The sequence below is a fragment of the Notechis scutatus genome, chromosome 7 (genome assembly GCF_049901735.1).
Source record: "Notechis scutatus isolate UNSWTSFEM ecotype Mainland chromosome 7, rNotScu1.2, whole genome shotgun sequence".
In the NCBI taxonomy this organism is placed as follows: Eukaryota; Metazoa; Chordata; class Lepidosauria; order Squamata; family Elapidae; genus Notechis; species Notechis scutatus.
The window spans coordinates 22059822-22131910 of record NC_142015.1 but is presented as its reverse complement, the minus strand read 5'-3'; the positions used below and the strand labels follow the sequence as shown (position 1 = coordinate 22131910).

General features: G+C 42.3%; 1 protein-coding gene and 1 long non-coding RNA gene across 2 annotated transcripts in view; both read left to right on the top strand.

Moving 5' to 3' along the window:
• IGSF9B (immunoglobulin superfamily member 9B) overlaps positions 1-28474 on the top strand; it is a 92473-nt gene extending 63999 nt beyond the window's left edge. The window contains exons 12-20 of the mRNA XM_087969822.1: positions 44-167; positions 3997-4172; positions 5900-6126; positions 7999-8083; positions 9143-9304; positions 10004-10049; positions 11257-12879; positions 26146-26252; positions 27136-28474. Of these exons, the coding sequence (XP_087825948.1) occupies positions 44-167; positions 3997-4172; positions 5900-6126; positions 7999-8083; positions 9143-9304; positions 10004-10049; positions 11257-12879; positions 26146-26252; positions 27136-27359 (2774 nt within the window). The 3' untranslated portion in view covers positions 27360-28474. The remainder of the gene's footprint in view (positions 1-43; positions 168-3996; positions 4173-5899; positions 6127-7998; positions 8084-9142; positions 9305-10003; positions 10050-11256; positions 12880-26145; positions 26253-27135) is intronic.
• Positions 28475-56654: 28180 nt separating this feature from the next.
• On the top strand, positions 56655-58184 carry LOC148130053 (uncharacterized). The gene is made up of 4 exons (XR_015750327.1): positions 56655-56748; positions 57063-57140; positions 57804-57904; positions 58045-58184. It is a non-coding gene; the product is annotated as an uncharacterized LOC148130053 (long non-coding RNA).
• The last annotated feature ends 13905 nt before the right edge of the window (positions 58185-72089 follow it).

The following is a 72089-nucleotide window of genomic DNA, read 5'->3' as shown; positions in this document are numbered from 1 at the left end:
GCATTGATCTTGATGGTCCTAATTTCCCTCTCCTCGTTTCCAGGTACAAGTCCCCATGCCCCAAGTAATGTGCGTGTTGCTGTTTCCATGACCTCGGCCAACGTTTCCTGGGAATCTGGCTATGATGGTGGATATGAACAGACATTCTCAGTTTGGTACGGCCCTCTGTGAGTCATCCCAGCATGCTTTGCTCTCTGCTTCTTTTCTTTCCCAGTTGGCCAGTGTGAACAGTAGACTTGAGACCTTGTCCTTCTTAAACTGAGTTCCCTTGAATGTCGATGGTGTGGCAACAATACGCAGGTGTCCCATTTGAGCAATGAGAGTTTTGCAATCCCTGATCTTGATTAGCTGACTTTTGTGGCATAGAGGAATGGGGCTTTGTCTATCCCTTCTTGAGGTGACTTTTCCCATCGTGAAGAGATGATCTGTGACATATAAACCTTGCTTTTTTCCTCTGATGGAACCCAACGTACTCTTCATGGAATTTGCATTGACCATTCTATCACATCAAATGCTTTCTTGGACCGCGTATGTTTGATTTTTAGTTAAATAGAATCCAGCAGGAATCTCCAAATCAGGATCTGTATCATGAAAAACAAAGGGTTTAGATTGATGCCTGCGGTTATCCTAATCTCTGTGTTGAAACAGTAGCTTGCATTCCTGGGGAAACAGCAGTCGCAAAGGGACTGATGGGAAGCTAAAATCTTAAATATGATCTTTCGCCCATCCAATTCCATTTGGATAGAGATCTAGTCCTGATCCATTCTTCCTCTGAAAGAAATAAATAAAACAAAACAAAACACAAAACAGAACAAAACAAAAACAAAAGCTTTTCATAGTTCCATAGTTGGCACCCAACCAGCAATATATCTGTGGTCCATCTTCAGACCTGCGTTCTCAAGCAAACAAGACCTAATAAACCTTTGAGCATAATAACTGAGTTGACCCAACTTGCTGATTTCTAAATCTGACATAATAGTGCTATATTCATGTGATGTGTTGGGCCCAAATAAACTATACATTGGCATCTTTTGATGGTTTGTTTCACACAAAAGCTGAGAACACAGTTGGATTTCCACTACGTGTTTAACCAAACATCGGATTTAGCTTAATCTAGTGCTGTGTAATCCTCCAATTGGTTAGTATGCTGTACATCCTATGTATTATGTAATCTATCCTTCTTCAACAAAACACACCCTCAACATATCTAAAAAGCACCAGCTGGAAAAAAACTGATGTATCAAATTTTATGTAGTGATATAACTATTCACATCTGCCTTCTTGTAAATTGGATGAAATTGTTATTTAGAAGCTGTCTTCCAAGGCTACCAATATCAAGATTTGCTAAAAGTCACTGGAATTTAATGGCCGTCTATTCACCAGTGTGCACCATCTATTATACCACTAAAATATGACATACCAGAATTGAGCTTCAGACAATTTACATTCTTTCCTACATCTAGGTCTAAATAAGTCCAGATGGCTCTTAGGTGCCAATATCCATTTTGAATTGAAAACTTTCCCCTCCTAATAATCTACTTTGTCCAGGTTCTTTCTTTGTAGGGGCTTAATTTAATTTTAGAAATCACATGTCGGTAGAAAATTGAAGGTTAGCTCACACTTCACTTCCCACCTTCAGTTTCGAAGAGTGACAGGGAAGTGTGAAAAAGCTGTCATGCCAGAAAGGTATCTGGACCACTTATGCAATATTTTTTTCAGTATTCCAAAATAGTTGTTCAGATTTTACAGAAGAAAATATAGGGTGTTCCAATAAGCTGCAAAATTCCTCTCCCCAATAAAGTTATCCCTGCCTCTGGAGTCCCGTCGAAATTGCTTTTCGGTTATAGGTCTGAAGGCATTTCGTTGAGGTTCTTCTGGAAAGGAAAAACAAAAACAAAATTAAAGCCAGAATCTACATAGATTGTTTCCTGGGATGGGAAGTCCATTCACCTTTCTTTAAATTTCACTCCTTGAGTCAGTTCACAAGTCCTTTTGGTGTTGATTAATCGAATGATGTATGTGCAAACAATCAGTTTCTGTTGAAAAAATCCCTAAGGTCAGATCCTATAGATTCCTATAGATATTTTTTTTTTTGGGGGGGGGCATATTTCCGGTATTTAAGTAGTAGCAAGGTGAAAGCAAACAATTCACCAGCATGAGAACTTAGAACATTGCTGGTAGTTTGGTTTGAAAGCAGTGGACAATTTAGATAAGACATTGGACCTTTCATTGCCATTGCAAATCCTTATCACTGCAACAAAACTCCTTTCCTTTAAATCGATTGGCATTATCCCAATTTGGCTAAATAAGGATCACACCCATTGCTTTCTGTATTAGGTTGCCTATTTTCTTCCTATCCTCCTTTCTTCTTTCTGCCTCTGTGTCCTCTCTTCATCCCATTTGACCAGGGAAGTCTACTGGTAACTTAAATATTAGGTGCACAAGTCCAATAATAAAGAACTGTTCTGATTTTTGGAAAGAGGGAAGGAAATTTAGGCGGGGTGGATGGATTCAGGAACAGTGCACTGTTGGAAGACTTGAAGGATGGCTCAGGTTAGGGATGGCTCATCTTGGAGAAAAATCAGCATAGCATTCAGAGTGCCAAAGAAAGCCACCAAAATAAATTGGCAATCCCAGTTTGGTTGTTTCAGTGTTTTATCTTCCGTGGTTTTGGCCTGGATTGGGGCCAGAAGGGATGAGATTGTAGCTTGCACTTCACCATTGCTGAAATGACATCACAGGTGAGCACAGCTGAAAGCAACATGCAGCACAGAGGGTCATTTGGCTGTTGTGCTAAGGACATCTGAGTCATCTTAGTCTCCATGTATGTGTCTGCCATTCAAGTTGGTTTGACGCTGTGAAGAGAGTCACCCTTAATGAATGTTTACATCTGCCTGATCAAATAACCAGACATTTATGGTAAGATGCCAACAGGCAGCAGGATGGCTGATGCGCATACATAAACTTTCTCATCGTTAGCGCACTGCTTGTGGCTTTCATGAGTTCATCAGTCATGCCATTTGAAAAGCAAAATATGTGCTCAGGTATCCGAGAACATGCAGAAACTGGGTTGATTACCCTACCCGTTTGCGACAGTTGTCATTCGACAGCTTGCATAAATGTAGAATGTAAACCTTGAGATATCCAAGTTTTTATAGAGGGGGGAAGTAGAAGAGCTTCATGCTAGACCTTTGAACCCTCTCGAGATGCCATTTAAGAAACAACAACAACCCAGTTATCTAATTCAGATTTAAAAACAACAACAACACTTGATGTAATGTGGGTAGCACACGTTTAAATGGCAGCAGCCAAAAGAGATAGGATGTCGAAGGATGGAGATTGTCTTTCTTGGTCCTTTTCCACTTACTCCTTGTAATCAAGTGATGCAGACTGAAATCAACATGCCAGTAGGATATATTCTTTGCATGTTGGCTGGCTGGGGGATTCTGGGAGTTGAAGTCCACATGTCTTAAAGTTGCCAAGTTGATTTAGATCACCAAATTCAGTTTTTTCTCCACATGGAATTTAGATAACTGGTGCAATTTCTTAAAGTGTGTGTGTGTGTGAGAGAGAAAGAGAGAGAAAGAGAGAGGGAGAGAGAGAGGGAGGGAGGAAGGGAGGGAGAGGGGGAGAGAATGGAGAGAGAGAGTTAGGGTGGGAGGAGAGAGAGGATAGAGAGAGAGGATAGGGGGGAGAGAGAAGAGAGAGAGGCGAGAGGGGGAGAGAGAAGAGAGAGAGGATAGAGAGAGAAGAGAGAAAAGAGAGAGAGAGGAGAGAGAGGGGGGAGGGAGAGGGAGAGAGATTAAATAGAATCCCGGCATCAGGATCAATCCCCAAACAAGGCCATTGGTAGTTAAGAAGTTGTCTCTGCTTTCCCTTCTTGGTCCCTTCTCCATCTCTCTGCTGCTTTATCCTTCTTTCTGTTTTTCCTTTGAGGTTCTTTCTTTCTGAAGAACCTGCTCCTTGGATGGTCTTTTCTTCTCTCTCTCTCTCTAGGATGAAGAGGGCACAGTTCGGACCTCATGATTGGCTTTCCCTTCCAGTACCGGCTGGTCCCAGTTGGTTGCTTGTGGATAACCTAGAACCAGAGACGGCCTACCAGTTCAGTGTCTTGGCCCAAAATAAGCTGGGCACAAGCTCCTTCAGTGAGGTGGTCACCATAAATACTTTAGGTGAGCCCTGGAGATCAATGCTTTCCACCATCCTTCTTTTCTTGTACCCATTCAGCAAAGTCCTAGATAGACTACGTACAAAGTCTACTGTTCTATTTTCAGAATTCTGGGCAACAGAAACTCCAGGAGTTTTCCAGAAACTAGTATTCCAAAATTGGAGGCTTCACATGATGTTCCAAACATTGTGTTCTTTTGGAATGAACAATTAATTTCTGGAAAGCATCTGGACCACTCCTGATAGGGCTGGATAGGTATGATTCAGAAGATGGGTGGAACTTCCATTGTGGTAGGTTGTACAAATACTTCTGTTCTTCTTTCCAGTGAATCAGTTTCCTTCTCCCTTATTGCCAATTTGGAATTATTATTCACACGTTATAGCATGTGATAAAATAATCTAAGTGAATCAGATTTATCCTTGGGGTTAGTTTGTTTAAGCCACAGATACGGGTTAGAAAGGGAGTTGTAGAACAGTGGTGACATGGGGAACAAAAAGCTGGTGTGATTAATTGATTAAAGTGCTGGATTAGGACCAGAGATGCAGGTTCAAGGTCATCTTCAGAAGTTCAGAGTAGGGTCCTTAGCAGTTCTTGATCTAACTTGTTCCAAAGAGTGTTATGCTAAAACAATTGGAGGAAGGTATGTGCTATGGAGATTGTCTTAAGCTCCTGGAGAAAGAGTGGCATGCAAATATCTCTGTTTTATTCCAGCTGGGCACTCTGAGCTTAGTTGTTTCCTTGCAGACCTTTCATGACCCAACTAGGTAACATCATCAGTTCATCATGGAACATCTGCAAGAAAACAACCAAGCTCAAAGAGCATCAAGAACTCCACAGTTCAACCCTGAACTACAAATACTCATTTCTATTGGTATTTTATTCCACTTTGAGACTTGGGCTGCCACTCTTCAAAATCACATTTTCCCAGGGCCACTTATTATAAAGAAAATTAAGTTAAAGAGGTCACAAAAAGACAGATTTTGAGAAGGATCTACATGGAAGGAGGAAGGAGAGACAGAAATTCCAGAGAAGGCTATTCAGAAGAGGGGCAACATTTTAGGGGCTGGATACCACAGACACATCAGAAGCCACTGGGAAGCAGTGGTATGAAATGTGGTGGATCTATTTTTTCTTCTTTTTGGACATTGGAGAGAAGGAGAATTGGAGAAGGCTTCAATTTAAAAAAAAATCTTTTAAAGATTTAATTGTAGAATCACTATAATTTTATAGTGATCCCTACCTTAAAATACTAAAAAATGTGTGATTCTGTTCTTTATTGGCCTGATAAACTAACAAGAAGGACTTTTGCCTCATAAAGGTCCTTTTTCAAGAAGCAACTGGACTTCCTTTGTTTTTCCTTGAAGATGTTTTGCTTTTCATTAAAGAAGCTTCTTCAGTTCTGAAGTCAGAAATGAAGAAGCTTCTTGGATGAGAAGCAAAATGTCTTCAAAGAAAAACAAGAAAGTCCAGTTGCCTTTTGAAAAAATACCTTCGGGACCACCATGACTTGGATGACTGAGAATCTGCATAGACATTGTGGCTCAGAAGTTGTTCAATTTTACATGAAGCCAAAGAGAAGGATCCATTTAAATAATATCAGCCAACTAGGTCTGCAAATGTCCTCTAGCACTAGACATTCGTGCTATCAATGCAGTCCTTTCCTATCCTGATTATTTACTTTTTTTCCTCTTCTCTTTTTATTTATTTATTTATTAAAAACGATATCTTTAGCATTCCCTGTCACAACACCAGAACCTCTGGTGCTGGTTACTCCACCAAGGTGCCTAACAGCTAACCGGACACAGCAAGGTGTTCTGCTGTCATGGCTCCCTCCAGCCAATCACAGTTTTCCAATTGACCGATATATCATGGAATTTCGGGTTGGAGAAAGATGGGAGATTTTGGATGATGCCATCTTAGGGAGCGACAGTGATTTTTTTGCCAAGGATTTGACTCAGGTGAGTGGAAACTCTGGGAAAAGGGTGAGTGACTTTTCCCCATCCTTAGGACACTAGTCCTATTGTCAAAGCAATGTCGTATGATTTGATGGAACAGGACAAACATAATTGCTTGATGTGATGTCTGTGGCACCATGGTAGTGCTATGGTTAGAATGCAGCATTGCAGGCTAACTCTGCCTATAGCCTGGAGTTCAATCTTGACCTGCTCAAAGTTGACTCAGCCTTTCATCTTTCTGAGGTCAGTAAAATGGGGACTCAGATTGTTGGAGGCAATATGCTTACTTGTCAACTGCCTAGAGAGGGCTGTAAAGCACTGTGAAGCGGTATATAAGTCTAAGTGCCATTGCTATTTTCAAAAAGGAAAGAATCGGGAAAGATCGAGAATTTCAGACCTGTTATCTCAATGTCTATATTGGATAAGGTCCTTGATCAGATAAATCTTAAGTGCTATTGCTATACCTCATATTCCAAATTGCTGGGATTAAAAGTTCCAAAACAATTAAACTATTTGGCTTGAATAATATATTTCCCCCCATATTTTCCATTATGATTAGTTCAGTAAAAAGCAACAGGAAAAAACAAAACAGAAAAAAAGTGGAAGGGGAAAGAATACACACACATGCACGCACACACACACACACACACACACAAACACACACATTAATTGCATAGGAATATAATCTCCAAATCCATGTAAATTGATTTTTTTTTAAAAAAAAATCCTATTGCTGATGTTGCATAAGTTTCACACTGAGGTAAGGTTGGAAGTGAGAATTCAAAAGGTGAGATTTAATACGACTAGGAAAAAGTAAAAAGAAAAGAAAAAGAAAAACTAGGAATAAAAAATTGTTATGTGTAAGGAAAAGAAATCCATAGAGCAGCCTCCTCTTATTTCTCTTTTGTTGTTCCTGCTCCCCTGTTTTAAATTTTATTTAATCTTGTGAGGTCCTTGATATTAAGTCCTCTTGGTTCTACCTGGATTTGACATGTGCTTTTGTTGAATTTATCTGGATTGCTATTATCTTTTATGATTATGGTGCTGATGGTACATCATCTATATTTAATGATAGAAGCTATCTTATAGCACTCTTCAAGGCAGAACGTCAGGATATAAATCCCATTTATAAGTAAATCAGAATGTGGATTCATAAATAATCAACTTGCACAAATGCCTGCTTGAATGGATCTATGGGGAAAAACCTTTGCTGCAACCCTGTCCAGAAGTAAATTTATTAAGTTAGTAGGACTTGTTTTTCATATAGGAACATAGAGGAGTGCAGCTAAACTGTAGTAAGGTTCATGCTATGCTTGCCAGATTATCAGAGGTCCCAGTGTTGAAAAATGGGTTGGTCTGGTTTTGCTACAAAATTAATAGCTGCATTTGTTCCTTGGAATCGGAATTGTGGGGACCTTGGTTCTCTCTAAGTTGGGTGGTTTTCTTGCAGATGATTCATTACCAAACCAGGGGACATCATCAGTGATGTTATCAAACAAGGTGACACTGATGGTGTCACCTAGTCTGGCAATGAAATGTCTTCAAGAAAACAACCAAGCTCAGAGAGTACCAAGGACCCCACATTTCAATCCTGACCTGCAAATACTCTCTTCTATCCATCTTGGAATTCTCCAAAGGATTGTCTTGGGTTGTACTGTTGGAGAAGCTTTGCAGTGCCAACACATTCAAATGGTGGCGTTTGAATAAGAGCTAGTTCTACTTAATGCAGGTAGCTGAACTCAAGTCTGGTTGTAAGGAATATTTTTGCCATCTCCCTCCCTTCCCTTGGGAATGGTTTGTTACCTTGAATAAGGATGACACTGGTTTCCATTGACATTATTGAGATGATTGACCCTTGTGTGTTTCATGTTATAGGACACGTGGTACGAGTTCCGAATTTTGGCTGTCATGCAAGGTCTAATTAGCGAACCCAGCAATATTGCTGGAGTCTCCAGCACAGGTAAGCAATGATTTTACTTGCCTTGGCAGGCAGGTGTTCAGCCTCTGAATCTAACCCAGTTCTGAGATCATCTCAATCAGCTCTAGGAACAAGGAATCCTTTGTGATGATTTCCACCACCACCACCACCCCCCAAATTAAAAGCATTCTTCAGTCTAGAGCAGTGTTTCTCACCCTTGGTCACTTTAAGAGAGGTGGATATCAACTCATAGAATTCCCAGAAATTCATGAAAAACTTGTGGGGTCATTGATGGTCCCCGAGCTTGGCTACTTTCTTTCAGACATTTCATTACCAAACTAGGTAACATCTTCAATTATATTATATTATTAAGTCCGGCACTGCCAGTTGCATTCTCCTGCAGGTGGTTACTGGATTAATAGAATAGAAGATCTCACCTCCATTCTATGATATATCCCCCATGATCACAGCTGTTTCTTGTTCATTCTAATCTACTTATTGTTCTACTCTTTTAATCTTGTACACTATCATTTCCTCACATTGTAAGTCACCCAGCGAAAGGGGACAATGAGAGGGGTGACAAACACATTTAATAGGTCAATAAATAAATATCCTGTGACACACTCTTCAGATGCTTGTCATGAGGAGAAAACTGTCATAATTAAAATTTTAATGAAAATAGTAACGTTCTTTTTTTTTACGTCTGGAGAAAAGAGATAACATTTGGAAGAGTCAGATACTCCCCTCATTCATTAGAGTATAAAGTGGGTGGGGGGAAATAAGAAGCACAATCAAATTAATAAGATTCTGTTATTATAAACCAATCTCAATAAAAATCACTTTAGCCATCCTATAGAGCAGGGGTCTTCAAACTTGACAGCTTTAAGACATGTGGACTTCAACTCCCAGAATTCCTCCTCCAGTCATATTAGCTCAGGAATTCTGGGAGTTGAAGTCCACAAGTCTTAAACTTGCCAAGTTTAAAGACCCTTGCTATAGAGTTTGATTTCCCAGACTGCCCCATCTAGAGCTGTTAGATATTTCTGTAGGCATCTCCAAACCTTAATGCTACCCACACCTTCTATCTTCTTTTCTACTCAGACATATTTCCGCAGCCAGAGCTGACGGATGAAGGATTGGCGCGTCCGGTGTTGGCGGGCATTGTTGCTACGATTTGTTTCCTCGCCGCCGCCATTCTTTTCAGCACATTGGCGGCCTGCTTTGTCAACAAACAACGCAAACGGAAGCTCAAACGCAAAAAAGGTGAGGACTTGTTGGTCCTGATTGATCTTGTTGGTGATCCTACTCAGGTGAAGGTAAGGCAGGCTTGGAAAAGGGGAAAGGAAGGCATCCCAGAATATCCCACAATTTCTCTTTCAGGGAAGAGAATATAAGTTCAATCCAGTTGTTAAGATGCCTGGGGTCTGATGCATCTCTGTTTCCAGAGTCCATCTGATCCTAATTGTTAAGCAATGCATCTCCAACTTTTAAGGAGCTATGTCAGGGTTGGGCAATTAGAAACTGGGAAAGTTGCGGAAGGCCGAACCTGTAAGCCTGTGAAGGTGTGTGTCGGCATGCATGCACAACATATGTAAATTAAAAAAAGAAAAAAGAAATTGCTTTCAAAATAAAAGCAACCCAAGTGGGTCGGACAGAGAAGGGAAGGGAAATGTGCAGAAAAGTAGGGGAAAAGTAAGAAAACGAGTTGACTTCCAACTTCCTTTGGTGCAGTAGAATAAGAGAATAACATCAAACCTCAACTTTTGACTTCGACATAATAACGTAAATTAGCCACTTCTATAACAACAAATCTATCTAACTGGTAACATCCAAAATCAAAGTTCCACTTTTCCCCCTACCTCAAGCACAAAGTCCGGAGTTGACTTATTTAAGGAACGTAGTTTCTCATTCATGGATCTGTAATGGTCTCTTTCCCACCTTCTTCTTTTTATTGCTTTGCAGACCCTCCTCTTTCTATAACCCACTGCAGGAAGAGCCTAGAGTCTCCGTAAGTATTTTGCATCGTGAGTGCAGTTATAGTTCGATGGATGGTAAGCTAAAAGGGGCACTGCTGACATCAATCTTCTCCAGGTTGATGTTCTCCTAATGCCTTGAGGTCCCACATGCAGGTCTTCTAGACAGTCATACAGAATCTGTAAGCCTGGGGAGGTCAAAGAAACAGGAGATTATTGGCTTTAGTTGAGCGTTTCAGAGCTATAACTACTGCAAAATCGGGAATTGTTTCTCCTGCTTGGAAATGGTAGGGATGCAAGATGTTTCAGTGTTTCATCTCAAGCATCTCATTGCACATAGCCATAGCACTTAGATTTATATACCGCTTCACAGTGCTTTACAGCCCTCTTTAAGCAGTTTACAGAGTCAGCCTCTTGCCCCCAACAATCCAGGTCCTCATTTTACCCACCTCGGAAGGATGGAAGGCTGAGTCAACCTTGAGCCTGGTGATATTCGAACTGCCAAATTGCAGGCAGCTGGCAGTCAGCAGAAGTAGCCTGCAGTACTGCATTCTAACCACTGCGCCACCACGGCTCATAGAAAACAGTTGCACAGAGAAAACAGTTGCAAAGAGGAACTGCTGGCCCTATTGTCTTAAGGCCTTCAAGAGAAATCAGATGTTAGTTGGATCTTGTTATTGTGCTCATTGTTGAAGTCGGTGGTGCTTTAATGAGCTTGCCTTCAAAGTCTGACATTCGTGCTTATAATTTGGCAAAATATCTTTATATCCAATTGTTCCTTGACTTTGTAAAACTCTCAGAAGTATATTTTAATGGGGCCATTACTGCTTGGAGAAAAAAAATAACCTGTGGTTTTGTTGGCTTCCATAACAAACCGGAGGAAAATTGCTAGCATTGATTCCCTTCAGAAAAGTATATGTGTGTGTCTGCATTGTTGTGGACAGGTTATGTACAAATGACCTGGGAAAGCCCACCTCAAAAGTGCTGAGTCAAACCCTGAGAAAACTACTGGCTGGCTGTGGAATTCTGGGAACTGAAGTCCACCCATCTTAAAGTTGACAAGGTTGGGAAAGGGTGCCCTGAAGTCATATATAACCTTGATAAAATCCTTGCCTGGAGTTCCTCTCTGAAGGATTTCTACAGCCTTATTCTCACGTCCTAGAGTTTGTTGAGGTATTTTTTCAGGTGGTGCTGTAACTCCTCCAAGAGCTTTCCTTCTTTCTCCCATTCCTCCTTCCCTAGGCTGTCTTCTGGCAAGGTGAGTCCCGAGAGCATCCGTACCCTACGGCCCCCTTCTGAGTCGTCCGATGACCAAGGTCCATCCGGCAAGCGCATGCTCAGCCCTAGCAAGGAGAAGGAGCTGTCTCTTTATAAGAGGACCAAACGGGCTATCAGCAGCAAGAAGTACAGTGTTTCCAAAGCTGAAGCTGAAGCTGAGGCCACCACCCCCATCGAGCTCATCAGCCGTGGGCCAGATGGCCGCTTCGTCATGGATCCTTCAGAGATGGAGCCCTCGCTCAAGTCCCGTCGGATCGAAGGCTTCCCTTTTGTGGAGGAAACAGACATGTACCCCGAGTTCCGCCAGTCTGATGAAGAAAATGATGACCTTGTGATGCCTCCTTCTGTTGTGGCCCTCAAGTCCCAGTTGACGCCTCTTTCTTCCAGCCAAGAGTCTTATCTGCAGCCACCAGCATACAGTCCTAGGTTCCATCGGGGTCTGGAGGGAACAGGGGCCCTTCAAGCCACTGGTCAGGCCCGGCCCCCAGGCCCCCGGCCATTCCACCATGGCCTATATTACGGTTACCTCAGTAGCAGCAGCCCTGGAGAGATGGACCCACCACCATTCTACATGCCAGAGGTGAGCCCTCTCAGCTCCGTCATGTCCTCCCCTCCCCTGCATCCAGAAGGACCTTTTGGCCACCCTACCATCCCTGAAGAGAATGGAGAAAATGCTTCAAACAGCACACTGCCCCTGACTCAGACTCCAACGGGAGGCCGGTCCCCTGAGCCGTGGGGCAGGGCCGAGTTCCCTTTCAGTGGCCTGGAGTCTTCACCCATCCTCTTTCCTCACCAGCTCCATCCGTGTGAAATGTCTGAGAGCATGCAGCCCCAGGCCAGTCTTCCAAGGGGACCTCCGCCTTCCTCCCTCCAGGTTCCTGCATCCTACCCTGGCATTCTGGCCCTGGAGGCACCCAAGAGTTGGGCTGGCAAGTCACCCAGCAGGAGCCAACCTTCCATGATGCCCATCACCCCCAAATGGCAGGACAAACCTATGCAACCAATGGTGAGCCAAGGGCAGCTAAGACATACCAGTCAAGGCATGGGAATACCGGTGTTGCCTTACCACGGGCCGTCCGAGCCAGTCAGCCACAGCAGCACAAGCACATTTGGCCTAGACACAAGGTGGTATGACCCACAACCAAGACCTCGGCCAAGCCCTCGGCAAGCCAGGAGGGTGGAGCCCAGTTTACATCAGGTGGTGTTGCAACCGTCAAGGCTTTCACCCCTGACTCAAAGCCCCCTCAGTTCCCACACCAGCTCCCCAGAGCTGACGGCCCGTGCCAGACCACGACCCGGCCTCATCCAGCAGGCAGAGATATCGGAGATCACCTTGCAGCCCCCGGCTGCAGTCAGCTTCTCACGCAAGTCGACGCCCTCCACCGGTTCTCCTGCCCAGAGCAGTCGTGGAGGGAGCCCCAGCTTCCGACCAACGATGGCCTTCACCTCTTTGGCCACCGGCTTTCCTCCCTCTCATTGCCCCTCCATGCCCATGGAATCCATGGATGTCTTTGGACAGATCTCCTCGCCAAGGAGGACTGGGGAGGAAACCCATAGGCCAGAGCTGACACCGACAACCAGTTCAGGGTAAGGGTATGCACGCACAAGTGGAATTTGCTTGCCTTCCTTTTTTTACCAGCCCTTCTTTCCCTCCTACCTCACCTGCTCCCATCCTTCCCCCAAAGTCCTTCCCCAAACACCATCAATGGAATCCTTAGAGTTGATTTAGACACCCTTTTTTATTTTTGGAGATGACTAGTTCCCAAAGTTCACTTTGTACTGTTGGGGCAATTATTGGTGCCTGTGGTGGTTGCTCAGCTCAGCAGGCTAGATCAGTAGAATGCTGAGTTAGTTGTGGTTTTGCCTTGTTTGTTACTTGAAACTCCCACTTCTTTCCACCCTCCATCGTTCCATGGGGAATCTCATTCAGAGGTTGCTTCTGGCTTGGGGACTGACGCCTCAGATGAACAAAGTTAACAACATTTCAGATTCAGGAGTCTTTGGAGAGAGGACGGTTGGGGTTTTGTGGGGATCGGGGTGAATGAACTCTAGAAATTACTGACATTTTGCTTTTCTCATTCCTGGCTGTTGACTTTCCCAGAACATGAAACCCTAGTTCTTGCCTTCCTTTCCCCCTCCCAATTGGATTGATCTTCCTCCCTGATTCCAACTAGGTTACCCAAGCCACCTTACCTTCCTCATCTCCAAAAAGGGTGCGACAAGCTTTGCCCCCTGGTTTGTCCAGGGCTTTAGCCCCTGAACAAATTGCCAGGAGAAGGGGAACCCAAAAACCCAACATCAACTTAGAACCCCAACCCAACCCAACCACGGTGAAGTCAACATTCTTGGATCCTGACGATGAAAGGTGACTGGAGCTGATCTTCTCTCCAGCAGCTGGTTACTCAGGCGAAGTGTTCTCTCTTTCTGTCTCTTCCTTCTCTCCTTTGCTCCTCTGTCTGATGGCAGTGTTTCCCATCTTGGTTGTTCTTTGTTGATGCAGCTTTTTGTTTTGATTCTTGATGTGGTGGAGTTGTATCCCCCTGCTCTTCCCTTTTAATCCCGGGGACTTTCTGGAAATGAGTGGGGCATTGTGCCATCTGGATGGGGAGGGGGCAAGAGAAAGGGAAAATGAAGGATGGGAGGTGTGGTCTGCTTGTGATGGGAACAAGCATGGATTGCCACTGCTAAGTTGGCAAGAGCATAAGCTACAATGGTCTGAGTGTAGGAGGGTGAGGTTGACTTTCATTCTCCTGGTCACGCTTCCTGTTCTGCCATTTTATTTGTACTGCCTGGAAGCTCCTAATTCATTAATGAACCTAATCAGCACAATTATGGAATGCTGCTTTCAGGAGATTTAGACTATAGGAGAAGAGAGATGTACGTACACAAAAAGGACAGAGCAGTCTCTTGGTATTTGAAAGCAACCAGAGAAAAAGCAGTGAAAGCTACATCTCTGATTGGGAAAAATGGACCTCATGGATCCAAGGTTACACCAAAGTCCGTTACCAGGAAAATATCACTTTCTGATACTGTCTACCTCCAGATTGATGAATTTCAGGATTCTCTGCAAAGCCATCTTAGCTGAGGAGGTTCTGGAGGCTGAAGTCCACACATCAGCACCCAAGGCATGGAAGTCTTCCCTAATGCAAGGGTGGAGAATACAAGACCTTCTAGATCTTGTTGGGTTTTGGCCTCTTATTAGTCCCAGTCTCACTAGTCAGGAAGAAAGGGTACTATTGTCCAATGATATCTGAAGGATAGAGCAGGGGTCTTCAAACTTGACAGCTTTAAGACTTGTGGCCTTCAAGTCCCACAATTCCTCCTCTAGTCATGTTAGCTCAGGAATTCTGGGAGTTGAAGTCCACAAGTCTTAAACTTGCCAAGTTTGAAGACCCTTGATTAGAGTTTCCTTGCCCCTTGTCTGCACCATGAACAATATATTTGTTTTCAGGTCCCTTTAGTGATGATGGCTCCCCACAGGGAATCATGGGAATTGTAGTTAATTTTTTGGAAGCTCTGAACTAGACAGGGACTCCACACTGGTGGCTTCACAAATGAAGTTTCAAATGGGCTTTCCTTAGAGGGCGGAGGGCAATTTGCCATCTTCAATGATGGCCTCAGATCCTCTTTCATGATGTCAGCCATTTTTCTCCTGATGGAACTACAATTCCCAGGATCCTTTGGGAAGAAGAGTTGGAACTGACCTGAGGGAACTTGGCAGTGAGGGACCCAATCCGTAGCATTGAGAAGTCCTTCGTACTAGATTCCCCTGTTGCATTGATGATGAAGCTTTCTACACTTTTAGTTCTCCTTTCTTCCTCCCCCTTACTTTCTCCAGCAATGTTTGTTCGTTTGTCTCTTGGTTTATTTTTTTCCTCCCTCGCTTTTCCTTTGATTTTTTTTGCCCCCTCCCCTTTTGACTTGCTGATGTCTTGTGGAGTTTGGCTCCGTGCGGATGTTGATAACTGCTTTGTTTTTGATTAATCTCAGCTATCTGGGCAGTGTTGTCGAGACAAGCCACTCCTCAGCTCAATAGGTAAGGGTGATTAATGTCTGGAAGAATGGTGATGGGTTTTGGGGATTCTGTTGGGGTGAGGGGTCTGGGATGGGACGTGAGAGGGGCTCCCCCTCCCCAATAACATTTATTTATTTATTTATTTATTTGGTTATTATTATTATTATTATTTTTAAATCCTTTTCTTTTCCTTTAAAGGGGAATAAGGCATTTCAAAAACTAGGACAAACTATCGCACTCACAATCCTTTGTGGCTTTGGGGTTTCCCCCGTTCTGCAGGATGTCCCTCCCTCTCTTTGGTTCAAGCCAATTGGCAGAGCAGGGGTGACCACATCTTTTGAGGTAAATAGAAACTTGAATCTATGAGGACTACGCAGGGACTCTTAAAGTCAACACTTCTTGCTTTGGCTTTCAAAGACATGAAACAGGACTCTACTTCAGTCTGAACTGAAGCTTTTTGGATGAGAAGCAAAACATTTTTCAAGAATACAAACCGACAAACCAAGAAAGTCCTGTTGTCTTTTTTGGAAAAAACACCTTTTGGGAAGACCCTATTTTGTTTTTTCTGTTTAGACTCCCAAAATGGCCAATGAAAACCATCGATTTGTGAGGCACTAAAAAACATTTTAGTGGGCCTTGGATGAAATGCTACACCACCAGCCTTTCATGATAGAACGTGAAAGGAGGCTAAAACATATGATGAACGGTTGCAGAAACTGGGCACGACTAGTCTAGTGAAGAGAAGGACATAATAGGGGAGACATAATAGCAGTATTCCAATATTTGAGGGGCTGCCGCAGAGAGGAGAAAGGGGTCAAGCTATTTTCCAAAGCACCCAAAGGCCAAACAAGGAATAATGGATGGAAACTCATCAAGGAGAGATTCAACTTTGAGAGAAACTTTCTGACAGTGAGAGCAATCAATGGAACAGAAGTTGCCTTCAGAAGTTGTGGGAGCTTCATCGCTGGAAGCTTTCAAGAAGACACTGGACTGCCATCTGTCAGAAATGGAGTAGGGTCTCCTGCTGGGGGGGAGGAAGGTTTGGATTAGATGATCTACAAGGTCCCTTCCAACTTCGTTATTCCCTTAACATAGAATAATAGGGTTGGGAGGGACCTTGGAGGTGTTCTAGTCCCTGACTATGGCGGGAGAGCCTAAACCATTCCAGGTGGCTGTCCAGTCTCTTCTTGAAAACCTCCAGCGATGTTTTGACTGCCCAGTTCTTCTGTCCAAGACTGAAATATTGCAAGTGGTAAAACAGAGTACTTTATAACATTGATCCATGCTTTTAAACAAGGGACGAAAAGTAGCTTGTGTTTCATTCTTTATCCATTATGGTTTGTTTTAAGAGGTCCCATTAAAGCACACAGCCACCCCTCAGACTAAATTGTTCTTTTATGAGGGGGCTCTGTAAAGTTGTCAAGGGCTGCAGGCATTGTGGATGGTTTATAACCAGGCTAGTAAAAAAAAAAAAATCTTTTTAGTCTTCCTTTCCTTGGCCCTTGTTTTATGCCGCCATAAAACCAGGAAGCACAAGAGAGCTTATACAATTTATGTCAAAGCTTCAATTCCTCTGCCAGAGAGGGACACAAAGAAATCTTTTCTTTCTTTCTTTTTTGGCCGTATGGGATATAAAGCAAGTTGGGCAGCCTTTTGAAAGATTGACTGGATTTCTGGATGTCTCTATTTAGGATTTTTTTTTTAAAAAAGCCGCCTTTTCCCCCCAAACATTTTGATCATGTGATCACGGGGATGCTACCAAAGTCGTTAAGGGTGAACAATGGCTGCAAGTGCACTTTTTTCAGAACCGATGTAACTTTGAACGGACACTAAATAAACTGCTGTAAGCCGAGGACTAACTGCACTTGCCTGCCTCTCAGTCTGACGAGGAGCTTGGCTGAAACTGCCCAGGCACTTTCAAAAAAAAAAGTCAATATTTTAGCAAGCATCCCTACGGCCAGAAAGTTGTCATTTCTTCAAGCGGGGGTGTCAAACTCAAGGCCCAGGGGCCCAGATCCATCCTGTAGGGTGCTTAGATCTGGCACGTGGGGCTGCCCTGGAAAGCGAAGGACCAGCCCGTGGTGCCTCTGCCCGCGAAAACGGAGCTCGGGAGGGTTGCGTGCAGAGGGTTGCAGGAGGCCGCCCCAGCTGAAAAACGGAGCTCGCCAGTCCTTTTTCAGTGGCAGAGCATGACATGAGTGATGTCAAGCTGGCCGTACCCATTCCGGTGCCCCTGAAGTGAAAGACAACCCTGAGGTAGCCCTCAATAAAATCAAGTTCGACACCCCTGCAGGGCTGGGCCGCTGGGGGTTCGCAGGGAGAGGCCCTAGCTAAGATTCTGTGCAGTTTGGAGAACCCCCAAATCCCACTCCTGGCTGGCCCCGCCCATCCCTGCCCTCCCCACCCAGGAGTCCCCACGCGGCCTGTATTAGATGTAGGTAAGTGCAGGGTGCATGCACAGAGGTTCAGGTAGGGTGAAAATCAGGAAGGCCAGAAATGTGCCCGTTTCCGGCTTCCAGAGAGTCTCCGGAGCCCAGAGAGGCTGTTTTCGCCCTCCCAGAGGCTCGAGAAAAGCCTCCGGAGCCCGGGGAGGGTGAAAACGCCCCCCCTCCCTGCCATGGTACAGGAGGCCAACTAGGCCACGCCCACCATGGCCACGCCCACCCAGCAGCCAGGCAGAGAACACTTTGCTAAAAAAAAATTTGAAGCCCACCTCTGCAACTTTGTCTTAAAGGTTTCAGCCACACTTCTCAGAAAGCAGAATTTGGGGTGGGTGGGGGGTCAGTTCCATGTTTTGTTTTGTTTTTGCAAAGCTTCCCCCCAAATCTCCCCTTGCTGCCAGCATGCACTAAACCAAAGCTGGGCTTCTCTGCTGCCCACGCATCAAAACCCCAAAGCCACAAAGGAAGTTGGTGGATATCCCTGGATTGCTCACCCTCTGATCTCTCTCTCTCGTTCTCTCTCTCTCTTCCTGCGTATTTGTCTCTGAACCAGGATGGCCCTTCAACTCCTAGCCTTAAAGCATCCAAAATGGTGCTGTTAAGACCTTGTATGTGCCCTGATCCCTTGTCACTCCGGTGTATTTCTTTGGAGTATAAGGATCTTTGTCTGTCTGTCTTTCTTTCTCTCTCTTTTGTTTTTGGAAGTAACCAGTTTTCCCCTTTAAAGGCTGTCTCTGTTATCAGGCCTCTGCATGCCTTTCACCCTTGCTCTGGCTTGGAAAAAATTGTCAGTTTTCTCGTCTGAGTGCTTCGTTCTTTCTTCTCTCTCTTTATATATATATATATATATACTTCATTTGTGATTCCCCTTCCTTTATTCCGTTTTGCCCTCGTTCTGTTTCTCCTTCCTCTCTCTCTCTCTCTTTTTTTCTCATGCCATGGTGAGTCTTCCTTCCTCCTCTCCCTCCTCTCTTCTTCTTCCACCTCTCCATCTCTCTCTTCTGCCAGCATGGTGAAAATCCATCCTGTAGGCCAGGTTGTGCTGATGCCGCAAAGTCGGGCGAAGGGATGCCTTACTTGGGGACATGCTCTGCTCTTCCCTTGGCTTGTCCTTCTCTCATTGCCCTGCTGGTGCTGGTTGTGGTGGAGCTGGAACGGCAGTAGCAAAACGCTTTGTGGTGTGTATGTGTGTGTGTGTGTGTGTGTGTGTGTGTGTATGTCTGGGGTGGAGCGGGTTCCCCCTCACTCTTTCCTTTAGCAACTCTCATTAGTCCAGCTTGCCCATTGCTATGCAACCGATTATTGCTGCTTCCTGGCGATTGAGGTGGCTGGCAGACCTTTTTTGGGGGCGGGTCTCTGCGCATTTTCCATGGGGTTCACCTATTTGAGGCAGTAACGTTGGAAAAGTTGTCCTTATCAAAGTTAATGCCACACAGGTTTTCCGTCTGCAACCGAAACGCTCTTTGGAGGTCAAAGAGTGTGCAGCTTCTCGCCATTCCTTCCAGCTTCTTCTGGCTTGAAAAGAAAATACATGGCTGGTTCCTACAAAAATAATAATAATAATGTCTGGTCTCTACAATAGGTTTAATCTAGTAATGGAGGGTTGTTTTTTTTTCCAATTTGGGGAGGGGGGATCAGCACAAAAATTGTGCACAACGGACTAACGGAATAGCAGGATTTCCGAACAAGGCTACATCTCGGAAGAACTAACCAAGCTTAGTCCAATTGTTGTTGCTTTATCTGGTTCAGTGTTTGGATTTATATAGTAGTTATCTCTTTTGCAAATGAGCAGAATCTTTTATTTCAGCATGGTTCAAGACCGCTGTGCCAGAAAGAAGAAGAAGAAGAAGCTAGTCATACTTCCTTTTCTGGGTGTGTGTGTGTGTGTGTTTTCGTCCCCTGTGCCCAAGCTTTGCTGGCGAAGAGTCACAGAAATGGGGTGAGGGTTACATAGCAGAAAATAGCTTTAACAGAATAACAGTTGGAAGGGTCCTTGGAGGTCTTCTAGCTCAACCACCCTGCATAAACAGGAGATCCTGTACTAGGGGTGTCAAACTTAAGGCCTGGGGATCTGGCCTGCGGGGTGCTTAGATCTGGCCCATGGGGCTCCTCTAGAAACAGAAGGACCGGCCCATGGTGCCTCTGGCAGTGAAAATGGAGCTTGGGGCTCCTTTTTCACTGGCAGAGGGCTGCAGGAGGTTGTCATGCCCAAAAATGGGGCCCAGGGGGGCGCACATGGCCCACCCAAGCTCTGTTTTCAATGGCAGGGGACTGCAGGAGGCCATTGTAGCCAAAAATGGAGATCGGGAGCCCCTTTCTGCTGGCAAAGCACTCGGGCCATCACACATGCCCCTGACACAAGTGATGTCAAACTGGCCATGCCCACCATGGCCCCCAAGGTTAAACACAACCAGCGGTGGGCTGCTACCGGTTTGCACCAGTTCGGGTGAACTGGATGTTAATTTTACATCTGGTTCGTTGAACTGATACTTGCAACAACTGGCTGGCCTTACCCTCCCTACCTGCCTCCCAGGAGTCTCCACGTGGCCCATTTTGATCCCAGGTAAGTGCAGAGCCCACGCAGAGCCTCGGGGAGGGCAAAAAACATGTCTCCCAGAGGCTCCAGAAACTCCAGGGAGCAATTTTCGCCCTCCCAGAAGCTTGAGGAAAGCCTCTGGAGCCCGGGGAGGGTGAGAAAATGTCCCCCCCTTGGGCGTGGTGCAGGAGGCTGACTAGGCCACGCCCACCATGGCCATGGCCGTCCACCAACCAAACAGGGAAACGGTTGCTAAATTTTTTGAAGCCCAACCCTGAACACAACCCTGATGCAGCCCCTCACTGAAATCGAGTTTGACACCCCTGGCCTATACTACTCTTCCAGATGTTTCCAAGTATCATTTCTAAAAGTCCCGCCAGTTTAGCTAAGGGTGAAAAACCATGAATGGAATCCTAACTCTGGATGATTCTGGACTGCATATTTTAATTCTCAGGTGATGAGTAACAGCCAGGTCCACCAAAGTGTTTCCCAGGAAGAATTTGGTCATTCTTTAAGACGTAACAACACGTGGTGCAGTTCTTGCAAATTTTTGCAACCAGAGTACCATCATCCACTAAGAAATCAAAGCTAATGAGTGTAGGTCCCAAAGGTGCTTTTCCAAACAGCAATTAGCTTTTTTCCCCCTTGAAAATGGTTTGCTTCTTCAGTTCAAGCTTGTTGGATAAGAAGAGAAACACTTTCAAGACAAAAAAAAAAACACCAAGAAAGTCCAGTTGCCTTTTGGGAAAGCATTTTTAGGACAACCATGACCTGGATGATTGAGAATCTCTATAAATAATGACTTTAGGGTGTAGACATGACAGCTGGTGTGTGGGTAACATTTCCTTGCTAATGTTATACTAGACAAGTTGGTGCGATATTTTATATAAAGGACAGAAATCTTAAATTGTATAAACAGAACTTCTGTGTCTAGTTTCCTGTCTAACCTCAACTGTTAGAGAGCCACAGAAATTACTGTCGCCTTCAAGTTCTCGTGTGATTTTTCAATAGCATTTGATAGAAGATGTTGGAAACAAAAATTGTGTTCTACAAAGCTTTTATTTTTTTAAATTTCCCCCAGAAAGACATTTCTTACATGTGTCCAGTCTCAATTTTAATTGCATCATGGTAATTCAGCTTCCCTTTTTTCCCCCTCTTCTCTTGACAAACATGTTTAATTTCAGCAGATTTTTGAGAGCGTTTCAACATTGTAATGCCTTTTATATTTTCATTGATCAGGACATTTTCCTGGAGATATATAGTATATCTTTTTGGTATGTATTTCAGAAAGCAACTTCAAACAAAATTTATAGTCACTATAACACAAGAACCACGTACCCATTGTGAAATGGGTAAGAAAATTTTGCCCTTTGTAAAGTATGATTGATCTGTTTGGAAATCAGTGTCCTGCAAAAATAATTTACTTATTGGTGGGATAAATATCTTGATGTACAGTTTCTTTCTTTCTTTTCTTTTCCAGAGAAGCAATTGTGCTAATTGTAATGATGGAAAAAGCTTTGCATTCCCTCATCCAAGGCATAGATTAATCAATTAACTGTATTAATGAAGGGGAGGGCTGCTTTAAACCCAAATCTCTTTTTCCTCCAAATAGGATTTTACTCATGTGATTTATGTGCTGTATGTATGCATAATTCAGGAGTTCATTCATTGCATATGAGGTCCACTCACAGAGATATCTGTTAAATGGAAGATTCACTGTTTTTATTCTGAAATGTTTTTTATATAGTTAACAGAATAACAGAGTTGGAGAGACCTTGGAAGTCTTCTAATCCAACTCCTTGCTAAAGCGAGAGACCTGATACCATTTCAGACAAATAATTATCCAATCTCTTATTAAAAACTTCCAGTGTTGGAGCATTCACAACTTCTGGAGGCAAGTTGTTCCACAGATTAATTGTTCTCACTGTCAGGAAATTACTTCTTAGTTCTAAGTTGTTTTCTCCTTGATTAGTTTCCATCCATTGCTTCTAGTCTTGCTTTCAGGTGCTTTGGAGAATAGCCTGACCCTCTCTTCTTTGTAAGCTATCATATCACTCCTGGTCCTTCTTTTCATTAAGTGAAACATACCCGATTCCTGCAACCATTCTTCGTATATTTTAGCCTCCCATCCCATAATCATCTTCGTTGTGCTTCTCTTCACTCTTTCTAGAGTCTCAACATTTTTTTTTTAATATCGTGGCAAACCAAAACTGCACGCAAATTCTGACCCATAGTTTTATTTTGTTTGGGAACTATACAGCAATAGCCTGAACATATTGCAAAACTCATTTGTATTTGAATTTCCACTGGAAGATCGACTTTAAGTCGATAGGTTTCAGGGTGATGCTATTTGATTGGACACGGTGCCCTGTGCAAAAGAGATATCTGATAGGCACTCTTATTTAATTCCTTTTATTTCGAGTACTCATTCTTTCCTCTAAAATATGAGGCATTCAAATCTGAAAAAGGTAGTACCTTTTTGAAGCCTTCTTTTTAATTAGTGGCTTGGTTGATGTTAAGAAAGGGCAGGTAATACATCCGCTTTCAGTTCCTTTTATCATCTCCTGGGCAAAAGCAGTTTTCTTGATTGTTTGATCGATTGTTTCACAGTGAACAGGAAGACATCCTTGAATTTTTCAAACATCTTTGCAGAATCAAGAGAGCTACAAAATTGAATTAAATCTCTTTTCTGCTCTCATCTCACTCTTGATAGCTGGCTCTCTTATGCCATCTCTTAGAAAATGTCAGTTATTAATTTCTCTCTCCTGTTGATCTTGATTGTAGTATTATTCAAGTAGCTCAGGGCTTTTTTTTTTTTCAAGCTAAATGCAGAATTTTACTTGTCTTCCATCCTATTCATTTCAGTCTGCTGCTCAAGCCTAACTTTTTGAATCTTCTGTTTTTCATCCAGAGGTGCTTTGTCTCATTTGCAAAGAATTTCCTGATTTCTTCAAAACTTCCTAACTTCCCACCTTCATTCTAGTTGTTGATAAAAATGTTGGACAGCACTGGACCCAGGGAAGAATCTTCTGGTGTTTCATTTGATATTTGTCTGTAAACCAGGGGTGTCCAATCTTGGCAATTTTAAGACCTATGGATTTCAACTCCCAGAATTCCCCAGCCAGCCATGCTGGGGAAATTAAAGTCCACACGCTTTAAAGCTGCCAAAGTTTCACATCTCTGCTTTAAGCTGATCTGTAGCCACAACTGAGCAGTTTTTGAGGGTAGTCATTCAGCCAACTATGAGTTCATCTAATAGTAATATCATTTAGCATATATTTATCATTTTAAAAAAAAATCATGAGGAATTCTGCTGAGGCCCAGTTTTAGTGTGTCAATGGCACCCCCCGTTCTACTAAATTAGTAAATGGCATAAGAGGAAAGAAAATTGAGCAGTGGCCTAGAGGTAGAACTTTTGCCTCACAATCAGGAGGCTGTGAGTTCAATCCTGGGTAGCAGCAGTTATTTCTCTCTCTGGGCACAATGAATATATATCTGCTGTGCACTCTGCATTGGTGACAGGAAGGGCATCCGGCCAGTAAACATTCAGCTCCATTCAACTCCCCTGACTCCACCCTGATGCAAGGGATTACGGGGTCATTAAAATATTTTTAAAAAGGAAAGAAAATTAGTTTGGACAATTAGAAGGTTTGTTTGGACAATTAATGAACAAGTATCCAAGTTAATTGCAGCATGCCTATTCAAGCACAGTACAGTGGTAGGTTGGCATGCAAGTACAACTGCTTTGAAATTTATTGAATTTGGTACTCAATGCATTTTGACTCATCGTTTGTTTGGTACTCAACGCATAAGCTAAGCACTTGACAGTGTTGGCTGCCTTGCAACTTACTACATTGTTCTCTTGTGGGAAAAAAATGTTTGATTCTCATCGTTTTTGGCACTTATCACACCTCCCAGAATCAATTGAGTACTGAAGTACCACTGTACTTACTGCTTGTAATCTGATCAAGGATCTTACTCCATGTAGACATTGAGATAACAGGTCTGAAATTTCCGATCTTCTCATTTGTTCCTTTTTTGAAGATAGCAATAGCACTTAGACTTTTACACCACTTCACAGTGCTTTACAGCTAAGTGGTTTACAAAGTCAGCATATTACCCCCAACAATCTGGATCCTCATTTTACCCGACCTTGGAAGGATGAAAGGATGAGTCAACCTCAAGCCGGTTGAGACTCAAACTGCCAAACTGCTGTCAGCCTGCGGTCAGCAGAATTAGTTGCGGTACTGCATTCTCACCACTGCGCCACCGCCACTCTGGAAAATCACATGCTCTCCTCTGATATTTTGGGACATCAACTATCTTCCAGGAAATCTCAGAGATTTAAAATTTAAGAATCCATTTATACATAAGATCTACTCTCTTTTCTTAAACCCGGGGGATGGTGTTGGGAAAAATGCATTGGATAAATTTCTTCTTTGGCTAACTCTGGTTTTATTGCAATTGGAAGTACATTTATTCCATCTTTGTGATGTAATGTAGTGAGGAGGTGGATCCCCAAGAGAAAGAGGGTGTATTTCAAAGGAGTAAGAGACAACTCAGACCAGATATTAGTGTGAGAGAAAGAGGGTGAAGACAACCTCTCCCTAATAGTTCCCAGGGGTATATTGTAGACACAAATAATAGAGTCCTCAGTCCGGCAAGATTTTGTCTATAGGTGTGAAACAATAAAGAACTCAGCTTGGAAGAATTACCACAAACCATAATTGTTAGTGTCATTCTTGGTTTTGGACCAACTTTCTCCACCTTTTTTCAGCTCATCAAACCCTGGCCTAAAGGCTGGGTAAAACAGCAACCACACTATGGCTGAGGAACATGGGCTTATGTAAACAATAGATTGTGCGCAAATTGAGAAACTAAAGAAACGTACATCTTGTTTTGTAATGCAGAAGAGAATGGTTGAATTCCACAGCTGCAGATGGACAGGGCTGCTGCTGCGGTTTCTAGATAAATTGTGTTGTAGCTACATTGATCCAGTGCTGTTGTCCTATGGCAAACCCATCAGCTGGGCCTTAAGTTGTGGTTGCCCCTAAATGGGATTGAAGTGTGAGAAAATGCAGTTGTTTGTAGGCACACTTTACTGCATAAACTACACTTGTCTGGAGGATCTACTGTTTGCAACTTAATCTTTGAAGGCAACTATGTGTTATTGTGAATGCATCTGTTCTTGGTAGACTTCTAAAAATCTCTTGCAACCCCTACGTGGATTTTTCTGAAAGATTTTCACTCTTGCAACTAGCAAAAACACACAAAAAAAAGTGCCTTAAAGCAGCCTAGAAACTGCCACTTTAACCTCCCTTTTCTTCTTCTTCTTCTTCTTCTTCTTCCTCCTCTTCCTCTGTTTAACACTGCAGATAGTTCAGGCCCAGACCCTCAGCCTGAATGTGGCTTTTGTTTCCTTCCTTTTGTTTTAACCGCAATTCAGCCATTTTTCCAAGAGGTTGACTCTGTTCCCACAAACGATAGACCCAAGTGCCCTTTCCATAACCTTTTGCCTGGCTTGATCTAAGTCGTTCTGAGGATAAGAACAGGAAAATGGAAGGTTGCCAGCTTAAAGGAAGGGCTGCGTTGGATGGGGGTTGTCTTGGAATGCAGGGCTGATGATGCAAGGGAGGAAACAAATAAAAACAACCCAGGAGGTAAGATGCTACATTGACCTCCGGCAGAGAACATGATAGGGTGGATTTGGCATCCACCCTGCTATGATTGTCACCATCTTTTCCTTCCCTGTGGCAGACCAGGTGGAGGTTGAAATGCCCTCTTTGCCATCAGAGAGACCCTCCCTCAAGAGAGAATAGGGCAGGGGGCCACTGATGGCGCTTTCTGCTTTGTCTTTCTAGAAGACGTCCATCACCAACCCGGAACGCGGCCGCACCTGAGAGGCTCGAAGCTCTGAAATACCAACGGATTAAGAAGCCAAAAAAGTCGAAATCCAAAAAACAAAGCAGTGAGTGCGAGGAACACCAGATTCGCTCCCCCTGCCTCTCCCGCTGCCCCTTCCCCACCTGGCACAATGCTCATTGAAGTCAATGACTTGTAATGGGAATTGCTTCGGTCGCTCGATGGGGCCTGAACGTGGCTACGTGGTTTTGGGTCTAACCCAGAATAGAGATTGTTGGGTGACCCTCTAGCTTGGTTCTTCAGAACTGAAACAATCTCCTTTGAGTTTTGCCTCATTCCTTTGGCTACCCTTCTGCATCCTGGGTGCCTTGTAGATGCGTAGACCTCAGGGCCCAGATCTCTTAGCAAAAGAGCCCTGCTGGCTGGAGCATTTGATGAGGTGGTCCATCTGTTCAGCAATTGTTGGCTGGGGAAAACTGTCTTAAACCAAAACTAGCTTCTAGATTTCCTAACCTCAGTCCCTACAGCCAGTATTTCCCAGGGTGGGGGGCTTTCTGTCTTTAAAACCACCCTCTCATGCACACTTCTCATAGTCCATCCTCCCTTTGACCCCCTGCTCCTCAATAACTTTTCCTGGTTCCTCCTCTTTTAAATTATTATTTCTTTGTTACTTGATTATGTCTTTAAGGCTTATCCATCTTGCTGCAATTGCTAGAGCTGCTTCCCCCCCCACCGTGTTGGTATGAGTGTGAAAATCATCCTCACCTTCACCAAGATCACCTCCATACCTTCCTGGTTGACGTTCCTACAGCTCAAGCTTTTCATACCTGCACCTTGGTGATACCTTAGGTTGTGTGTGTGTGTTGATTTATGGTGATGACGGCCTGCTTTTTGTTGGCTTAAAGAGAGGACTTCAAAGACTTAAGTGTCCTCTCGTAATACTGGTGCCGGAGATTAACCAACTCCTTCCTCTTTGCTTTCTTCTCCAGATGGTTCTGCCTCCCAGGTTCAACAACATCCTAACTCTCAGGTACTGTGGCCTGACGAAGCGGTCTGTCTACGGAAAAAGAAGAGACACTCTCGCCAGGATCCCTTTGCCCGCCTTTCCGCCCTGAAGGATGACCTCTGTCACCGGCAGGTTCCTGAAGACCAGACAGCCATTCTGAACAACGTGGACCATGACGATTCTAGTGGGCATGCCACCTTACTTTAGAATAACACCAGCCAGGGGGAAGAGAGGGAAATAAGGAGAAGAAAAGTTGTAGATTTCTCTGTGGTCAAATGCGTCGAAGGAGAAATTGAAGCACAGGTTGGTGTGGCTTAGGCCTTCAGGATCCACTGATCAGCGACACGGGATGTGATGATCTGTGAGAAGATAAAATCCAGGGTGAAGTTCTTTGACCTTTGTGAGGAGCAAGTTACATCTGCTGCATAGTCTTCTACTATAATGTAATCCATGAGGAGAGGAGGTATCCTATGTAAACCGGTGGAAAGGCAAAAAGCAAATATTTCAGTTTGACCCTCCTCATCCTCTTTCCAAACTTTCTCTGGATCTCTCTCAGAGTTGGGAAATGAAGAGCTAGAAGCTCTTTGGTAAGAACTGGGCAGCCACCTGCTCTCTGCTGTAGCTTCAGCTTGTATACTCTCTGGAAGGGGAATACGATTGATCGAATTGTACAAACCTGGTTCTCCCAATATTATTTATTCATATATATGAGACATTTCTGTTTTCGTATATATGAAAAAGAAACCATAGAAGCAAGAGACGGTGTGCATTTACGTAGTGTTCATTTAGAATTCACTAGAGAAAGAAAACATGGTATTAGTTGAGCAAGTTGGTTGGCAAAACTACCGAGATTTTGAGCTGAGATATATGAGGGTTATGACCTGTTAATTTTTATTTACTAGTGTGTTATTAGAAATTATCCAAACACACCAAGGGGAAAACAAAAATATTCTGCTTGTTTCAACTGTCATACCTCTTTGATGTCTGAATATTCTAAGTGAAAAATACAACATATTGTTGACTTTCTTATCTGTTGGGTGAAGACCTAGGATGAGAGTATGCCTTGTATTTTGCACAGTTCAATCATTTATGGAGACTTTCTTAATTTACACTGGGGGGATGGGGACAAAACGTGTAGGACATTTTATTTTATAACAGACTAAATAGGAAAATAGCAGTTTGTTTGTTTGTTTGTTTGTCTCAATGGCCAGGAAAATTGACAACCCAAATTGTACTTTCTGGCAAAATTTAGGTTTAGATGGGGTTCTTTTAAGATGCTAATTTTGCTATGCTTGTATCTGTACTGTAGTACACCTTTTTTTTTTTAAACAAAAAAGCTAGATTTTCACTATAAAGCATTATTGCATTAGCTCTGCTGAAATACGGAGGTTTTAAAACTCTTCTGACTATGTTTAAGCAAGGATTTCTCCCATTTCAGTCTTTCTTTTCCTGACCACATAATAAAATACACATAGTGTATTCATCTACAAGAACAACAGAATGAGGAGGCTGAGCCCAGATTAGCAGAGAGGGCTAGAAAATTAAAGGACAATATTTGGACATCTTTCTTGATGATGTAAATTGTCTGCAGAGAATTAGCTCAATGGAGAGGGAAGTTAGAACTACTTTTAAAACTTGCAAAGGATTTCTGCTTTTAAAAAAAATTGAAAGGATTCCTATTTGCAGTCTAAAAGAACTACATCCTGTAGCCTTCAGATGTTACCAGATGACTTGCTGTGAGTATAGACTTGAGCAAAATGGGAAAAAAAAGATGAGCAAAAATGCAGCAGAAAAAAGAGTTTGGAAAATAATCTAATTTTCCAAGATTGAATACAGAAATTCTTTCAAGTAGCAGCTAGTAAAACCAAATTCCCTATATCTTTCTACTACTATGCCTCTTCCTTCTGATATTGATTTTGGTTGTGTTTCTCTCCTTCCTCATCATGGTCTTAAGGCAGGTCCTTATTATGCTTCCTTTTATTAATGTTATTCTAGAAGTAAATATTTAGAGACTACGATGGTGAAAATTTGAATTTTGCAAACATCATAGGATGTTTCCCTACATTGACACCAAACTAGTTTAGTTGGGTTTATCAGGTAGGATTATTCAGAGAATCAAGTGACGGATGGAGAGGAGGATTAGAAATATTACTGTCAATTTCTTTGAAAACTGTCAGGAGCAACACATAGTGAACCCCAGAAATGTCCCCATATTTGCTTCTTAACCATGATAAACTCAGCACATGGGGCAAGGAGAACTGTGCTTGGTTTTGTAGATTACATATTGTTGCTTGGGGCCATCTAACAAGATGATTATATAAATACGGTATAAGAGTGCATAGATTGTTTCTATAGCTTTAAACATACCTAACCAGATCTTCTAGCTTTTTATTAAATTTATTTTGAAGTGTTCCTTGTATGTAATATTTAGATTTGCTTCTTGGGCAGCTTGGAGTAAATCGGGGTCTCCAAACTTGGCAACTTTAAGACTTGTGGACTTCAACTCCCAGCATTCTCCAGCATGCTGGCTGGAGAATTCTGAGAGTTGAAGTCCACAAGTCTTAAGGTTGCCAAGTTTGGAGACCTCTGGAGTAAATAATGAAGTTTCCTTCAAGTAGAGGCCAAGTTCTAGTCTAGTCAAGTCTAGTCTAGTCACATCCATCTAGTTTTCTTGATAAAAATATACAGAAAGGATTTTGGGTTGCATTCTAGAATTTTTTAAAATTCCCATTCTAGCCTGGAATGTCCTAATATCATCAAGTAGGTCTGACTCCTGCTTAGCTTTTCAAGATCATTGATGTTTGACTAGAGAGGACTTAACAGTCTGCAAAACTCCAGAAACAAGGCCTGAAGAGTCATATCTGAGTGCAGATTTAATGACAGATGCTGTTTATTTAGGGTAGCCTCTGATATGATCTTCTATAGAAGATGGCTTCTCTTAGAAAAGATCTCTACCATAGGCCAATGGCAATAGTGCCTACTGCCCCGAAGGGCTACAGTATTAGTTGACTTCAACCAATTGCAAGGAGGATTGTGACAATGGAGCTGGCATGAAATCCGTATCAGTTTAGAAGGCTGATATATCTTTGGGTCTTTCACTGAAGTCATTGGCAAGATCTTCTTCCTTTCTAATGCTGTCTTACTGAGTGGGATGGATAGTAACATGAACAAATAGATTGACATTGCCAGGAGATGAGACAGAAATCATGGTTTTTCTTAAGCTATCCAAAGCAGCGGTTGGATTCAATTTTTTTTACTACTGGTTCTATTGGCGTGGCTTGCTGGGTATGGCTTGGTGGGTGTGGCAGGGGAAGGATACCACAAAATCTCAATTCCTTCCCCACTCCTGGGGAAGGTTACTGCAAATCCCATCCCCTCCCCACCCCACTAACCTGTTTTCCAGCTCCATTCTCCTGGGCAGGGCAACAAAAGAAGACCCAGCCAATCAGCTGGGACTTGGGGGGCAGAGAATAGATGGGGACGGGGCCAGTATTTGTCGGTTCTCTGAACTTCTCAAAATTTCCGCTACCGGTTCTCCAGAACTGGTCAGAATCTTCTGAATAACACCTCTGATTCAAAGCAATACATTGGGGGCTGAGTTGAAGCAAGCATTTTGATTTCCTTACTAGAGCGTTTTCTTCAACTTGATGCCATCAAGTTTGCCACCTGCACAAACTTCCATTAAAACATAGGGCAGGCTGGTATAGATTTGAATGTGATGGTATAAGGTGGTCAACTCTCTTTCTTGGTATTACTTAATGCATCACCAGGCCTACTTAACATATAACCAGCCTAGATCTCAGCATTTCCATCCATAATGAAAGCATTTCTGAAAATTGGCAATTTGGACTATTAATGGCTATCATTAGACAATTGTTACCATCAACTCAAGTCAATCCACTGCAGGATGAAGGGTTGATCAAGGTTGTGGACTGTGATCTACCATGCTGGCCAAGTGAAGGTTGATAAATAGAGGTGCTTTTTTTAAACTTCTTAGTCTAGGACAGAGAGCAAGAGACTGGCCAAAAGTTATATGAAATACTGCATCCAGTTTTGGTCACCATGATATAAAAAAGATGTTGAGACTCTAGAAAGAATACAGAGAAGAAGAACAAGGATGATTAGGGGACTGGTTACAGAAATTGAATATGTCTAGTTTAACGAAAAGAAGGACTAGGGGTGACATGTTTGCAGTATTCCAATATCTAAGGGGCTACCATAAAGAAAAGAGGGTCAACTTATTATCCAAAGTATCTGAAGGCAGGACAAGAAGCAATGGATAGAAACCAATCAAGGAGATATCCAACCTAGAACTAAGGAGAAAATTACTGACAGCTAGAACAATTAACCAATGGAACAACTTGACTCCAGAAGTTGTGGGTGATCCAACACTGGAGGTTTCCAAGAAGAGATTGGACAACCATTTGTCTGAAATAGTATAGGAGTTTCCTGCTTGAGCAGAGAGTCGGACTAGAAGACCTCCAAGGTCCCTTCCAACTCTGTTATTCTGTTAAGTCATCCAGCTGTCTTCCACCTGTAAGGAGGATTAGAATCTGGCTGTACTCACCCCTACTTCAGATTTTGAGTATGGTACCACACTGATTCTCATGTAGGAATTCAGTTTCATCTGGTGGGGTATTTTATATTGAGTCCTTTGTGAGTTTTGCTCACAAAATTCTTGCTTACTTTGGTGGCATTCTCTTCCAGTGAGTTAAGTTTTGGATTCTTGGACCAAGAGTTCAATTAGTCAAGCTTTCTTTGTTCAACTAGGACTTTGCTTTATAATAATACAACTTCCTGCATATGTTTACCCAAAACATTGTATTACTCCCAATTGGCTGGCTGCCCAGTGCTATAACATGTCGGCTGTCTTTGTCAGCCATTCATGTTCTGCTTGTGTGAGTCTTCTGTGGTGATGTGGAAGGAGAGGCAGAAGAGAGTGAGTCCTGGAACCCAGCTGGTGATGGTTTATTCAATAAACCATGGTTGAGGGAACAATGCCTTAGCAGCATATGTGATCTCGGTCATTTGTAACTTGCCAAGTGGCAGCATGGGCCTTCTAGGAGGGACTTGGGTCTTGTTCAACTAATGGAACACATTGGAGGCTATTCCACTAATCATTCTAATGGTAAATCAGCTGTTACAAATATCAGGATTTCAATATTATTTTGGGTATCTTTAGCACGTGCGTTGACATTTTAAAGCAAGGATGTCCAACCTTGACCACTTTTAAGTCTTGTCCTTTCCTCAGTCTTTGGCTGAGGAATTCTGGGAGTTGAATTCTCCCAGAATTCCTCAGCCAGCAGGAATTCTGGGAGTTGAAGTCCACAGATCATAAAGAGGCCGTAGATACCCAGCCCTGTTGTAATTATTTGATCACCAATGCTTTACATTTTTGGTTTTGGAGTGAAGTGATCAGTTTAGGTCAAAGAGGAAATTCATAATTTGTGGCCTCTGAATCCATTCCGCAGAAATTTCTGAATTGTAGGGATTCAGAAATCCCGATCTCCTCAGTAATAATTCAGATTGGGTTTGTTCCACATCTTTTCTCCCCACAATCCTTCTGTGGAACGTGGGTGGGGGATTTTTTTTCCCATTTTTAAGCTTTCCAAGCTATATTGAATATTTCTTTGTTTTCCACTTTTGTTTTCCCCGTAATGAGACTAGAGATAGTTTATATTGTTGTTTTTATTTATTTATTTTGGGGAGAGAGAGAGCTTTGGATGGGCCCATTTTTTGTAGTCCAAAGAACGATCAGGAGTAGTATCAGTATGCCTTTTTTTACTTAAAGGCTAAAAAAATATATGCCAGCATAGTGCACCAATAATGAAGTTGGACCTAGAAGCAAGAAATTGTGGGTTCAAATCCTGCCATTGTCATGGAAGCTCACAGTGATATTTTAGCCCAACCTACCTCACAGGGTTGCGGTGGTGATAACAAATTTGAGGTGGGGATGCCAGGATTAAACTCCTAGGATAGAAACCCAACAAGGAAAATAAAATGAAAAAAAAATATACAAATCACCGGCAGCTAGAATGTGTTTAACTCTAGTCTCTAAGCAAGACTTCTCCTCTCATTGGTTGAGAATAGAAAGGGTGATGTAATTGAATGATTATTCCATGCCCTTAGTGTCAATGGATTATCGATATTTGTCAAGCCAAGTATAATCCACTGACGATGTACCATGGCCCCCAAAATCCTCATGTTTTTCTTTCTCCCCTGTTGACTTGGAGTGCAAAATGCAATAAAGTGTGCTGAGCATCTTTCAAACTTCCAACAGAAGAGGATATTTTTGTCAGGATTGAACTTTGGAGTTCTTGGACATCTCTGAGCTTGGTAATTTGTTTGCAGATATTTCATTACCCAACCAGGGAACATCATCAGTGCTAGGAGGGTGTGGGAATTTGATCCTTGTTCATAAGTAGTAGCTTGCCCTGCCTGTTTTGGTGGGAGTATGTTTTTCTCCTTGGAGGAAGACCTCTTTGGACCAAGGAGAAAAACTATACCCTCACCAAAATGGGCAGGGCAAGTTCCTGCATACAAACAGGAAGCAAACCCCACACACCAGATATTACCTAGTTGGGTGAGGAAACATCTGCAAACAAACCACCAAACTCAGCGAGTGCCAAGGATTCCATCTTTTAATCTCTCACGAGGCATTGAACAAGTTGAGTTAGTTAAGTTACAAACTGTGCAGGCTTTGAAAAAGGCACACAAAGATTTCTTGAAATGATTATAAGTCTTTCCAGAGTTGGGTTGATACTCTGTGGAAAGTCATGGTGTAGTTCATTGGTCTAGGAATAGAATGTCCTGTAATGCTGGCCAATATAGTTTGTAAACCATGTTTTATTCCTTAGCATCATGTATTAACTAGGTCTTTATGGCATATTGTAGTCAGCTGAATGTGAATCCTAGCTTTGCATGGTGTGTTTAGAGCACCATTAGACATTATAGTAAGATGATCAAAGTGCAGTCAATTTTCTGAGGCAAGTAGTTACAACAACGTATCTCTGTGTTTTACTGCAGATATACACAGGGTGTATCTGAGTTAAAATCACTGAGGTTTATTTTTTTAAAATAAAATGCTTATTTAAAATTCAGAAGAATCTGTATATGGAAAAAAAAGGTAAGTCAGAGAAAGGAGCTTTCAATCATTTTGAACTTCGGTGAATTTACATGGAGTTCTGCACATTTGAGCAGGTGATGAGATATAGTCAGAGTAACTTTGGCCCTGCTGATTGAGAGATGATAGAGGTAAACTCCCATCACATCTGAAGGGCACCAGGATGGCGAAGAAACACCTGTTCCAAGGGATGCAGATGGATTCTATGCAACCACGTCATGGCACATGGGTGGACTTAAGTCAGTTTTATGCTTCTCTCCACTGTTCTCTCTTTTATCAGCCATTGCTTCTCACCACTGGCTGAAAAACCCTGGAATCTTTGAGAATCTTTGCAATTGGTGAAGAGCAGAGGGCAGTTGAGGCAAGTCCGTTGAGATTCTTCATCATCCTGTCCCTCAAGAACATGTCATTTTCTTGAAAGGGAGTAGAAGGCAGCTTTCAGAGATGCTTAACCTGATGTTACCGAGGGGCCGCCGGACTTCCAACCAATCTCAGAATCACTAAGTTAGGATTGTGAGGCTGAATGTTTGCATGTGTGATCCTGATTCACGTTCTTGGATGTCTGATAACTTTTGCTTGGATGTGCATGAGGTCACAGTATAATGGAAAGCTCTTGTGATTGTGACTGATGAAATAGCTTTGCAGAATGCTAAAATCCCAAAGTAAAGATTTTTTTTTGCCCAGCTGTTAGTAGTGTCGCTGTTATAAGGATTTGGCCAACTTCTATCCTCATTTTTATTTTTAACTGCCATTCTCAAAACTGCAGAGGCCGTCATCCCTGGACACATTTTTGTTCATTTCAAACGTGCATTAAAGAGCTACAACTTCCCCTAAACCCAGGAGGATTTTTAATTTTTAAGGTGCTAAGTGTTTGATGTTCATAAGACTTCCAAGATTTTGGGTGTCAGCTGTGTATTAACAAATGTCACAAGAAAGTTGACAGCTGCTTCTATTCCTTTGAAGTGCACTGGACACATTGAAATTGCGCTAAAGTGAAGGGGAATTTTGCTCTCGTGCTAATTTTGCTGTTGGAACAGAATTGCATTTGGCTTTAGCGTCCTTTGAATTAAATGAAGAAATGCAAGGGAAGAAAGTGAAATATTTCAGGGTTTGGTTTTGGTTTTTTGCTTTGCTGCCATTTCAGTGCTTTGTTAATACAAATTTTTATAGACCTGCAGAAACAATAAAGATTTTTCCTAAATAAATAACACCCGCCTCCAAGGGAAATGCTTTTATTCACTAGTCAGCCAAATGTGTACATTTTCAGAAGCGTTGCACAGCTAAACCAATTGCATCTTTTTGCCCGTATGTTAAAAGTCTTGAGGTTTGCATCCCCTTTGATCAAAGCATGCAATTCCAAATCAAACTAGTGTAAACGCTTTTATTTGCTAGACTTCAGCCTTGAGCATGGCAGTTCTCGATTTTTTTTATATGTAAGCCTGAACGGATGTACGTACAAATGAGCGAGTGATAGTTCAAAAAGGGGTTGTTTTTATTTAAGAGAAGGAATGTGTATAAGAACTATATAGCTATATACAAAGAAAAAGGCAAGAGAAGAAGTTAGATGTCTTTGCAGAAAACATTGACGTGCAAGGGATCAGGAGAAAGGAATTCACCTTTTTTGAAAAAAACGCACACAGCCCTCTCGTAGGTGTGAACTGGACCTTCTGTGTTAGTCTGTCCTTGAAGTTCATTGTGATTTACTGCTACAATCTGCAGAAGATTATTGTGACCAATGGGCTGGTTCAGCGAAGTTTTAAACCCATCGAGCTGTGAACATCAGACAGGCAAAATAGAGTTGTCAGCGAGCTGAAGGAGATAAGAAAAATAACTGCAGTGTCTGCTGAGATCCAGTTTTCCAGAAAGTAGCTTTCAGATCTGAGTGCATGGAGTTGGGAAGTGACTGTGTTCACCTTGCAGAATTCATAACTTTATTATTGCCACAGATTGTGGCAATGTCTTTGGTTCTTTTCAGATTCTTTTGACGAAGGGGGTTCTCCTTGATAGCTTTACTTCTCATTTTACTTGAGGGTAGCTCTGCCTCAAAGATGAAATACAATTAAAGTTGTCTCCAGGACAGCTTTTTCCTTGTGGTTATTAAGAATATTCACTATACCTTAGGATCCCTACTCTTACGGGAGGATTTTATTGGCCCAAACTATATCCGCTCACCTTGTGCCTTGGACGTTTTATAGAATGGCAAGAGATTCTCACTGATGACATGGTAAACTAGACTTTCTTGACATGGAAAATGGAAAATGTGGCTTGAGTGTCTATAACACCAACCCAAACACATAGCAGCTTGCTGGACCCAGGTTTCTCTTTATCAATTAAAGCAGTGGTTCTCAACCTGTAGTTCACAGACCTGTGGGGGGGCACGATGTTGTCACAGGGGGTGGGGCATGAAGGCTTGAAGAAATCTTGAGTTAAATCTTGGAAGTCCGTGGCCATGATCCATGGCCACAAAAGGTACAGTGGAACCTCAGGTTGCGAAAGCTTCTGTTTGTGACCAAATTGAGTGACAACCAAAAATTTTGGGCAATTGTTGCTTCTGGTTATGAACATATCCTTGGGTACTGATCACATACAGCCAGGGCGATTTTTCCTGCCACAGCAATTTCCCCTTCTGCGCATGTTCAGAATTGTAGGCGCATGCACAGTCAGTCTCGCTTCTGTTCGTGACCAAATCGAGTTGCGACTGAAGTCCTGGAATGTGTCGGAATTTGCAGCAGAAATTCAAATTCAGAAAACACACAGATGACTGATTCAGCAGGAGTCATTAACTTCTTTATATACATAATAACATGTTAAGTAAAGTTTACAGTACCAATAGTAGATTCTTCCAATGTGGAAAAGTTACAAGCAGAACACAAGCAGAGAAGAAAAATAGTTTCACTTTAGTTCAGCAGGCAAGCAAGTTAGTTTCACTTTAGAGCTGAGCATAGAGCAGAGATAAACCATGCCGAGACTCTTTCTTTAAGTTTCAGCCCCCATTGGCTGACCTTGTTAACCATGTCTCTGCCAGTTCATGACTATTCTGACAGAACGGATTACGGTCGTGATGTGAGGTTCCACTGTATTTAAAAGGGATCCATAGTGAAGAAAAGGATGCAAACCACTGAATTAAGGTGTTCTTCCCGCAATCAGTTGGGTAATAAACTATTAATAAATCCTTCCTTTCTGAAGCATACAAGATCTACAATTCTTTTGATCCTCAGGGAAAGTGGTTTTCTCATCTCATTTCAACTGAGAAGTTGTACATGTAGGGGCTCCTTGGATTGTTGGCCATGAACTCTATTTGCAATGAGAAGATCACTTTTCCCGTGCTTGCCTGTACTACTTTTGAGAATTGTTTTGAAAAATATTAACTTTAGAGGTTGGCTGTTCTCAGGGGGAATCTTTGAAATTGGTAGTTTTCAGGCAGCTCCAAGTTTGCACTGTACCTTCTTAGAAATTGGCTCAATGAAAAAAACTCATCTGTGAAAAGCAGTTCCTGCAGAAGAAAATAATACAGTTGGGCATGCAGGAATGTGCATTGAAGGTAATAAATTAAACAAAACGAATCAAAAACACGGCTAGCAACTTTAATTAGACTGAATTGATTCTAAGTTTATTTGCATGGAGATATTTTGATATGAAAGGATCACTTTAAAAATAGTAGTGCTTTTTGGAGGAAACTTATCAAATGGTTGAATTAGAGGTCAATAAAATCCACAAACAGAGAAGACTGAAAACTTTAGCTGCTGCCTCCAGTATGATTTCGGTCATATCATCCTTACCTTGGTCTCTCTTCTTACAACCCTGAAATCCCTTAATTTTGGGTAGAGTAGGGGCAACTGGATAGAGTTGAGCATTTACTGGCTGGATCCCCTTCCTGATGCCTACGTGGAGTTCACAGCAGTGCCCTAGGAGAGAAAACTGCCACTACTTAGGTTTGGACTCTCAACCTTCTTCATGGGAGGTGACGATCTTTACCAGTAGGCCACCACACTGCTCTATCATCCTTGCCTTTGTCATCTCTGAAATTTCAGACTTTCCAAGAACTTTCTGTTTCTTATTTATTTCACCTGACATTTGGTCACCTGCAGTTAACACTGGCAGATGTTCTAGGTTATTTCTAGATGTCTGTAGGGGAGACATTTTTCATAATCAAATCCAGAGGACTCTGGCAGTTTTGTGCATGCATGATGTAGAAGAGTTGTGGCCAACGAGGTGAAACAGGAGCCCAAATAATGGCAGGGAGAAAACAATTTTGAGCCAAGGGTTAGGGAATCTGATATTGTGAGCATAGAGCATTTAACAAAGAATTGATCAATTGAAGGATAGGGTGTCGGGACACTCCCAAATGAAAGGCATCACTTTAAAATAGATTTTAAATTGCCACATGGTGGAGAGTTCCATGCACATATTATATGAGTAACGTCAAGAGATAACGTCACTTGGCCAAATATTTTGACTGTAAATTAGGGTTGGGTGGAAATAGAGCAAGTGTGAACTCTGTATTAACAAAACTTCTTCCAGATCAACAGAAATTAAAAACACATCCTTTTGTATTTTTCCTATAGGAAGTTATTTTAATTTCATCTGTCTCTTGTTCCATCTTGCCCAGCAATTTCTACTTGCTTTGGAGGCATGATTCTTCCCCAGCCTTCAATTCCACTTTAATAGATACTTCGCCTCTCCAGGTTGGGCCAAGGAGTGGAATTTTGAGAGGAAGAAGAAGACTTTTACCAGAACTACAGTTCCCAGGATTCTTTGGGGGCAAGTCCTGATTGTTTTAGAAACTTAAAGCTGATGTAGAAATTCAGCAGTGACTGTAGACTTTCACTTGGTCAAAGGAAGTCCTTTGTTAGTCCTTTGGCCCTTATATATATAGATATCCTTGAGTGACAGAAATAACACCTCAGAGCAGGAGTGTCCAACCTTAATAACTCCCAGAATTCTGAGAGTTTAAGTCCACAAGTCTTAAATTTGCCAAGGTTGGATACCCCTGTCCTAGATGAACTATTTAGAGGAATCTCGTTTTCTGTTCAGACTTTGGAATATTTGCTCTTCAGGTATTCCAGAACTGTTGTATATAAAAGTATATAAAGATAAATTTGATTTCTATTTTACATGTAGGGTGGGGGAATGGGAATAGAGGATGAAAAAGACTATTTAAAGAGATAGCAAGTAAATAGATGTTTAAGAGTTCAGCAAAGTTATTAATGATGAAAAAAAAATAAGCTAGGCATTTTTTTTTTAATTTTGAAAAATGTGTTGGCACTTAACACTTCCACTTCCCAGGTAATTTTACTATTTTCTTTTATTTTAGTATCTGGGTTGGACTAATTCTGAAAGTCATTACATCATTTTACATTTTAGGATGAGTTTTGAATATGGAGAAAAGGGTGTCTTTCTGTAGACATTGAAGCAGATCGGGACTACGAAATACATCATTAAGAGCTCTTTGTAAAAAGCACTTCGAATGCGCTATGTGAACTTTTTTGAAAGGATAGCTGGTGCGGTGGCGTTTAAAATAGTTGCACACATTTCTTTTGTTAGAGCTCAAAGGTCAACTGCCAAGTGTGTAAGGAATAAGTGGTGAAATCCTGGCCTTCAAGGTTTCCAGTGATTAGAGGGCAGGGCACCAATATCTTGTAACTGTTCTTGACTTTCCCAAAGAAGGCATCCCAGAAAACCAGGTAGGTTTAATTGGCATAGTTAAGGTAGATTGTGCAATTCCTCTGAAATACCGATTGATGCTCCCAGACCAGCGGAATTGCTGTGCAGTAAACACCATCCCTTTCTGAACACAAAAACTATATGGATCCAAGTTCAGTATTGCACTCCGGTGTCACACTGTGCTGAGTGAGGTGTTTCCATTGGCTTAAAAAAAAAAACTGAGCCAGCAACTCTTTAAGGTCCAAGAATGGCAGCTCCAGACGAAATGCTGCAAAAATATTTTTGGGGCATTTTCTGGTAGAACCACAAGGCAGATGGTTGTGTATTGGTGAAGGCATCTCCCCTGCCTTCCAGCAATTTCCCCTTTCATCTTCTAGAAGTTCTTACTGGTGTTCTCCTTAACTCTGTTAGCATTGGCCCTCACCTGTGGAGTGAACAGTTATTGGCTACATCAAGAGGGAGAGGGGACAATGGATAGTGAAGAGGAGGTGTAATGTGGAGGACCAAACTTACTTTCTACTGTTGGGGTTGGCTATTTGGAAAGAATCCTGACTTTGCGCGGTAAAAGGGTTGCATTTGGCTGGTGCAACCACACAGTCCTGTCAATAGTGCAACTTAAGAAAAGGGTTTTATATTATAATTATTCTTATTGTGGGTAGTTTAGAAAAACTTTAATGGGGAGGGGAGGGAATTGGGAAAGTTGTTGCTAAGGGATGATAGGAATAACAGTGTAGGGGATGCCATCCACCATCGCCTGACTTCTGTAACTTTGGATGAGTGTGGGCAGTTTTCTTTCAGTATTATAACCCAGGGCTGCATTGTGTTCCTAATTGCGCGAGGTGTTGCAAGGAAGCTTCCACTGTATAGATCACGGGTGTGAAACTTGCGGTGTCACATTGCCGTCATGTGACATATCGCAATGTTCTTTTTTCCCTTTGTGGACCTGGGATGCATGTGGCTTGCGCATGAGGCATCTGTCTGCCAGTTTGACACCCCTGATATAGATGGATCTTCACTTCTTACCCAGTAGCTCTAGGATGGTTTTTCCCAGCTCAGGGAAGGATCATATTCTGCTGAATTTTCTTCCAAACGTCCCCAAAGGCATCGATTTAGGAAGTGAAAGTGACAGCGTTCCTGGCAGAGAGTGAAATTCTCATGTTCCACTGCAGTTAGGAACAGGAATGAAATAAGCAAAATGTTTTAGAATGAGCTGATCTCCACCCTTAACAGGGTCTGAAAAATTTTGATGTCCTTTCCAAACCTCGTTGCTTTTTCTGTTCTTTTCGTTTTTGAAGGATGCTTCCAAGTGACAATTTAACTCTGCCTCGCTCTGAAAAATATTGTGGGACTTCTAGATATTGTAAGGCTTTCTTCTTCTGTCTTGTTGTCTTGTTTCAGGGGAATGGGGAGAGCGTGCAACCTGTTTTCAATTCATAACCTTTGGAAATAACCATCCAGGAGAATCTTACTGGGACTGGGAAGAACGTGTTCTTCATGGCAATACCTTGAATTCTATGAGTCTCCGTGTAGTTAGCAGCATACAATTAATACGTAAATTCTTCCTAACGGTGTCAATGCAGTTAAGTAGTTTAAGGTTAGAAGGTGCACTTGGAATAGTATTAGAGAGCTCAACATGGGTTACCCCAGAGTACCCACCACTTTTAAGGATAAAGGTGTAATTATGGGACTGAATGCAAGATTAATTTAAACAAACGTTTTAGAGCTTGTGACTTCCGACCTTTGGGTGGGAGCTCATCAAGTTCCATTCTGGATTTGCTCTTTGCATTTATGGGGGAGGGGCTGTTGGGGCTTTCACCCATTCAGTAAGCAGTTTGTCTAGAGTGTTAGATAAGTGAAGGTAGCATAGTTTCCTGCACTGCTGAATGGCTAGTCTTAGGATGTTGTCTCTGTATACTTGAAGACATCACTTGGAGTGCGTATAGAGGAGGGCCTTGGGCGGCAGAAGAAAGAGCCATGCCGTGGTTCTTACCCCTGTTCTGCAAGGCTCTTCTCTACAATCACTACATCTATCCATGCATATCGTGGTGCACATCTTTAGGAGACTCTCATCTTGGTTTACAATTGTACTAAGCCATGATGTGGCGCATGCGGTACATTATTTAAGCCCACACGTGCATGACGGCTTACGCAAGATGCCATAGTGAAGCAAACAATGACTTAGTATGGAGGGTGAACCAAGCCTGAGTAGCAACCCTTGCAGGAGAAGCAGAAACCCTCGTTGGCTTGGTAGTCCTGCAAAAACAATTCCTATCCCCATGGGCCAAAGTCAGAGAGAGGCCACTAGTAGAATGTGACTTGACAGGAGGAGAATACAGTGGTACAAATTGTATGTCTAGTATGTCAAGAGTGGAACAGGGTCCTTCCCTTCAGCTTTGAACTTTCACTGTCCATCCCTTTTCTCTTCCCCTTCCTCCCCAACATAATGCATCCATCAACACAGGAAGCCCTTGACTTACAACCATTTGTTTAGCAACCCGTTCAAAATTACAACGGCACTAAAAAAAAAAATTACAACTGGTTCTTGTACTGACAATTGTGGCAGCACCCTGTGGTCCAAATTCTGGTGCTTAGTAACTGGCCTGTATTTATGACAGTTAGAGCATTCCAGGAGCACGGGATCACCTTTTGCGATGTTCCCGCAAAACTGGCTTCTAACACACAAAGTCAAAGGAGGAAGCTGCATTCGCTGAACGATTGCATGATTTCCCTTAACGACAGCAGGGATTTGCTGAACGAAAAACGGTTGTAAAATCGGGAGCGACTCATTTAACAACCTCCCTGGCTTAGCAATGGAAACTCTGCTCCCAATTGTGGTCGTAAGTCAAGGAGCAGTTAAAAATATGGTGTGCAGCAGGGGCTTTTGCTGCAGGCATGGCAGGACTTTCTACTTGCCGGAATAGTTTGGCTTCTATATGACAGTGGAAAGGTGCTTTTATGCCACCCCCATTATCTGTGGTACGGGAGCGTGGGAATCTTCCATTCGTACAGGATTTGTTTTCGTGGCCTGCTCTGTAATCACAGGAAAGGAAATAAATATCATGGGCCTTTACCAAGCACACTTTTAGCAGTAATAATGACAAGCTGTTTAAATGCCAAATACAAAATATCCTGCATTTTGTTTACCACCACGTCCTGATAGCATTTGGGAGGATGACTTCAAAGCAGCCTCATTTTCTCAGCCTTTCCGGTTTGCTATTTGTCACCTAGATGTTCACATCTGTAGAAATGTCGTGTCGGCAATCTCTTTCCCTTCCCACGCAAAGAAAGGATAACTTTAAAAAAAATGAATGGGAACACCATAGCAGAGATGGAGATGACACTGAAATATCTAGGTGGGGCCTTGCAGAACTGATAACACTGTTTATAGAAAGCCTCGCTTGTGTTGTCTGAAGATTCAACCAAATCTATGGGTTGTCCCTTCCAAATGCTTGATGAATTCATTCTCTTATATTTCATCCAATACATTGTCAGTTCAAAAACTTCCTTCTTCCTGCAAAGAGAACCTGATGGTTCTGGTGAGGACTTCCTTATTCCCGAGTCCCACCAAATCATCTGTCAAACAAAGACTTGTCTTTAGGTTAGAGTTTGTTTTTCAAAAAGCGTTGTTGTGAGCATTCTTGGTTGAAGACTCAGAGTGGCGCATCATTTTGGTCTTTCCTGTCGATGGAAAAATCTGTAGAAATGTATTAATAAGTAGGAGATGTTTTCTGTAAGTAATCCGCATTCAGGTACAGCAACAGAAGAGACAAACTATATTCTTATAGAGAGAAAGCTACAATCAACATTTTTTTCTCACTGTCTTTATATCATGCAGTGGGACTTTTCGTCTCTACATATCTCAAATGTTCTTTAAGAACCCTCTTGGTTTTCTCGTGTGTCCGAACCACTGAACTTTCCATACGGTGCTATTTTTTATGTTCTTAAAAGATTTTCGTTGAACCATTCAAATGTGTTTTTTAAGTCTTGCCTATTGAATTTAACTGACTTTAACCTTTGACGGCCATGCAACCTCAATTCCATGTCTTGAATGTTGAGTATTACTATGTATAACTCATATTAAGGTGCTTTTTGATGCTGTTCCAACAGCAGCCATGGGTGGGGGAGGGGGAAGGATGGGGTGGGGGAAGGGACGACTTGACAAATCCATAAAAACAATAAAGTGGAAACTTAACCCCCCACAACTATTTCCTTTATGATTTTATTCTTTGGGGGGTTTTTTGGGGAGAAAAAAAATAGTGGGAATGTGTGCTGATTCACAGTTGGCACCCATCCAACTCTTCCATCCTTAACGGTCCAATGAACGTCTAAAAAAAATGTAACGGTTGATTTTTATTCGGGTTTTTAAAAATTGCACAGGCGAATAGAGTTCAGAATAGGCCTACGGAGCGTTAATTGAAACTTCAGATAACTGAAATGAAAGCTGTTAAAAAAAAACCCACACACAAATTATTTTCCAGTATGTTTTTCTTTTCCTGCAAAGTTTCCCAAAAAAATAAAAATAAAAACCAACCTTAAGATACAATGGTGCTGTACCAAAGCCTTATATGAGATTTAATCTGAAAGAGGTATAATCTCTCTCTATCTGCATTGTTTTTCTCTGCTTCCATTGTGTAAAGGTCAGTAAAATACCAGCAAAGAAAGAAGTTGGAATCAAGAGCTGGACTTTTGGACTTGCTAGCCTGTCTTCTATAGAGAAAAAGGAGGCACTTCCAAATTTCAGCAGAAGGCTAGAGATTGGATGTGCAAGTTATTGTTGCTTCCTCTCCTTGCACTTCCAAGTGGAGAGGCTCATTTGCTATCCTTCAACAAGGTGGTGCACATCTAATCCCCTTATTTGCACACCCACTTTCCCTCTTGTCTCAAATAGCTCTTCACAGTAGTCCCAGAGGTATTTTTTTTGAAAGGCATCTGGACTTCCATGGTTTTTTTTTCTCCCCTGAAAACGTTTCGCTTCTCATCCAAGAAGCTTCTTCGGTTCTGTTTAGAAAACTCCTTCAGTTCAAGCTTAGAGAACTGGAGAAGCTTCTTGGATGAGAAGCAAAAATGTTTTCAAGGGGAGGGGAAACACCAAGCAAATCCAGTTGCTTTTTGAAAAGCGCCTTTGGGACAACCACGACCATGGATGCTTGAGAATCTCCATAGATGCTCATCATGGCAGGCAACCTCAATTTCGTGCCTGCTGGCGTTCATCCTTGTTCCTTTTGAGCAATCCAAGAACTTTTTTTTCTTGAGCTGCTCAAAAGAACAAGGAAGAATGCCAGCAGAAATGAAATTGAGGTTGCCCATGATTCTTCTATGGAATTCAAAAAAACTTCTTCTTAAATTCAAACTGCTTGGTTCCATGTCTCCAATTTCCGCTTCCTTGCCCTGTATTTTTAGTGGGTGATGTAAAAGGAATTTCCTCCATGACTTGGTGCTAATTAATTTTTGCTTGGAGGAGAGAATAGGCAGGTGAAGGTAACGTCACAAGAGCCAATGCTCTGTTTTAGTTGCGTCTGTCATGCTTCCCCCACCCCAACAGTCTTTAAGAAGCTAAAAAGCAGAAAGAGTGGTGTATCTGCACTCCACAAATACAAATCAGTACATTAGTGGTGGCTTAAAATGGATTTTTGGAAGGCAAAGTCAACTTTCCCCAACATTGTGCATCCTAGATGATTTGAATTGACAAGTCAAAATTCCTAATTAGCATGCTGGAGAGAACGCTCAGGTTCTGATTAGATCTCACACAGTCAAAAAGAAACAACTAGGTAGAACAATGTTTCTCAACCTTGCCAAATTGAAGGTGTGTGGGCTTCAACTCCCAGAATTCCCCAACCAGCATGGCTGGCTGAGGAAATGCAGAGATAAAAGATTGGTCCATTACTGAAACAAGCAGCAGGTAGACACTCAAAAGGGAAATTTCTAGGCATTTATGTGGAACAGATTGCAAAAGCAATGCAGGAAACGTGAAGGATGATTGTGGTATAAAGAGAACCCACCATTGACACACTGCAGTTGTGGAAATTGTTTGGTGGCAGCTTTAATATGCAACCTTTATATCCTGGAAAACATATTCTTGTAGCATTTTGACTTGTCAACCAAGAGAACCCTGCAGGAATATAAAGGCCCATATATCTAATGCCACAAAGTTGGGGAAGATTGATACAGCTGCTAAAGGATAACTATCTGTGTCCCACCAAGATTGATTGAAACCATTGATTCTAGCTGTTGTGGTTTGTAGACCATATGCCAACCCAGTCGATGTGGTTTGTTCAGTAAATCATGGTCAGATAAACCAGAATTTAGCATGTAATAGGACTGCCATCGAATTTTTGAACCTGTTTAGAGATTCAGTGGCATTGAGTTCATTAGCTACTCCTCCAGGACCTTACAGAGAAATAATCCTAACACTAAGGAATGTCTTTGGTTCTGAGAGTGACAAAACCAGAAGAGACGTAATGATATCCAGGAATGTGGGTTCAGTTTGATCCCTTGGTCTCCTATCTTCCAGTGTGACCAAGTTAGAGGAGGTCCCTCATGTGGTCAAAGCAAAGGTAGATCATGCTTTCTGCCAAGTTCCTCCGTTTATCTGGAGTGGATCTTTTGGTCCTTCCTCAAACTTAGCACACTTGGCTTTAAATGGCCACATACAGTATGGAAGATTCTTCTAAGCAATAAAACCACTTTCTCTGCTGCTGATGTTATCCCCTGTGGGCAGCTAGTATGTTGCCAGTGAATTAAAATGCATGGTCCCCTGCCTTAAAAGTGGATGGCCTGCCTTGAACCCCTTCCACCTGCTGGTATTTTATAAGCCTACTCAGCAAATCCACCTTCAGTAACATTGCATGTTCATGAATTTACTTTTACCCCCTTTCTTTTTATTTTATTATTTTATTGATTTTTGGAAAAAAAAAGATGTGCACCCTGTAAAGGAAATTATGGCAGTGTTGCTATGTTATGTTAAACCTGCTATTCTGTAGGAGAATGATGGGCTTTGGAATTGAGTACAAGAAAAAAATATCATTTAATTGCTCCACATGTAACATTACTCTGCTTCAGAAGTGTTTTGTATTTTGATATAAATAAACATTTGCAAAAAAAACAACAACAACGCTCTACTGTGTCCAATTTTGCATTTGTATGGGATCGTGGTTGTTGCTATTATCCAGTATGATATGATGAGCATGGAGGACTTGAACTGAAGAAACATCCATGCAAATTTACACTCTGAAATCACACACAAACATCATGCTGGCTTTTGTTAAAAAAATAAAATAAAAGACCTCTTGCGAGCCAGAAGAGAATGAATGGTGCATAAACTTTCCAATCAAACATTTCTTCCTGCAAAATTATAATCTGAATATTTATCAAGGATGGACACCTGGACTTTCCCCAGTGGGGTTCCAGTGTTTATTTACAATTGAAAACATATAAATATTAAGATACTTGTTACATCTTTGCTCATGTACTTCCCTTGGACTTTTAGGAGATGACCAGGCTGAGCCTGAGGAAGGAGTCAAACACGTTATCAGTCTTGAGTTCCTTCTTGCTCACAAGGGATCTTAGTCCAGGCCATCCTGAATTTTGTTGTCTCTTATCTACTGCCAATTTTCTTTGATCATTAGTAGTTAAGATTCTTGTAGAGGGCATTAGCCTACAATAAACCTATATTCATTTAAACTCCCTGGATGCTTGATTTCTTGTGCTTGATAGGCTTGGCCAGATTTGGTCAATAAGTGCTGTGAATTAAATACATAAATAGTTATGGAAGAAAGAGTGGACAGGACACTGACTGATTACTAAGCATTATATGCTGCCCCAATAACCATTAAGTTGGACATTGCTCAGATCCAGCTCCAGACAACTTGTTTTGCAACTGTTCTCAGGCATCAAGGTTTTTAAGCTCTGTGTTTATGGTGGGTTCAACACCTGGAATCACCAACAGAAGAGGAGCAAGTAAAAAGGTGTTCCAGCATGAAGTCAGACTTCCATGGGAGGAAGTCCCAAAGGTGCTTTTCAAAGTCCAATTGCCTTTGAAAAAAGAACCTTTGGGACGACTATGAGCTGGATGAGCTGAGAATCTCCATAGACATCCATGGGAGAAAATGGCAAAGGCCTTACCGTTCAAGCCTTCATCTACTGGTTCTTAAGAAAAGTATGGGAAGAGTTTTGTAAAATAGGTGATCAACAATAAAGAAACTGATTTGATTTGACCTATTTGTGGAGTTGTTCTGGATCCTTGTACCTGATATTATTCTTCAGAAATCATGGTGGTGATTGTATTTCCAAAGTCCAAGGTGAGTCTATTGTGATAGAAAGGCAACACATGAGAACATTGTTTGTTTGAATGCTCTTCCAGGCATTTTTCTTTTATTTCTTGTGGAAACTTAATATTTCTTTTTTTAAAAAAGAAGACTTTATTATCTAAAAAGAAAAAAAAAGCTCAACATGGATCAATTGAGAAAAAAGCCACAAGGACATTTGGGGAGATGGGATTGGAGAGAGGGAAGCTCCACCTTCTAGGCTCTACCTCCTACTTACCCATGGCTGCAACTTGATATAGTATTGTATTTGTATAATTGAATTGAAATAACCACATTTCAGATGCTCACGCAATGGTGTAATGATTGAAAGCAGATCCAATTACGCTTATAATTTTATAACTGAATGTGATGCATGAAAGCAGATCCAATGCCAGCCTTCTAATTTCATAAATGAACTCAAAGCATGAAATGCACATAAGATCATCCACTAAAAACACAATTAAAAATAAAACAAATGTCCAAATGAGATATTGACAGGGCTGTCGGGTTCAAATCTACTTCAGCAGCAAGTTAGCTTTGATACCCAAAGTCTCTCAATAAAAATACTTTTGCCTCCAATACACAACAATTTGAAGGAAGGAAAGAAGAAGAAAGGAAGGAAGGGGAAGGGAGAAAAGAAGGAAGGGGAAAGGAAGGAAGGAAGGGGAAGGGAAGGAAGGAAGGAAAGAAAGAAGGAAAGAAAGGAAGAAAGGAAGAAAGGAAGGAAAGCTTTTTCTATTTTAAACTGTTAAGAAAATAACGGCAGTTTCATATGCTATATAAATTTTGTTTTTCTTTCTTCTTTCATAAAAATAATTGGAACCTGATGTTGGGAAGGTCCACGTAGATCCCCCATCCAACATCTTCCTCAGGAAGGAAATCCAGATAAAAGCATGAACGATAACTTATGATCCATTTTCTCCCTTTATAACATTAGAAAATTGATCTGATCATTACAAAATAGCTTTGTTTTCTTATTTTATATTCAACTGGATTCTTCTTTCCTGTCATTTAAAATCCATCATTCAGTACTCTACATTCTGGGATGAGAAGAGAACCAGTTTCAGCTTTATTCTGTACTATGTTTTCCATGAAACATTTGACCAGGTCATGAAAAGACCTAAATGTCTGTTTGGTATTGCTTGTATTATCTCCGTGCCTCTCTTCCTGGAAAAGAATATTCAAAAGAAAAAGCTACCCTCTCTGCTTGGAGAAACGCAGCCAATGGAGATACACACTTCTCTATTCTATTATGACATCACAGTTTCCCAGGCAATATCCTTTGCTGGCATAGGGTGGATTTGGTCAACAAAATCATCACTCTCACTTGAAAGATCCAGAAGTTCTTTATACAAAGCTAAAATTGTGGCTACGGGGATTTGGCTTCCCCAGTACTCTAAGTGTGAGTTGGGATGATAATTACTACATGGACAGCATTCATTTTTTCCCGCATAGCTTCTAGACGGCCTTTACCAGCTGGGAAAAATATGGTAAGGACATCAGTTGGTGGTTGATCCTCAGAACAAGTGGGTTGAACCAAGAGAAGAAACTAAGCATCCAAGTAATGCTCCCAGTCAATTCAAGACTCTGAGACTGTGGCTTTTCTCAAAGATCCTGTTTATTGGGTACATCATATCAGCACGTTCAGAGGTGAAGCCAACTCTGAATGATTCCCGTGGTTTGGTAAAATTAAAGAATAGATATTGTCCACCCCCCTTGTGACACAAGGTCAAGTTAACCAACCAAGCGGTCGATGAACTTCTCATCACTCCCTCCTGCCATTGCTAGGGCACGTTCAGATGACCTTGGTCCTCACTGTTATGCCTGGCACTGTAGAGGAAATCATTCCTCACATCCTCCTCCCCTCTTCCTATATGCATGGCAACCTAGAAACGATGCAAAGTGAAGTATGACTTCAGCTAATGTCAACTCGTAAATCATTCCTATGCCCGTTTCTGAGTTGACATTAAGAAGGCGGGGGGAGGCCTGATGGAGCAGTGTGGCAGATGAAGGCCAGAAGCACATTCCATTCTGATCTTGTGGAGATTGTAGCCTAGGCTACTGGATCTTCTGCTCATGAAAATCCTTCATTGGAGAGTGTGATTGATGACACCCAGCCCGTGAATGTGTGTTTCATTGGAGAGTCTGATCTGTGACACACTCAGGGAGATGGGGAGAAACAGGGTCATAGGTGATAGTAAATTATGCGTCTCAGAGTTGGCTTCATATGGGTCGAGGCTCATGATTTAATTAGGGCAATTGTTGGAACCCTGGCACTAGAGTCCTTTCGAGAGTTGACACTAAGATGATTCACAAGATCCTCTGTTGAATTCTCTCCCCTCCCCCTTTCCTCTCCTTTAAGGATGATGCTGTCGTTGAACCAGAGATTGTGACTGTACTGGAGCATTGGCTAAGAAAGGTAAGTGAGTGATGCTGAAACGGTAGGTAACCAGTATGGAAGAGATTCCCATCCAGAACAAGGATGTGGGTGGGAGAGGAGAAGGCTGTCTTTGATCTGGAATAAGAAGCTGATCAAGAAGCTTGAGTTTTGATGCCTCCAAGGACATACCTAACTTGGAAGAACTTGCCTCCAGAAGTTGTAAATTGCTCCAATATTGGAAGTTTTTAAGAAGAGAGTGGATAACCATCTGTCTGAAATGGTGTACGGTTTCCTACTTAAGCAGGGGGTTGGACTAGAAGACCTCCAAGGTCCCTTCCAGCTCTGTAATTCTATTATATTCTATACCCAGGTTGTTTTCTGGGCAGCAATAAGAAAGTGGTTGCATTGACACCATAGTCTTCTTATTAAAAAATTCTGGGTCTACTTGGCAGCACTGGCTAAAATTAGTTTGACGCAGACTATCCTGGTCCTACATAATTCATGGGTGTTGAGTGTTGATCTACTTGAAGGCTTAGAATAACAGAATAACAGAGTTGGAAGGGACTTTGGAGGTCTTCTAATCCAACCCCCTGCTCAGGCAGGACAACTTATCTTACTTCAGACAAATTGTTGTCCAATCTCTTCTTAAAAACCTCCAGGGTTGCAGCACCTACAATTTCTGGAGGCAAGACGTTCCACTAAATCTGAAATAGAGGGTGCTAAATAGTTTTTGGAGTGAAGGTTGAATTTAGACTGAGTCATGTCCAAGAATGTTCTCCAGCCAACAGAAGGAGATATATGAAAGATAAATGTATGTTCATGCACCCCAAATACAAGTTTCTGGATTACCGTGATGCTCTGTCCATCCTTAATGCTTTCTCTTGAGGCTTTTTGTTTTGTTTTATAGTAAGAGGTGCCTTGTTCTGAAAAACCACTGGCTTATGGCTTTCTTCCCCTATCAATATATAGCCTAGTCCTCAACTTACAACTCTAATGGAGGCCGCAACTTTGGTAGTCATCATGAGACTACTTTCAAGTTTACAATCTTTGCATAGTGGTCATTAAGCAAATGCCACACTTGTTGAGCAAACTCATTGTTTGCTATAGGACATTTTGCTGGAAGTAAAGGCTTGAAAAAGAAAATTATAAATTGAGGTCATGTGACTTGCAAAGATGCTGCAAACAGTCATATATAAGGGTTGTTGCTAAGTGATCAGGTGACACCAGGTGTGTGTGTGTGTGTTTGTGTGTGTGTGTATCATAAGTTCCTTTTCCCTAGTCTGTCATCTTTTAATAATCACTAAGGCAGAATAACAGAATAACAGAATTGGAAGGGACTTTAGAGGTCTTCCAATCCAACCCCCTGCTCAAGAAGGAGACCCTACATCATTCTGGACAAACAGCTCTCCAGTTTCTTCTTGGAAAGCCTCCAGTGTTGGAGCACCCACAATTTCTGAAGGCAAGCTGTTCCACTGGCTGATTGCAACCTGTCGTAAGTTGAGGATTTATCTGTGTGGGTCTTTCTCTGTAGGTTGAAGATGAAGCTGTAAAGATCTTTAGGCAGAAATCAGAAAACCGAACAGGCTTTAAGAATGAAAGCAGATCTGATGTCCGCATATTTCCTTCGGTCGGCCTAGATGTAGCGGCAGCACGCTCCAAACCGGAAACTTGGGAGAAGTTCGAAGACAGGAGGCCATCCAAGATTAGACCTATGGTAGGTCATTGGATGGATGGCACTCAAAAGAGCAAACTGCACATTGCTTTCTCCTAGTAAGCAACTTGCCTCCAATTTGTCTTCAGAGAAAAGTGTGAGGTGATCAAAGGAAATAATGTCGTCGATATGTTGGCCACAATATAGATTTGGAAAATTGGGAAAAAATGTGGGGACTAAATTACAAATTAACCATATCCACAGCATATAGGGAAAACCTGTATAAAATGTTCTACAGGTGGCACCTACCCCCCCCCCTCGCTAGATTGACAAAAATGTTTAATTTAAACCCTAATTGTTGGAAGTGCGGGAAACAAAAAGGCACTTATTTTCACATCTGGTGGACATGCCCAGAAGTGAAGAAATATTGGAATACAATCAGACAATGGCTATAGGAAATTATAAATCAGAAAATTGAATTTGATCCAGAATTTTTTTATTAGGTATAATAACATAAAATGTAGTAAAAAAGATAGGTACATTATATTACATATACTAACAGCTGCAAGGATTTCGTATGTGCAACTTTGGAAGGAGAAAAGGATACCATCAGAGGGCATGGTTATAAAGAAAATAATAGATTATATAGAGATGGACAGGCTAATGTTGAAATTAAAAGACAAAGAAGATTCAATATATTATAGGGCCTGGTATGCCTGGTATGAGTGGTTTAGAAATAAAAATAAAATAAAATGGCAATTAGGAAAAGAATGAGGAAGTATGTAAATATGTATATGTATATGTATATGTATATGTGTATGTGTATGTGTATATATATATATATATATATATATATATATATATATATATATATATATATATATATATATATATATATATATATATATATATATATATTATAGAAAAGATTGAAGTGTAAGATGAAATATATTGATTTGTAACCAGAGTAAGATGTAATGGTAATGGAATAAGTAATCATATATTGAAAAATGTAAGGAAATGTAAAAGATGTCTTGATGTTGATAACAATGCATATGGAATATCAATACAATATTTTTTTAAGAAAAGGTATAGCTGGTCTGCAACTTGCAAGAACTCTGGGGTTGGGATGATGTCCCAGATCTTTGCTACGATCTCATTTGTCATTTTAAAAAATGCTAGAGCATTGCAGTGGTTCAAACTTCTCTTCAAACACTTGCTGATCACAGTAGAAGGGAATATTTGTTAAGGTCTTTGGATTTAAGAGCCGATCACCAGTGAAGCTGACCAGATGTGGCTGATGCAATAAGAATAAAACACCTATCATCAGTATTTCCCTTTAAGACTGGGGATGGGTTCTATCCCTTTAAGAGGTATTTATGTAAGGCAGCCATTATAGAGGGAGTATTCTCTCTCCTTGTGTCCAATATTCATTGCAGAGTTCTCCGTGTGTAGAATTAAGATGAAGTTTGCTTACTTGTAAGGTATTTTGCCTACCACATATATGTCTGTATATAATTGTTGTATATAAACCACTGTTAAATGTCTGGGTCAGTGTGGGCTGGGTTTTGCTCCTGGGTTGTCTCATAATGGTAGTCACACTGCAAATGCTCTGACAATATTTATAGCTCAGGATTGAACTGTAGGGTCCTCAGCACTCTCTGAGCTTGGTTGCTTTCTTGCAGATGTTTCATTACTCAATGAGATAATATCATCAGTGCTAGAAAGCAGCAAACCCAGGGGTGGGATTCTACTGGTTTGCACCGGTTCGGGCAAACAGGATGTTAAATTTGCACCTGGTTCGTCAAGTGACCAGCTGGCCCTGCCCACCTTGCCTTCCCAGAGGTGCCAGGGAAGCCTCTGGACCTTTGGGAAGGTGAAAAATGGAAGGTGAAAAATGGAAGTTCTGGTAGGCGACATTCACCATGGCCACGCCCAACCAGCAACTGGGCAGTGAACCAATTGCTGGGGTTTTTGAATCCCACCCCTGAACAAACGCCACTCCCTTCTATGGTAGCACTGATGATGTTATCTAATTATCTAGTGACTTATCACTCAATCTTACATTTGTGAGACTGTCCCAGCATCTCACCCAAATTTGAGCCCTTGGCAACCGACATGTATTTACAACAGTTATAGCATCCTGGGGAGGGTGTGTGTGTGTCACACAATCATCATTTGTGACCTTCCTAGTTGACATCCAACAAACAAAGTCAATGGGAGAAACTGGATTCACTTAATGCCCGTGTGATTGACATAACAATGGCAGTGATTCACTTAACAATCGTGGTTGTTGCAAAATTGGGTGCAACAATGCAATCTAACAATCGCCTTGCTTAGCAGTGGAAATTCTGTTGCCTATTGTGGTCATAAGTTGAGGACTACCTGTAGAAATTTGAGGTGACAATGTTTTTGCCTCAGTTCCTTTGGTCCAGGGTTCATTCTGAGCTCAAGGGAGTGATTGTCATTGCCGTTCTCAATTTTGGTCCAAGATAGGCATACATAGGCTGAATCCTCACCTGGAGGCCTTCTGTTTAACACAGAGCAGGGGTTGTTTGGATATACGTTTGACAATCTGTGAAATATGGCTCACGCTTAATACATTTCCCCCAAAAAATAAATGTGGAGCTTGTTTGCAAAATTGGAATGCTGTGCATTCAAATATACACACCCACATAAACATAGGTAGGAAGCTTGTACATTGACATTATATATTCACATCTACAGTATAATTAGATACCTGGTATACTAGAGTTAGTATTTTGGAAAAACACTGCTGTGTTGGAGACAGTCAAGTATACATCCATATTCAGGCTGCAAGTTTATATCTCAACCCAACCCACTTTAGGGGGGATATTATAAAATAGAAAAAGGGAGATTATTTTTTGTCAATCTGTATCTGTATATCTGCAGCAACATAATTCCTTTTGCTCTCTTTGGGATGACCAGAGTGAGAGTTAACCAATTGTTGGATCTGCCTCAGCTTTTGCCTCTAAGTAAGAACAATCCTTAACTCCATTTATTGAGAAAGGTATTGCTTACTAGCTTTACTGTTTAGAATTTAGAATAACAGAGTTGGAAGGGATCTTGGAGGTCTTATAGTCCAACCCCTTGCTTAGGCAGGAAACCCTACAGCATTACAGACAAATGGCGGTCCAATCTCTTCTTTAAAACATCCAGAATTGGAACATTTACAACTTCTGGAGGCAACACTGATTAATTGTTCTAACTGTCAGGAATTTCTCCTTAGTTCTAGGTTGCTTCTCTCCTTGATTAGTTTCCACCCATTGCTTCTTGTTCTGCCCTTAGGGGCTCTGGAGAATAGCTTGACTCCCTCTTCTTTGGGGCAGCCCCTGAGATATTGGAACATCACTATCATGTCACCCCAGTCCTTCTTTTCATCAGACTAGACGTACCCAATTCCTGCAACCGTTCTTCATATGTTTTAGTCTCCAGTCTCCTAATCATCCTTGTTGCTCTTCTCTGTACTCTTTCTAGAGTCTCAACATCTCTTTTACATCGTGGTGACCAAAACTGGATGCTGAATTCCAAGTGTGGCCTTACAAAGGCATTATAAAGCGATATTAAGACTTCATGTGATTTTGATTCTATCCCTCTGTTTATTCAGCCGAGAACCGTATTGGTTACTGTAATTCACTTGACTTCTACGAAATGATACCTTTCACAATAAATGGAGTTAATAAATACTAGAATGTGCAGAAATGGACAGGCTAACATTTACAATTAAGGAAAAGAAAGAAACTGAATACTTGTTGACGTGGAAATTATTTTATCAATGGTTAGTTGATAAAAACAGGAGTGAGAAACAGGGAAATATAAGGAAAGGATCATTGATAAAAGAAAGGTATGTTAAAATGGATTAGTAAACATTATTATTATTATTATTGTTATTATTAATATTATTGAATCAATACTAAAGTAATGAACACTGTTGTAAATATTTTGATTACTATCTCCTAAAACTATTTGTACCCAGACAACGCACTGTTTAATTGAAAATTGAATTTTTATATGTTATAAAATTAAAAAACTTGATGGAAAAATAAATAAATAAATGGAGTTAAGGATTGTTGTTAGAGGTTCAAGCTGATGCAGGTCTGACACCAATAACCAATATATATATGCAGGTCTGACACCAATAACCAATATATATATATATGGCCTTCAGCTTTGTTCGGGTATTTTCCCACGTCATTGTAGTTGTAAAGTTGTAGCAACGTTTCGGCAGAATCTCATCTGCCATCATCAGGCTTCTGTATAGTGTTCATCCAGATGAGTATATATATTCTCTCTCTCTCTCTCTCTCTCTCTCCCTCTCTCCCTCCCTCCTCCCCCCCCTCCCTCTCTCTTTGAACTTTGTAGGACTTTTCAAGTATGTCTGACATCAAACTTTCCTGCAGTTCTAGCCAGGAGTTTCTGGAGGACCGAATGAGAATTCAGTTTATGCGCTGGAGGTAAAACCTAATGCCTATCGCAATGACAAGTGAAAAAGATTCTTCTGCAAAAAAAAAAAAAAAAAAATCAATAGAACGAAGTGAACAAAATATAAATGGCATTCCACTGGCCAATATTTTCCAGATCTTGTTTAATATAAATTAATAAGAATAAATGCATTTCTGAAAAAACTATGTTATTCAGATTAGGACTCTGAAGATACTTTTTTTTTTTTTTTTTAAAGAAAGCCTTTTAGAAGGTTAATTTTGGACTTTGGTGGCTCTTCTATTATACAAATACTAAAACTTATTTCAGTATACCTAATGTTTTCTAGCAATACTCAAGTATATTCTGTTACAAATGACATGAGAAAGGACGCCATGCAGGAGAGGGTGGATAAAGTGAGGAACAGGTAAGACTTAATTGGAATGAAATGTTTGGATTAGGATCAGAATACAGAATAACAGAGTTGGAAAGGAACTTGGAGGTCTTCAACCCCCTGCAGAAGACCCTGTAATCATTCAGGGCAAATGACTGTTCAACCACTTCTTAAAAACCTCCTGTGATGGAACACCCACAACTTTTGGAGGTAAGCTGTTCCCCCAATTAGTCGTTCTCATTGATAGGAAATTTCTGCTTAATTCAAGGTTGGATCTCTCCTTGATTAGTTTCCACCTGTTACTTCGTGTCCTGCCCTCAGGTACTTTGAGGAATAGTGTTGTGTGGCCTGTTGGCCGCCGGCCCCTCCAGCAGCCGAATCAGAGGAGGAGGAAGTGTGGGAATCCGGGTCAGCATCAGGGCAACCTGAGAGCTCCAAGGGGGAAGAGGGAATGGAGCTGGCAGAGAGAGAGAAAGAGAGGCAGAGGCGGAGCTTGGGCCATCCGTCAGTCCTCAGATGGAGAGTCAACAGCCCCCAGGTCTGGAGGTGGCGGATGAGGAAGAGGAGGAACAGTAGGGCCCAGTGCTTGATGCATGGATACGCAGAAGGCAGAGGAGAGGAGGGCACTGGAAATCTATGGGCCGGGTCCTTGGGATGGAAGAGGTTCCATACTATCTGTACTTCTTTACCTTTCAGTGTCTCCAGAGTGATGTTCCAGGCATGTTCAGATACTGAATATAGTCCATCTGATAGTGATCTCCATGTCTCAATATCCACGACTTAGACCAGACCACAAGGTAGGACGCTCATCCGTCCGCATTCTTTTCCCCTGGCTGCCCTGATGCTTTCATGTGTAGACGTGGAGTTCTTTCTTATTGACCATCTCCCAATTTTTTTTTAATTCCAAACTGCTCCTTTGATGTTGTGGTGCCTGAAGGCAGAGAGGTCCATTGCTGCTTCATCCTTTCATTTACCCAGCTGCTCTTCTTCATCTGTGACAAATTGAGATTTCTTGAAATTGCTACCCGAACAGCATGAATCCTGGGAAAAATCTTAGTTTAATTTACGTTGCCTTGGTTCTTGGGGGTTTTCACATTTTAATTAACTATGAATAAAAAGTCCTAATGTTAAAAGTGCTTTCCCAAATGTCTCTTTCTTTTTCTTTTAAAGATTACAACAATGAACTCAAATGGGTTTTCACTGGAGGTGTTCAAAACTAGACAGGTCAACTGTTGGACTGGGATGGTAGAAGGTCTCCTGCCTTGAACAAGGGATTGGAGTAGAAGCCATGGTAGGATGCTGCTGGTTTGGACTGGTTTGAGTGAACTGGCAGTTACGACGATCAGCTGGTCCCACCCACCTGCCTCAGCCCTATCATGTCCTTTATTTTCTGCTTTGTAGCTCATCTCAATCTCATGGCACAGCTGATTCCCTCCCTTTGCTGTTCTACTTACCTTTGCTGACTTAGAAGGTAAGTAGCTGAGCTTCTAAATTAGGGCTGTCCAACCTTGGCCCCTTGAAGCCTGGCGGACTTCAACTCCCAGAATTCCCCAGCCAGGGAATTCTGGAGCTTTCCGCCAGCTGGGAATCCTCCAGGCTTCAGGGGTCCGCCAGGCTTCAAGGGGCCAAGGTTGGACAGCCCTGTTCTAAATGCTCCATTTTCAGTGCTGCATGCAAGCGCCTTAGGCACCTGCAAACTCACCCAACCGGTTGTTAAGCCGGCAGCATCCCACCAATGAGTAGACGATTTCCAAAGTTACTTCCAGTCCTATAATTCTATGTTTTATGGGTGTTTGAGGCTAGCATCGATGTCTTGTATTCTTCAGATATCTAGCAGGTCTTTCATGAAAATTCCACCAGAGGGAGATCTACGCTCATAAAAAAAAAACCCAACAGATAAGGGATAACAGTGGAGATGGAGTTGGCCTTAAGAAGTGCCTTGCATTATAGAATGCCTCTGGGTTTCTCTTCCAGAACTTCCTAATTCTCAATACTAAACCATGGCATTACCCCGACCCTGTTGGCATTTTTTTTTAAAAAGACAAAATTATTCCATTCTATTATTCTATTTAGAATAGAATAAAATAGAATTTAGAATAAAATAAATTATTCTGTTTATTTAGACACTGCAGCAGTATGAGTCAGTTGCCAAGGGGATGCTGCAGCGGTCACAAATGTGAAAAATGACCATCGATCACTTTTTGCAGCGCAGTTGTAACTTCAAATGCTCATTAAACAAACCATTGTAACTCAGGGGCTGCTTGAAGGATGTCATTAATTTGATGATGGAGATTTGCTCTGCTATTCCGGCTTTTGAACGTTCACCTTAGAAACAGCCCTCTTCTTGTGTTTGTCAAATGAAACTCTGGGTGTTGTAATCCTCATCAAACAGTACCTTGTCAATGTTCTATTGCTGGCTTTAGAGCCTGAAACAGGACACTCCGAAGCGTATTTGAGGGGCTGCCACAGAGAGGAGGGGGTCAAGCTATTTTCCAAAGCACCTGAAGTCCAGAGAAGGAATAATTGGTGGAAACTGAACAAGGAGAGAGATTCAACCTGGAAATAAGGAAGAAATTTTTTGGACTGTGAGAACAATCAACCCATGAAACAGAAGTTGCCTTCGGAAGTTGTGGGAGCTTCATCCCTGGAAGCTTTCAAGAAGAGACAAACTGCCATCTGTCAGAAATGGTGTTTTCTTCCTTCTGGAGAACGTGCCTCTTCCAGCCCGGCCTGGCCCAGCCAGCCAGCAGGTGACCACATGTCCTGGGGCTTGTCGCGAGATGCCTGCAGCATGCCCTGTTCTATGTGTCAGGCTCAGCAAGTCCGAGCAGCCGGCGCATAGAACAGGGTGGTGCCGGACCATTGGAGAAGCGGAGCAAAGCCGGAGATTAGTAGCTGCCTCTTCGGCGCAGAAAGCTTCCCCCAACCAGCCGGCTGGTCTCCTCCTTCTCTGCCTGTTTGTTCTGTATGGCCGAGAAGGAGGAGACCAGCCGAGAAGTGCACTGCCAGGCGGGGGCCACGCGGCGCAGGGCAACACGCCACCACCCAGCCCTGGTGAGGGAAAGCAGTGGCGTTCCCGGGCGGTGGCCTCGGCCCGCCACCAGGAAGCAGCTGCCCAGCTCCGTGTTGTGTGTGCGATTTTTACGCGCGCGGTCTCTCTTTGGCCGGCCCTGATTTTTTTTTTCAGAGGGGAATTTTTTTTCCAGAGGCGGGCCGTATTAAAATGACCAACGGGCCAGATGTGGCCCGCGGGCCGTAGTTTGCCCACCCCAGGTGTAGGGTCTCCTGCTTGGGCCAGGGGTTGGACTAGATGACCTACAAGGTCCCTTCCAACTCTGTTAATCAGTATCTGTAAAATTTAACTACTACACGCAACATTGGCACAACTAGAGGACTTTTTTTCTTCAAAAACTCCAAGGCCTGGAAACATATTATTCATTTGCCACCTTTAGTTTTCTTGTCACTAAATCCTCTCTTAATGATTCGTCCCCCCTCGCCTTCTTAATATCATGTGTGATCTCCCTCATCATCTGGGGCAATGTTGTGTGAAGCCACATCATCACAACACTTGTTTTTATATATTCTTTTATTTAGCTGAACCTCTAGGGTTGCTATTAGGCAAGAATAAAAACGGTTAAGTGCAGCTTGATTAGCAGAAATTTGCAGGAAGATCTTCCCGTGGCATAGAGAAAGAGAGAGAGAGAGATTATGCTTCCTTGCTAGTGTTGGATCACTGAGCAGAGAGGCAGGGGTCGTGACAAAAGTTGGTGCGCACACACACACACATACACACATACCAGTGGTGGGATTCAAATTTTTTTAAACTACTGGTTCTGTGGGCGTGGCTTGGTGCCCATGGTGTGGCTTGGTGGGCGTGGCTTGATGGGCATGGCAGGGGAAGGATACTGCAAAATCTCCACTCCCTCCCACTCCACTAACCTGCTTTCCAGCTCCATTCTCCTATGCAGGGCAACCAAAGAAGATCCAGCCGATCAGCTGGGACTCGATGGGAGGCAGAGAATAGATGGGGGCGGGGCCTGTCAGAAATGGTATTTACCGGTTCTCTGAACTACTCAAAATTTCTGCTACCGGTTCTCCAGAACCTGTCAGAACTGGCTGGATATCACCCCACCCTCTCTCTCTCTCTCACACACACAAAAACTGTCTTGCTGGCACATCGCTTGATGGCCATGTTCTCGGTTATTGCAGAATCCTATTTGAGGCAGCCAGGAAAACAAGAAGCGAAGTCATTAACCGGTTCAATAGGAGCTTTGTTCCCTGCACGATTATGGAGAAAGTGACATGGCAAGCCATACTGGGCATTGCCAATTTTCCTGTTGAATTAATGGAAAGTAAGTGGCCAAGATGTGCTCACTCGGCCATGACTGAAGCATTTGCGTAGGTAAATGGGGCTGAAAAGAAACACTAATCAAGATATTTTGTGTGTGGGGGGGTGGAGGGTCAAAGGTTCTGCACGGCTGCTAACCACCTCTGTGGAATACTGACCAAAGTTCCTGTCGGGAAAGTCAGGATTTGCCTTGGCTGGGAATAAAAATCCAGAATTCACATGGTCTTCCCTCTTGCAAAAGGAGCTCAGATTCTTTCTTTTTCTTTTTCTTTTTTCAATTTTTTTTTCATTTTTAACATAAAATAAATCCATTCCATTTCAGTCGTGTGTCGATTAGGTACATATTTCATGTGAATCCCCTTTTGCGACTTTCTGACAAGCCAAGTCAACGGGGACGCCATATTCACGGAACAACCGTGTTACCAATTTGTCAACTGCAGTGATTCACTTAACGATGGAGCTAAGAAAGATCAAAAAATGGGGCAAAAGCCACTTAACAAATGTCTTGCTTAATGACAGAAATTTTGGGCTCAATTGTGGTCGTAACTCGAGGGCTACCTGGTCACAATGGCACACATTAAAATGAATTCTGATGCACTGCTCTTGAAAGAGAAAAATGGTACCCACCATACAATAGCACCATCCTTCTCCTTCATCTTCATCTTCATCTCCTCCTCCTCCTCCTCCTCCTCCTCCTCCTCCTCCTCCTCCTCCTCCTCCTCCTCCTCCTCCTCCTCCTCCTCCTCCTCCTCCTTTTCTTTCTTCTTCTTCTGCCATATCCTTCATCAGACATTGGCGATCATGTTGGCGATCCTATTTTGATCAACATCTGCACAAAAAAGTGCTGTTGAGTTTTGTCCAAACCAGTCCCTTAGATTTTGAAGCCACAATGTTCTTCTCCTGCCTGGACCTCATTTGCCTTCAACCTTTCCCTGGAGGATGAAATGAAGTTTGGCGTATTTTTTCAGGTGTTGCATCCCGTGTCCAATATATTCTCACTTCCACCTTTTTATGGTTTCAATGATTTCCCTTGGCTTTCCCAGGTGCCTTATTACCTCCTCATTTCTGGTTTTGTCAACCCATCTTATACATAACAGCCGTCTGTAAATCCACCATTCTAAGAATAATAATTATAATAACCATAATAATACAATAACAGCAGCAGCATCCAAAAATGCCAAATTATACAAAATGACACACACACTCACTTAAAGCAATTGCCCTCTTTTTTTTTGCTGGGTGGGGGGGCTTTCTCATAAGTGCCATGGGTTGTATGTTGATTCTCTCAGGGAAATTGAGGCCAGCTAATAAATAAAACCAACAGCCAAGAGCTGCCGGGAAGAAGACAGAAGGAGTCCTGGAAGAGATCAGAAAGAGGCAATAGGCTCCATTGTCTATTTTCTCTAAGGATTAAAGGCAAAGGGAAGTGGGAGCAGGGTGGTGGTGGAGGAAAGAGCGCACTCGAGCTGAAGTGGAAGTTCAAAGGTTTGGCAGGGTTGCAGAACCGGGATTATGAGAAGGATTATCCTCTGTTTGCTAAGGCCAGAGAGTGTTTCTCCCCTCCGTTGCATCCTGATTGGCTGGAATGGCCCTTGGTTTTTTTCATTCAATGATCTCTTCTACTGCCCTGGAAAAACAGCAAACTTATTTCAAATGGCTCTTCGGTCTTTCAACCCTTATGAAAAGAGCTTGTGGAGAGCCCAACTGAGCTTCTTGACGTTCCTTCAAATTTTGGGCCATGACCTGAGATGAATTCACTCCCCAGTGACCACTCTCACCCTACAGTAATTGTTGGAATGTATTTTTATGCAACAACTACGGTAGTATTCAGCCAGTAGATGGCAGTGTTTACAAGTTTGGATCTATGGTATATACTCTATGCTCTTTTGTTCTAAGTAGTTTCCTGTTACAGTGAAAACAGTTGAGCAGTAAAGCACATGGTGACTGTTTTCTTTGTTTGATCTGTGGTGTTATATGAATTTCTAACAGTAATAGAAAAGGAAGGCTTCCAAGGTCAAGTGATCTCCATATTGCCATCATAGAGGATCTCAGCTTCTTCTTAAGATCCCGGAGAGTGCAAGAAGTCAGAGAAGACACTCATCCTCAAATTAGCATCTTACCAAAGGGCCAAAACTTCTCTCCTGAATCCAGCAAGACTGATTATTTGGCATTTGGACAATGCAACATTAGAAGGGGGAGAAACAGTTGATTCTGGAACATTTGACCTTTTTTTTAACTTAAGTTTTGTGTAGCGTTATGTAATTCCTGCCCATAAGTGTCTTATGGCAGTTGAGTGTAATGCCAAAAGCCAGCCAATGGTGTTTTATTCTACAAATTGTTAGGGATGTGGTGGCTCACAATGTTCCAACATTGGGCTGATGATTGGCAGGCCCATGTTTAAGACCTGTTGCTGCATCGGGGTGGGGTGAGCTCCCATCACACGCCCCAGCTCTTGCCAACCCAGCAGTTCGAAACTGCAAGTAAATAAACAGGTACCATTTTGATGGGGAATTTAGGAGTCGGACAGTGGCCTAGAGGTGGAACTCTCACCTCACAATCAGAAAGCTGTGAGTTCAATCTTAGGTAGAGGCAAATATATCTCTCTCAGGGCACAAAGAGAATATATCCGCTGAACAAAACTCTGCATTGGCGACAGGAAGGGCATCTGGCCATTAAACTCTCTGCTATCTCCATTCAGTTGCCCAGACTCCACTCTGCAAGGGATTATGGAGTCATTAAAAGATGATGATGATGATGATGATTTTGATTGGCAACTTCATTGGTACACAAAAGGAACCCCCAACTGAGCATCCCTGGGCAATGGTGATGTCACCAAAATAATTCTTTCACCACAGAAGGATGCTTCCATGTTTCTGGCATGAAACAAACAAACAAACAAACAAACAATCCTACAAACTTTGGTTTAAACAAATCCTTTCTTGGCACGATGTGTGAGCCCATCCAAAGAAAAACATTGTTAGATGCCATAGAGTTAGACTATTTTCTAGCTAGCAGACTAGCTTTTCATGAGGAAAAAAAAATTGTTGTGAAGGTTTTGGAACAGGAAAGTAGGTAAACTGGAAAGGATTTATTATCCGTGGTATTTCTTCTCTCAAAACAATTCCTCTCCTTCCCGCTCTCTATATACTTTAAAAAATGTCAAACTAGGCATCAGAAAATGTCATCGGACTTTCATTATGGGCACATGTCTGCGGTTGCTTGCTGCCCTTTGTGGCTGTTGCTATTTCGTTGCCGTGCAGCTTCGCTTGCGTTCTGTTCCTTGGCAACTTTATTAGGGTGGTTTGTCTGCGGTGCTTTTGGAAGAAAAGAAATAGGGTTATCGTAGGCAAACAAACTAAACATTTACAGCAAAGGGATGGGTGCTTTGGAAAGTTTCAGATTAATCCCCCCCTGCCCCTTGTAAAAGGTTCGCCTTTTATTAAAGCTCAGATCAATGCCTGTTGGTGACATCAGATGGCGCCATTGTGTAAAGCTGAAATGGCTTCTCTGCCAGCTGAGCATCTCACAAAAATGTCTGGTAAGAATTCCTCCAGTCTGCTTTTATTCCCTAACCCATTGCAACTGTCTACCCAACTGGGACTTTAATCACCAACTTTCCATCCTCTCCTCCTCTCCAGCAATTAATAACCAGGGGAGCATAGATTAACATCAAGATTAACATTGGAAGAATAATCAAGAAGTAAACCATACTCTCATCAAGGAACTACCAATTCAGACAAACAAGCTAACAATAAACAACAGTAAACAATAAACAACAGCCAAGCCAAGAACACCCCCACCAACATTGACAGGGCAAGCCACTGGTATATAAAAAGAGCGGAAACCCATTCTCTTCTAGCATTGATGATGTTACCTAGTTGGGTCATGAAATGTCTATAAGAAAACAATTAAGCTCAGATAGCAACAAGGATCCCAGTCATTGTTGTTCTCCTCATCCTTGTGTTTGTGCTTATCTACCACCACCACCTCCTCCTCCTCCTCCTCCTCCTCCTCCTCCTTTCCACAAACCTCACTCCTTTCTAGATCTGATGATGTTACCTAATTGGGTCATGAAAAGTCTGCAAAAAAAACAACAACAACCTAACTCAAAGAGCACCAAATGCTACAGATATGCTCTTTTTTCAAAACCTTCCCTTGCCTGAGTTTCTGGCTCTCCTTGTGCAACAAAACCATGCCTTAGCAGCGGCTTTCATATCCCTGCTTGGCTTTAGACATTCCATTTTCTAAACTGTGCCGAAGCAACCTAGAATTTGAAGCTGCATTTACACATTTTGAGCCTGTTTCCAATGAGAACCGGAGGTCTTTTTCAATCTCTTGCTTCAGTCTGGTGGGGAATAGTTTGAAATGTGGGCCTGGTGCAGGGACGGCCATTTCATCAAACTCTCATCAACGTGGTAGGATTGCCAACTGACCTGAAAAGAAATCATGGCAGCCAAAATCGAGTTGCACAAACCAGCAAATAAAGCATAGGAATAAATGACTGCTTCTTTTCATGACTGTCTGAACATCCAGCTGCTACTAAAGACATATCCACGGAGACAAGATAAGAGCCATCCTTTCAGTCAGGAAGTCAAGGTAGTCTCAGTGCTTTGTTCCCCATGATAACATGCAACTAGATTTACACATTGCACAAAACCATAATATGCTTTTCTGGTTTGGGGCTGCCTGTTTGGTGAAACAAATCTGCGATGAGAAAACTGTGATTTAAGGCTTTGCATGTTCACCAACCTGGCCAACTGCAGTTTAATCAACAATCCATCATTAACGCACATCATGGCTTAAAATGTAGGTGCATTTATTGGCTTATTTTGGAGAGGTAGGATAAAGAGGGGCAGAATGGGATGAAGGTCCATCTAGGATACAAATCTTTGAAGACAAATTTGCTTTACTTTGTTGTTATTTGATTGATATTCTACCTACTTTTATTATTTTTTTACAAATAAGGTGGTGAATTATTTTCCCCAACACAATAACTCTATGAAATGAATTGGGCTGAGAGAGAGGAACTGGTCCAAATCACCCAGTTGGCTTTCATGCCTAAGACAGGACTAGAACTCACTGTCTCTTGATGATTGGCTCAAAGTCACCCAGTTGCCTTCCATGCCTAAAGTGGGACTAGAACTCACTGTCTCCTGGTGATTGGCTGAAAGTCACCCAGACAACTTTCATGCTTAAGATGGGACTAGAACTCACTGTCTCCTGGTGATTGGCCCAAAGACTCGCCAGCTAGCTTCCATGCCTAATAAAGCAGGACTAGAACTCCCAGTCTCCCTCTTTCTAGTTGAATGCCTTCCCCACTAGACAAAACTGGCTGTCTAGATGCCCAACATCTGGCAATAATGAGAACTTTTTAGAACTCTGTTCACGCTCTCACCGCTTATTTTAGGGAGCAGAGGCCTTTCTCTGGAATGATAAGAGAGGACACCTAAAGCTGAAGCTATCAGCTTGCTACTGATATGGCCCCTATTATATTTTTTATCAACACTGCCATCCAATATTCCTTGGTGCTTTGTCTTTGCTTTGCATTTTATCAATATCACCGTCTGATTCTGCCATCTCCTCTGTGCGGTTTATTAATATTGCTTTCTGATCTCAGAGTAGGAACTGCGTTTTATATTCTATGGCCATCAACATCCCTTGCCAAGCTCGGGTGCCATCTTTAATTAAATTTCTTCCTTGGTTCCAGCAAACTTCTCAGACTGCCCCCTCCTCATGACCCACGCAAAGTTCCTTGGCTGGTTTTATTTTATTTATTTTTATTCTTCTCCAATTGTTCTCCTTTGCCTGGGTCTACACGCAAGTATTGTGAGGGTGAAAGTGGATGTTTGGATAAAAAGCAAGATTCTGCCCAGCTGGTAAGATGAGGTTTTTTTTAAATAAGAAAGAAAGAAAGAAAGAAAGAAAGAAAGAAAGAAAGAAAGAAAGAAGAAAGAAAGAAAGAAAGAAAGAAAGAAAGAAAGAAAGAAAGAAAGAAAGAAAGAAAGAAAGAAAGAATCAAGGAAGAAAGGAAGGAATGGAGGAAGAAGGAAAGAAGGAATGTAGAAAGGAAGGAAGGGGAAGGAAGGGAGGGAGGGAAGGAGGAAGGAAGAAAGGAAAAAAGGAAGAAAGAAGGAAGGAAAGAAAGAGAGAGAGAAAGAAGGAAAGAAAGAAAGGAGGGAGAGAGGGAAGGAGGAATAAATAGATGGAAGAAAGAAAAAGAAAGAAAGAAAGAAAGAAAGAAAGAAAGAAAGAAAGAAAGAAAGAAAGAAAGAAAGAAAGAAAGAAAGAAAGAAAAGGAGGAAGAAGGACAGAAGGAAGGGGGAGGAAGGAAGTGAGGGAGTGAGGGAAGGAGGAAGGAAAGAAGGAAAGAAAAAAGAAAGAAAGAGAAAGAAAGAGAGAGAGAGAGAGAAAGAAGGAAAATATGGCTGTGATAGGGCATATCTTTTAAATATCAAGGTCCAGTTAAAAAACAGAAGACTTTTTGTGGACTGTCAGGATGGTAGGCATGGCAACGGGACTGAAGAATGCAATTAACTTTCCAAGAAATAAAAGCCCCCTCCCTCACATGGCAATCTCCAACCTGGCGCCCACCCATGAGGGTTTTTAGCACTCATCATCCCGACACACCGGTGTGCATGTTGCAATCCAACGTGTCTTGAGGTGTTGGAGAGGGCCAAGCAACAGTTCATAATTTCCAAGCTAATTTCAGCCTGTCACATCTCAAGGATTCTCTCTTTAGAGTTTCTAGGCCTCATGAAGACATCTCAAGAAAACAAAGACTAGAAGTCATTTTTCTCTCGGCTGGCTTTCCTTTTGTATCTCTGGTCACCAACACTTTATTTATTTTAAATATGATTCCCCTCCCCCTATTCTGAAATGAAGGTGATATTCTTTAAATAAAAACCGCTAAATAAAGTGTGAATCAGTCAGAATCTATCCACAGGCCCCACTCCGCCTTCAGTCTTACATAGGATTTACACAGAATCAGATAGATGGATAAATGACAGGAGGCATTTATATAAAATTTAGAGCAGCATTCAAGCCAGGATATTGCTGGCAAGAACTGCATTTTCACAATTCACAGCTATGTGCCAATAGCAATAGCAATAGCGCTTAGACTTATACACCGCTTCACAGTGCTTTCCAGCCCTCTGTAAATGGTTTACAGAGTCAGGATATTGTCCCCAACAATCTGGGTCCTCATTTTACTGACTTTAGAAGAATGGAAGGCTGAACCTATCTTGAGCTGCTGAGAATTGAACTGCTGGGAGTTGGCAGAATTAGCCTGTAATACTGCATTCTAACCACTGTGCCACCACAGCTATTGTAAGAGCAAGGAACTGTTATAAGTCAGCTTTATCAGTGTCATTGTAGCAATAGCAGTAGCACTTAGACTTACAGTATATACTGCTTCACAGTGCTTTCCAGTCCTTTCTAAGTGGTTTGCAGAGTCAGCCTCTTGCCCCCAACCATCTGGCTCTTCATTTTACCCACCTTGGAAGGGTGGAAGGCTGAGTCAACCTTGAGCCAGGCAGAATTGAACTGCTGCTGTGGGCAGAGTTAGTTTGCAATACTGCATTCTGACCACTGGGAAGGAAAGGAAGGAAGGAAGGAAGGAAGGGAAGGAAGGAAGGAAGGAAGGAAGGAAGGAAGGAAGGAAGGAAGGAAGGAAAATAGCAATAGCACTCAGACTTATATACTGCTTCACAGTGCTTTACAGCCCTTTCTAAGTGGTTTACAGCAGGGGTCCCCAAACACCGGGCCCCGGACCCATACCGGTCCATGGATCATTTTGTACCGGGCCGTCTATTTTGCTTGGGCGCCGCCATCTTGTTTCGACGGTGCTTGAGAAAGTGCTTCCGGGTGAGCTTGTCAGTCGTCAGCATCGACTGCGAGAAGCCCATCGACCGCGAGAAAGTACAAAGGAGGAGTTGAAGGTGGCGGGGAGAAGCGGGGATGGTTGGCTGGCCGGTCGCTCGGCTCGCCTTGCCTTGGTCGTGCGTGCTGATGCCAGTACCGGTCTGTGGATCATTTTGTACCAGACCCCCTATTTTGCTTGGGCGCCGCCATCTTGTTTCAACAGCGCTTGAGAAAGTGCTTCCGAGTGAGCTTGTTGGTCGTCGGTTGGAAAGCGGCGTTTGGGTGCTGAAGGAATCCTCGCGCCTTAGTTTCGTTGAAGTGGGGGGCGGCTTCGAACGAAGAGCCGTCCTGATGGCGGTGGAGTCTCGCGTTACTCAGGAGGAGATTAAGAAAGAGCCCGAAAAGCCCATCGACTGCGAGAAGGTACAAAGGAGGAGTTGAAGGTGGCGGGGAGAAGCGGGGGATGGCTGGCTGGCCGGTCGCTTGGCTCGCCTTGCCTTGGTCGTGCGTGCTGATGCTGGTACTGGTCCGTGGATCATTTTGTACATTTTGTACCGGTCCGTGGAACAAAAAAGGTTGGGGGCCACTGGTTTACAGAGTCAGCCTCTTGCCCCCAACCATCTGGCTCCTCATTTTACCGATCTTGGGAGGATGGAAGGCTGAGTCAACCTTGAGCTGGTGAGACCCAAACTGCCAAACTGCTGGAAGCTGATTATCAGCAGAAGTAATCTCCAATACTGCATTCTAACCACTGTGCCACCAAAGCTCTTGCTAAGTTCTACCTTGCACCCCAACTTCTGAGTAAATCATTATTATTTTTTCTCCAGTAGCCATTTTCAACAAATCCAGCCCCTTCCTTAATCTTTGCCTTAAGAAAGGAGATATGGGTTACAATTTTTTCCTGGGAGTCACACCAAACCAATGCATTTTTGTAGAACACCCATGTCTTCAAGGAGAAAAATACTAGGTCCGTTCTCCGCATTTTCAGATTTCCATGAGTTAGAGAAAGACAGGCAGCAATTCTTCTCCTGCAACTCAATATATTTTGCCAGCTTTGGAGTTTTAAAATGTTATGTGTATTGATTTATTTAAGAACCTTGTATGCTGCTTTCCTTAAGCTTGAAGTCGTTTACATGAGAATGGAACAATATTTAAAATCACATAAAATATAGAAAACTCAATAGTTGTGATCTATAGTCAACAAGCTCCGTTTTAAAACAAACATTCAAAAGCATAACAAGAGCTGCTGAGAACAATCTGCCTGGTGGAACAAAAAATATGGAAAAGTTGCTGGAGAGCAAAAGAGAAAAATTTCTGGACCAGCTGACCTCACGACTTGGCTTACGATGAATACAAAGTTCTCTCTCGGTTTGTCATCCATGGAACCGACCCTGCTCTCTTTTCCTATTTTCCTTAGCCAAGTTTCTTCTAGCTCAGTAAACTTGTCAACTTCAAGACTTGTGGACTTCAACTCCAAGAATTCATCACCTGAGGAATTCTGGAAGTTGAAGTCCACAAGCCTTAAAGTTGACAAGCTTGGAGACTCCTGTTCTAGAATCTACATACAAAGCTTAGTCAAATCAAGACAGCTGATGAGGAAGTCGTATTTTTTGGGGTTCATGATGGGTTATAATCAAGGGTGGTATTCTCCCATTTCAGACCGGTTTGGGCAAACCCCTTGTTCCGATGATCAGCTGACTCTTAACCAGTTCTTTCCGACGAGCATGTGGGTCCACATGCCTGCCCTGGCTCTTTCCTGTGCTTTATGTCTTTTTGTTAGAGCACAGCTGATCTGCGTGGCAGAACGGTTTGCCATGCCTCAGCTGTTTTCTTCAGCTGCAGTTGAAGGTAAGTATTCGCTTTTTTTAAAATGCAGAGCACGTGTGCGGAGTACATGCACGGAGTGCGGGTTTGGTGTGCATGCGAACCGGTTGTTATACTGGTGTTCTGACCAAGGCTTCCTGAGACCGTAATTAAACACACACTTAGTCCAAACAACTCTTGTTTTATTTCAATGGGTGGAATTATGTTCATTCCCAGCCTGTAATGAGACCCAAACAGTCTCTTGAGATAAGCACTCACCTTTCTCTCCTTTGAATTGCTGCCAACAGCTAAAGTGCCAAATTAACTGTAAAAAAAAACCTAACTGAAGTACAAAGTCCACACAGAGCTTCAAGGTTTAATTCGAACAGAGTGAACGACTTTGCTTCCTGCAAAGGTTTCTCTACCTTTGCACCTCCTTTATCCCTTATGGGAGGGGCAATCACCTCCAAGTCTTACTCCCAAGTCGCCCCTTTTGTTTCAGCTGCTCTTCCCTTCTAGCAGCTCTGTGCACATGCGCACTGGGCTCCCCTGGCTCCTCTGCCTTGCTGCTGTCAGATTCTGGAGGCTCTGGAGTCAGCACACTACTCCCAGATGTTCCTGGCCCCACCTCTGCATCAGATGCAGGACCCTTGTCTGAGTCCTCTCCAGACTGGTCCTCGTTCTTCCCAACTGTCTGATTCAACTGCCATCTGCACAGGCTGCCAGGGAACCACAACAACCGGTTGAATTGCACCCCTGAGATTCTCAGCAGCAAGAATAGGATTGGACCAATAAATGGAAACCATTGATACCGATTGGCCAGTATATCAAATGAAATCCACTATGGGCTTAGAACACCATGGAGTAGCACATGTGAATCTAAATCGGTGCTAGTAGACGAGAGCAAACAGAGAGACTACAATGAAAGGAATGGACATCCACTTGAACAGGCCAGATAGGAAGAAGAAAAT